At 58.8% G+C, this 53,596-nt stretch overlaps 1 protein-coding gene across 1 annotated transcript; it reads right to left on the bottom strand.

The window, feature by feature from the left end:
* Positions 1-8,863: 8,863 nt before the first annotated feature.
* GNA12 (G protein subunit alpha 12) lies at positions 8,864-52,035 on the bottom strand. Its single transcript, XM_037057913.1, has 4 exons — positions 51,623-52,035; positions 31,094-31,309; positions 11,782-11,832; positions 8,864-9,975 (listed from the first exon to the last, which is right to left on the bottom strand). Exons 1-4 carry the CDS (start codon positions 51,932-51,934, stop codon positions 9,406-9,408), a joined length of 1,149 nt encoding a protein of 382 aa, XP_036913808.1. The 5' UTR covers positions 51,935-52,035; the 3' UTR covers positions 8,864-9,405.
* Positions 52,036-53,596: the final 1,561 nt, after the last annotated feature.

Below are 53,596 nucleotides of genomic sequence, written 5' to 3'. Positions count from 1 at the left end.
TCCTGTCCTTCCAGCCTGCGTGGTCGTGCTGCCCTCTGCTGGCAGCACGTGGTGCAGCAGGGAGATCGTGCGCCCTGAGAACGTTTGATCAAAACCTTGGCAACTTGATGGGAGTTCAGAGTTCAAAGGCAGACGGTGTTTATTTTTTTCTTTAAGCCCACCTCTGGATGCAAACACACAGTTTAAAAAGTTTTCATTTGAATAAAGGCAAAAGCCTATCAACCAAATTCCTCCGGATTCATTTTAAAACCAAATGTTTTAAGCCCAAAGCATTATGTGGAGTTTGCTGCGTCTGAGGTTCTGGAAGGCCCCTCCCCTCTGGGTGGTGGGCAGCCGGGCCTCAGAGCCTCACCTGGGGGCAGCGTACCTCACGGCTGTCATTGTGCAGGTGGAATGGGACTGCCCTCGGTGTCCCCTCCAAGCCTGGCTGCTGTCACATGCNAAGCCCCCCTCTGGATGCAAACACACAGTTTAAAAAGTTTTCATTTGAATAAAGGCAAAAGCCTATCAACCAAATTCCTCTGGATTCATTTTAAAACCAAATGTTTTAAGCCCAAAGCATTATGTGGAGTTTGCTGCGTCTGAGGTTCTGGAAGGCCCCTCCCCTCTGGGTGGTGGGCAGCCGGGCCTCAGAGCCTCACCTGGGGGCAGCGTACCTCACGGCTGTCATTGTGCAGGTGGAATGGGACTGCCCTCGGTGTCCCCTCCAAGCCTGGCTGCTGTCACATGCAGGGCCATGGGGACACGGCTTGGGATCCTCGCGGTGTGCCCTCCAGAGGGAGGCCAGCCCCGGGCTGCAAAGAGGGCTGGGTTCTCAGTTATGTCCTTCCTCGGGCCTCTCTCCACCCCAGCCCAGCCTGGACGCCTGCCTCCCCTGCCCCTAACCTGGGGAAGTCCCCGGACCCTCCCTCCTTCTCATCCTGAGAACGCCCTGCAGTGTTGGGCCCTTTCTCCTGCGTGTAGCGCCACCCACTGGAAGCAGGGCTCCAGTGCAGCACGGGGAGAGGGTGGCCCCCTCAGCCACGCCCCTCTGAGGAGGGGGCGTTTAGAGGCCCTGCAGGGCAGGGGGTGGTGGCCACCGGCCTTGCTGTAGGAGGGGAGCTGCCCCCATGGTTCCCGGGGCCTTGGTCAGTCCTGGCCATCAGTCTTGACTGGTCGCCGGAACAGCTCCTGCAGACTGCGGTGGGTGACAGGACGTTGGTGAGGGCCTGGCCAGGAGAGGGCTCTGTGGCCGCTGGCACCGGGCAGCACCATGCTGGCAACGCCCTCTAAACACGAAGCCTTGATTCTCGGAGTCTGCCAGTCTCCACAGTGTGGCACTGTGGCTGTGGGCCGTTTCTGCCGTCACTGAGGGCACTAGTGAGTCCCTGCTCGGGCAGGAACGACGGGGCCACGCACGCAGCCCAGGGCCGGAGTTAACGCAGCCCACACAGGGTGTTTGTCCCTTCGCTCTCCACAGAGTTTTAGGAGCTAATTGTGAGCCCTGCGCGATTTAATTTGGACTGGCGGTCAGGAGGGACAGCGGGCTCTGGCCAGCTGCCGTGTCTGCCCGTCCTCAGGGGACGCCTGTCAGGACCTTGTGTCGCAGCCTGCCCTTGGGTGGCTGGGGACAGCGGGGTCCCCTTAGGTAAGGGGCTTCCTGGCTGGGACGTGACTATGCAGAGAAAGCCGCCTGTGTCTCCCCTCCCCCAAGAGACTGTGCGTGGGCACAAGCAGTGGCGAGGGTGTGGCCAGCTGGCCGGGAGGCAGGGGTGGGAGGACACCGTGCTCCACAGTGACAACTCAGGCCTGTGCTCCGAGAGCGCCTTGGAGCCTGGCACCAGCCCGTCGGAGCCCTTCACACCCTGACGCGTGGATCCCCGCTGTTGCGGCACAGCCAAGCCCAAGGAAGGGCCAGGCTCCCTGGTGGTCCCAGAGGGCCCCCCGCAGCTCGGAACCAGCATGGAGTCCAGGCCCGGGTCGGGGGAGAAGACGGAGGAGGAGCTGGCGTGGGTGGACGTTGCCATGGACGCCCTGGTGCAGTGTGAGACGTGTTCTCGGGGAGGCTCCCAGCCTGTTAGACCCCCCGGACCTGACTGGGCCCGACTCCCAATTTCCTGAGGTTATCAGAACATTTGAATAAGTGTGGTTCCTTTTCTCATTTAAAACTCGGTTTAGGATTTTTATATGGCCACTCTGAACAAGAGGTGTGTCCCCAGGAGCCAGAGCGGAGGGCCGCCGGGCCCTCCGGCGTGGACAGGCCAAGGGCAGAAAGCAGGCATTTCTCACGCCGGTTCCCCTCCCCCAGAGAGGTCTCCACGCTGTTGGACTGACTTGTTTAACGACAACTATATTTATAACAGAAATCCTTTTGCTCTCACATCCAAAATGTTGCCATGCTCTTAAATGACCTGATTGTGTCTGGGGACCTGAGGGAGGGAGCTCGGGGCACGGGAAGGGGTTGGGGGGCGGTGAGGGCCACGTTCTGAGCAGGTCTATCTGTGCCTGTGGCCTTTGGCTCTCAGCTGTGACGAGCGTCCCAAAAAAGCATTCTCAAGTGGGCAGGGACAAGGCCCTAACAGCAGCGCCTCCTCCTTGGCTCCCCCCCAGCCCCCCATCGTCCCCAGCTGCAGACACCAGCCGGAGAGATGTTCTGGAGAGAACAATCCCGGCCCGAGATTCTGTAAACGCGCAAAGACCGCTGCCTCCCAGCCCCTTCTCCCTCCCAAGTCCCCGAGTCACAGCACAACTCTGAGCTCGCCGGCGAAGGGGCCTGGGCGGAGCCAGGAACACTGTGGGGGGACACTCCCATGGCGGCTCTGGTGTCAGGGGGCCAGCCGCCCAGCACAGCCCGTGGGCCCTGAGAGCTCACCCCCCCCAACGACGTCTTGTCCAAGGGGGATGGGCAGCGAGGCCCGGACCTAAGGGGCGACAGACACGCATCCTCTCTGCAGCCCCGACTTCCCACTTCCCGGCCTCGCAGCTCCCCTCTGCCTCCCCGTGGCACCGTCAGACACCAGACGAGCGACAGAACCCTCCTGAACCCTCCCACTGGCCCCGGCCCCAACAGCCTCGCAGGACCAGACAGCCTTCCAGCCTTGTGCCGGCCTTGCTCGTGGGGCGGGAGCAGGGACGCGGTCCCACTAATGCCGACCTGGGGGCTGGCCCGGACCTTTCTGGGAGGAGACAAGTCTCCAAAAGGGCTGAAAGGGAGAACAAACACACACTGGCTGAGCCAGGCCACTGATGGTGCGGCCACGGTCCCAGTTTAGACCGGCCGAGGTCAAAGGAGAGGCCACAGCGCCCCAGGGACATGCGCACAGAGACGGTCCACGCGGAGCCGCTCTGTGGGCCGACGCTGTGGGAGCCCCCAGGTGACACTCCCCAAAGTGCCCTCCATGCAGAGCAGGCCTGCTCCAGGGGGGCTCCTGACCTCCGCTGGCCTCGGTGCTCAAAGCCATCCTGCCAGGCGGGCACCCTCCTTTTGTGGCCGAGTGGGCCCAGCCGGGACTGAGTGCTCTGCCTGGGGCTGCAAAGCTGTGGGTCCCAAGGCAGGCCTCACCGGTCAGGCCTCGGCACCTCCTCCTGGCCTTACGTTCTCAGTCTTTCTTGGGAAAGCACCTGGGCAGCCCCTTGGCCCGGCTGGACCCGACCCGGCCTGGTCCTGACTTGACCCACAGGCTGGGCCGCTGCTGCCCCCGCTCTCAGACTCCCTGGAGGTCCCAGTGGCCGGGTGGGTGGCAGTGCACGGGCCCAGGTGCCAACGTCAACAGCCCAAGCTGCTAGGGCTTCGCTGCTCTGTTTGTGGAGAGGGCCAGTCCCAGCAGGAATGTTTTCACCCTGGAGGACCGGGAGGAGGCTCTTGGAGCCTGCATGGGCCTGCCCGATCAGCCGGGAGCGCTTTCATCCACACACTTGGTCCTGCGGAGGCGGGGCAGGCCCCTCTGTCCTGAGGGGGCTCCACCCCCCCTCACAGGCCCCACCAGGCACTCTGGCTGTCTCTCCAGTCTCCCCCACGGGGCCCACCTCCTGCCCAGAGCACGGCTTCCATGTCCCCTCTCAGGAGCGGAGCCTGAGAACCATGAGGGACGTCCAGGGGCCCTGGACTCCCTGTCCCCTTGTCCCTCACCATCAGCCCCCAATGGACGTCTCATCAGCCCTGACTTTACCCAAGTCACGCGAGCTTCAGTCATACGTCAATGGCCGGCCTGGGTGGCATCACTCATGTGTCTAAGTCCAGGAGCCACGCGGAAATGCACCTGCATCTTGTCACCTCAGCACTAGGGTGACCGTGACCCTGACACATGGAGTATGGCTCATGCCGCTCCAAGTGTCTGTCCCCCTCACGCTGCACTTCCACCCCAAATCCACAGGTGCCTGGAGTCTGGATGAAGGGCTTTGATTCAGGGAGAAGAAACAGAAACTGGGAGAACATGTCCCACCGACGGTGCACATGGGGACCCGCTTACACGGCTGCCCGTCCCTTCCAGGGACAGGTGGCACCTTCCTGTCCTGGAAGGGTCTCTCGGAGGTGGGCCCTTGCTGTCACGGGTGGCCGGAGTCCTGTTTCATCTGCCCGGGACACACTGGCATGCACCTCACTTCTGCTCCGGTCCTCTGGCAGTGGGGGCGTTTAGAAACCTGGTTTCTCAGACCGAGTCACCTCGTGAGTGCTTATTCCGGGTTTCCACGCTTTCTGGGGTCAAGGTCAACGCCTTGGAGGAACGGTCACAGGGGGACGACGTCACGACTTCTGTTTATACCCATACCCTGACAGTGCTTTTTCGGCCGTGACGCCACCACGAGTTCTGTCCACGCTGGGGTCGTCGGCACTCGGAAAGGTCGTGGAGTTGACAAATGACCAAGGCTGCTGTTGGGTAAACACTGGGCAGCCCTTGAGCTCCCAGCCCCTGGCCGCAGGAGGGAAGCCAGCAGATGGAGCCCAGCCCCGAGGCTGTGACACCCCACCCACCTCACTGCCCTGCTGGGTGGCCGGGCGCCTGACGCCTGTGCTGCACACGCACCGAACCTGAGTGGGGCCCTGTGGTTCCGAAGAGGCACCGGCCCGCGGCCCCATGCTTGCCAGGGCCCCGAGACCCTCTGCTGCTCAGCAGGAAGTCCCGGCGGCTGCCACCACGGTCCAGGTCCCACACACGCACGGACCAGAGCCACCGGAAGGAAAGGCGCCCTGCCTGCAATGGCTTGAAGCAGAGAACCAGATTTCTGGGCGGGGCCGAGTGGTCCAGCCTCCGTACCGGGCTGAGTTCACAGTCTCAGCCCCTCGAGAGACCCTCCGTCCCACTGACGTTCTAAGTAAGGCTGATGGGGGAGGGGAGGATGACTGCATAACCACAGGTCAAGGCCCCACGTGACAGTGATTCTCACTGGTTCTTCAGGCCATTGTGCGCCCCGTCACCTGGGAGGCCTCGGCCTGCCGCCGCCAGAGGACTGTCTGCTTCTGGGCAGGATCCCCTTCCTTGCCTCACCGCCCCCGCCCACCCCGCCATTGTCTGAGCACTCACCATTTCTGGAAATGTCCTGCTTCTTCCTGCCGCCGTCTGGGACGATTTCCTTTGAGAAGCTCAGCTCCCCCAGGCCTGGTTTGGGGGGGCCTGAGGTCTCTGGGTTCCGAGGCCACGCCAGGGACTCCCACTGGCATGCTTCCCGCCCTGGGAGCTGCTCTGGGCACCAGGTGTCGCCCGGGGGGAGGGGACTTCTGGAGTTTGTCGCCTGCCTGTGGTCGGAAGTTCTCACCTGAAGAGACGCCAGCAGCAGCGTGGAAGTCACAGCTACCTGTGACAACAAGGCCACCCTGAACCCTAAATAACCAGTCTCTTAAGTTCTAGAGAGTTCTGAGGGGCGGACCTGGTGGTAAGAGGCAGGACCCAGGTGGGCAGGCCCTAGTGACATGGAGACACTGGGGGGGGAACAGGAGCAGGCGGGGGGCATCTCCTCAGCCCATGGCCACAAGCTCCAGCGTCAGCCTCCCTGAGCCCTTGCAGACAGTATGTCCTGTGTCCCAAGGGCCCTGAACACACCATGGCTTCTGACCGTCTCGCCCACATAAGGACTCGCCCCTACTCTTCAGGGTCCAGCATGGCACCCCCAATCTGCAGAGCCAAGTTTCCTAAACACCCAGAGGCCACTTCAGAGTGAGCACACCGGATGCCCCTGCCGGGGAGAGGGGCGGCCCGACCCCTGCAACAGGTGGAGGGAGGACGCCCCCTCTTCCTGTAAGTCGCAGAAGCAAACCCACCACGGCTCCTGTGAGGCAGGCTTCTGGTCGGGGGGGGGGGGGCACATCGGCGGCTGCTGGTGGGCAAACAGGGCTCTCGCCACAACAACCCCGGGGGGTCAGGACGACAGAACGCGCCCGCCCTTCCTCTGGCCTCTCGACAGGTCCCCCGGAGTGGCCACTGCTGCAACGGCCTGTCCGGAAGCCGTGCTCAGAGTCCCCGTCCAGGACGGTCTCCGTGACGGCTGCCTCGTGTGCCGAGCGTGCAGCACGTGGAGGTATCAGCTGTGATCACCAAATAGCGAGCCTCCAAGTAAAAGGGGGTGTTATTGCTCTAAATTTGGGGGTCTGAAACTTGAACTTCATATTGGCTTTGAATGCTAAGTGGTATTTTCTGTTAAGCAAAGAAAACCTAAGCATCGATTTTAATGAACATCCAGAGACCGGAGGGAGTGAAACCGCAACCATTTCCCCGAAGCAGCGCCGATCCGGGCGCCACGCACCGGCCACACGCCATCACTCGGCAGGGCCTTCGCCTCACACCCCACGTCAGGGGCGTCTGGCCCGGGGCCCCTGTGTCAGTCCGTCACAACTACTGACCCCGTTTCCACATTATAGTTTCTGATGTCGGAGTGACAATAACCCAACTCACTTTTCCCTTATCCGAGGAACGAAACAGCTCACCAGGATGAGAATGCAGAGGTCTCTGTCAGTCACGAAGCTCTAACTCCACATCTTCGAAACAGTTTCTCCACAAACAGAACAGTTAAAAACATCTCAGCAAAAGGCCCCACGGGTCTTTCCTGCACAGTATGACTAAGACAACAGCATCTTGTTTTGAGGAAGTTTATTGTTACATTTTTGCAATAATAGATGAGGCACAGCTATCTCCTGCTTCTCCAATATCTCAATAAAAAAGACAATAATCAAGGGTAACAGTGGAATTAGAATAAAAAATTACAAAGCCAAAGGTTTTAGAGACAAGGATGACTACAGCCTATGTGTAGCGAAGTTGTGAACGGTTTAGTTTCACCGTAGAAATCGTTCTCTTCTTCTCCGGCCATGACGAATCCCAGAATTCAGAGCTGACGCTGTTGACACCTTCCTCCTGGGGCCTGGGGACACCCAGGCTGGGCGAACAGGCCACAGGGTCGGGGGCTGAGCTGGTCGGGGTCCTGGCCTCCAGGCTGCCCCACGTCCCGGGCAGCTCCATACAGTCACGGCCCCTCGTACACACATGAACGTGAACGAGCGACACGGCCCCTCATACACACATGAACGTGAACAAGCTACACGGCCCCTCGTACACACATGAACGTGAACGAGCTACACAGCCCCTCGTACACACATGAACGTGAACGAGCTACACAGCCCCTCGTACACACATGAACGTGAACGAGTGACACGGCCCCTCGTACACACATGAACGTGAACGAGCGACACGGCAGGCTGGTTACAGGCAGAGGCACTCAGATGGGGCTGCCGGCAGGTGTGCGGACCAGGGGGTCAGCAGCCCACACTTCCAGGTTGGTGAGGAGCAGTGGGAGCCCTCACACACCGACGAGACCCAGTACAGTGACAGGCAGGGCCGCCCCCACTGTCATCAGAAGCAAACCTGATCTCAGCGCCTCCCTGCTCCAGCCGCCCAGGACTCCCTCCCTCTGAGCCCCACGGTCGGCCCTGAGCCCGGGCACGGCCTCTCGGCTTGTGAAGAGCCACAGGAGGAGCACAAAACAAGCAACTTCTTTCTGGCCAAAAAATCAAAAGCAGCTGAAACCCCCCCAAACGCCGCCACTCAGCCTCAAGCACCAGCGAGAAAGGACCTCATGTTGTCTTCTCATCACACACACGGGGAGAACAAGGGTGCCTCAGAGGCAGGCTGCCCCTCCCCCTGCCCTGGGTCGGCCTTGCCTCCAGACTCAGGCGCGTCTGGCCTGCTGACTGGGAGCCAAGAGAGGTGCCAGGGGACACAGGAGGGGAGGGGAGTAGTGCGGCTTCAGGACAAGGGCCCCAGGAGGTGTGTCAACCACAGTGACATCCTGGGGCCAGCCACAAAGGAAGCTCTTTCCTTTTTCTTTCAATGCCGGGGAAGTCCCAGGAGCCGAGACAGGCTCTGCAGCACAGCAGCTCCCAGCGGGGACAGTGGAATGCAGTGTCCTTGCACACGGAGCGGTGCCTGGCAGGAAAGTGGGCCGGCGAACTGGGTGCCGCCGAGCAGCCTGGCCCCGCCCCCAGCTCCCGGTCTCCTGGCTGAGAGCCGTGGCCGACGGTGACCTGTGCTGTGTGGGCGCTCAAGAGGCAGGAACCCTGGGCCAGAGCCGGGAGGGCAAGGGGAGCTGAGACAGGGACTGGCTGCAAGAGGTGTTGGTGGGGGGCAGTCTGCAGAAACTCGGGGTGCTGCGGGGCCCGGAGGCTTCCTGCAGGGCAGTGTTGGCGGTGCCCCAGCAGGTGCGTGACTGCAGGCTGTGCTGGTAACCCTGCAGCTGCCGGGGCTGAAAGGGCGGGAGTGCCATCCTGAGCCAGAGCAGCCGACAGCAGGGATCGTCAGGAGGGGACTCGAGATGGGAAAGTCCCCCGCAAGGCCAGTCGGTTTGTCTTTGCCAGGAGGTGGGGGAGGGCAGGGCGGATCCAGAGTAACAAGCACCGCTGTGCGCCTGGGCGGAGAGGGACGCGTTACGTCCACAGACCCGGGCAAGGTGACAGGCAGGAGGGACAGCGCACGCTGGCGCAGTAAGGCAAGACCACACCCGTGGACCCTGACCCCACCCTCTGAGGCGGGCCCTGGGCTTCACCCAGGGGCCAGTACCGGGGGCTCTCAGGAACTGGGCACGGGAGCTTTAAAAGGCAACTCGCTCACTTTGGGAGGTGGCCCGAGACCCCTGGCACGGGACTGCGTTAGCAGCATCAGTGTGCACTCGGCCTCCTACAAGCTACGGCGGCAGAGCTCTGGGGTTAGACCTGCGAGTTAGGGGGAGAGCCGTCTGCAAGGCCGGCCGGTCAGTGTTTTGTCATTAGAGAGAGTGCGCACGCGCACACATGCACGAGCACGCACTCGGTGCCCCGGCGTCCGGCGGGAGAGCGTGCTGTGCGTGCGCGCTACCGCCGCCGCCCGAGCGGCGCGCGGAGTCTCAGTAGTGTGCATCCCCAGGATCCAGTAGCTCGTCGGGGCCCCGCGCCGCGGCCGGGCCGACTCACTGCAGCATGATGTCCTTCAGGTTCTCCTGCAGGATCGTGTCCTTCACCGCGTGGAACACGAAGCGGATGTTCTCCGTGTCGATGGCCGTGGTGAAGTGGTGGAAGAGCGGCTTGCTGCGGCTCCTCCGCCGGCGGTCGAAGCTCTGCACCAGGAAGCGCTGCACGTCCTCCAGCCGGTGCGGGTCGCCCTGGAAGTCGGGGAAGTGCTTCCTGATGCTGACGCCCTTCACCTTCTCCACCAGCAGGTCCGTCTTGTTGAGGAAGAGGATGATGGACACGTTGAAGAAGAGCTTGTTGTTGGCGATGGTCTCGAAGATGTTCATGGACTCCACCAGCCGGTTGGTGCGCCGGTCCTCCATGAGCACCTGGTCGTACTCGCTGGAGGACACCATGAACAGGATGGAGGTGATGCCGTCGAAGCACTGGAACCACTTCTGGCGCTGCGACCGCTGGCCGCCCACGTCCACCATCTTGAAGGGGATCTTCTTAATGACGAAGTCGTGCTCCACGATGCCCTTGGTGGCTTTCCTCGCCAGCAGGATGTCTTGCTTACTAGGAATGTAGTTCTGTAAGATACAGCAGGGGAGGTTCAGGAAGGAGGCGTGGGAGAGAGAAGCAGAGACTCAAACCGGTTCTTCGGGAAGTCAAGCCAAACACCCAAAGCACCTGGTTTATCACAAATGCGCCTCGGGGTAGAAAGCGGAGGGACCTCAGCTCTCCAGTCTGAGGGTGCTTCCAGCATCTCACTGGTGGGTCTCGACAGGAAACCACAGGCAACTAGCCATCCTCTGCTTCTGCCCCACAGCTACCTTCTAATCCCCTGACTTCTGGAGCAAATGCATTCTAAAACCTTACTGTGAAACAGCTCAGTTTGGGCTTTGCGTATACGTCATGTTACTCATGGAGAGCGCTGAAAGCCTTTCCTGGTGCGCAGCCAGGCAGGCGAGGGAAGTTCCAGGACCCGTCTCAGCCTCGCCTGGCCCCCATGACCACTGCACGCCGCGCCTGGGCTGCAGCCTCCCCAAACGCACAGGGTGACAGCGCCCCAGGACCGGCCCCGCCTCGCAGGGCAGATGCGGGCCGCAGAAAGCTGCAACCGCACTGCAGGATGGCCGAGGGGGCCCGACAGGGGAGACAGCCCAGTTACTGTAACAAGGGAAAGGAAAAGACAGATGGGCGAGAGGAGCCCCCAGACGGAAACCTCCAGGAAGTGGCAGGGACCAGTCGTTACCTGAGGACTTGACGACGGTGTTGGTTCAAATTGCTGGGGTGAAGCAGCATCCATGAGAAAGTGTCCCTGACTCCTGGGAAGTCCCCAAGCCGGCTGGGGAGTGCTGGCATTAAGGAACTACTGCCGCTTCTTAGGAGCGGTAGGGCATTGTGGTAGGACTTTTGGAGTCTTACTGTTCAGAAATAGGCTCTGCATGGTTGGTAGGGTAATAATATGGTTGTAATAATTTATAGATTAAAAAAATTTTTTTTTGCCCTGGCTGGAGTAGTTCAGTGGATTGAGCGTGGGCCTGAGAACCAAAGGATCATGGTTCGATTCCCAGTCAGGGCACAGGCCTGGGTTGCAGGCCAGTTCCTGATGGGGGACACACGGGAGGCAACCATACATTGATATTTCTCTCCCGCTCTCCTTCCCTTCCCCTCTAAAGATAAACAAGTGAAATCTTAAAAAAAAATTTTTTTGATTTACTTAATTTCAGAGACAGGGGAAGGAAGAGAGGGAGGGAAACATCAACATGTGGTTGCCTCTTGCACGCCCCCTAGTGGGGACCAGGCCCACAACCCAGGTGTGTGCCCTGACTGGGAACTGAACAAGCCAGCGCTCAGTCCAGTGCGCCACACCAGTCAGGGCTCATTTATAGTTTTAATTTGAACATTTCACTTAAAATGTCCTATGGTGTGCTTGAGTGTGATAGTGCTGTTACAGAATGACATGCTTACGATTTTGTAATAAGACTCTGTCGTAGAAACGGGGGTGTTTCCTGTGCCAGACCCTGTACTACTGATGGAACCGCACAACGAGGGACATGGCCCTGGGGAGCCGGGGTGGGGCTGTCGGGACAAGTCGGACCACGGTGGTGACAGTCCGACCTGGGGTTCAGTACACTCTCCGTATCTGTCCACATCTGAACTTTCCACAGCAGACGGTCAAAACGCCTGGCCCCTGGGTGGGGACTGGGTGAAGGGACTGCACAGAAACGCCACCTCACTATTGATTAGCAGCTACTGCAGGTCTGTGACCGAGGACATGGGCGCTTCCCCTACAGGCTCGAGGAGACCCTCGTGACCCTGCCACCCTTCAGGTCACCTGGTGCGCCAACACGGCGCGAGGGCGGAGCCCGGACGGGGTGGCGTGCACTCACCAGCTGGCCGATCCGGTCCAGGTTGTCCAGGAAGTACCTCACTGACTCCCCCTGCCGAGAAGAGAGAAAACACCCGTGACTCAGTCCCCGAGGTGGGGCCTGACTCGTGGACAGAAGAACTCGCGTGTCATTTCACCTCCGTGTGAACAGTAAGGCGAAGGAGAAGGTCTACGACTGCACAGAGATATTAAAAAATAAAAATAACACATTTAAGTTAAAAAGTGCAGTGTCTCTAGCTGCACCCCCAGGATTCAAGGTCAGGCCGGTTTCCAGAGCGCCCTGCTGCGCTCCGGCTGCACAGGGGCGGGCTGGTGTCCCTCCGAGGACGGGCCAGCCTGCTCCGGGTGAGGCCCACGGGCCAGGTTCCTGTGCTCTGCCGCAGACGGCCCGCTGTACCTCACATGCTGTCTGTCTTCCAGGACAGAGACCGGTAAGAGGAGAGCCGCCCACACACGGGCTCCGGTGTCCTGGGACTTGCCCGTCTCCCCTCACGTGTCTGTAGGACGGACCTGCCACCTCCGGGGGGGGGACCTCCATGGAGGAGTGATGCGTCTTTCTCTGTCCCCTACACACGCTGGGCCAGAAGTCTGTGGGCTGTCCCCTGGCTGGGAGTGCAATGCCAGTCACCCAGCCCTGTTTCAGGACGTGCGGAGCCACCAAATGCAGTGGCACCCACCGGGCGTCCCAATGCTGGCTCCTGCAGAGTCAACCAGGCAGGTGGTCAGTGAAGGTTCCCTGTGCCCCCACCCCTGACAGAGTCAGGCACCAACTCAAACAGCCCAGATACGGAATTACTAGACAAAGACTTTACAGCGGCCATTATAATGAAGCTCAATTGGTAGTGACGTGCTTATAACGAATAAAAACACAAAGCATCTTAGCAGAGAAACAAAAACAGCCACACAGCGTCGGCACTAATACAGAGTGCTGCGACGAAGCCTCTAACGGGGGGCTCAGTACGGGCTGGAGATGATGCAGAAAGGAGCCAGCGAGCTCCGAACTCAGGCGGCAGAACCGATCCAGTCCCAGGAGGGAAAGAAAGATCAAGACACGAGGACAACAACGGGGCCATCTGGGGGGCAACTTCGCAAGGTCACCCGGACACCTTGACTGGATACCAAGAGAAGAGAACAGGGAGCCCCTGAGAGAAGGAACGTTTTTTTAAAAAGCAGAGAACTTTACAAATTTGGTAAAAGACATAAATTTACAGATTTCAAGAAGCTCCACAACCCCAAACAGGCTCAGTGGATTGAGCACCGGCCTGAGAACCAAAGGGCTGCTGGTTTGATCCCTAGTCAGGGCACAAGCCTGGATGGCAGGCCAGGTCCCTGGGGGGTGTGTGTGAGGGGCAACTGCACATTGAGGTTTCTCTCTCTGTCTCTTCTTGTCTCTCTAAAAATAAATAAATCTTTAAAATAAAGGAAGAGGCATATGGGTAACTGGACAGAAATCAGAGTCCAGGAGGAGCGCCACACGGAGGTGGCAGACTGGTTTGGGCAAAAGTTGTCATAGTAACTCAGGGGGTGGGGGGGAGAGGAATGTCTTTCCTATAAATGGTGGTCTGTCTGGGAAAAACAAAGCACACAGGTCCGATCATCATGCCCAGAAACTGGCTCAAAATGGGTCTTGGACCATGTGTAAAAACTGTGGACTCAGGAGCGAACACAGGCGGAGATCTCTGTGATCCTGGGGTGGGAACGGGGTTCTGTGCCGGCTGACCTTCGCCATGACCTCATGGATGTGCCCACGCACAGTCCCCTGCCCTCGTGGGTGGGGTGGGCCAAGGCCAGAAGGGGACCGGCCTCCTCCCCCCAACCTCCAGCACCCGGGACCCTTTCAGAGCAGCGCCCCCCCGCGGGCCTGCGGAAAGTGAGCAGCCGCGCTGTTGGAGGAGGGGCCCGGGGGCCAGAAACTAAGGGTACAGGGAGTGGAGAGGGGTCCCAGCTGGCAATTAGCAAAATAAAAGGGGTCCCGGTCAAATACTGCAGGGAAGTGAGCTCTGTAAGGACAGGTGAGCCCATGACCCCTGGACCTCTTCAGCCTGGTGAGCCCCTGAGACAGGTTGGAGGCCTTGCGGGTGCCGGACTCCTGACCAGTGCCCACCACGGGCAGCATATCTGTGCAGCTGTTCACCCGTCTGCACTGTGATCACCTGTTACCTAGCAGCAGAAGTAACACATTTTCAAGGCCAGACCCCAACGAACCATGAAACCACACGTTCGCGCATGCGCCCTGAGCTCTGGCAGCCTCGTGCTCGGTGGGCACTGTGGGCCACGGGGTGCTGGGCGTGCGTTTTCTCAAAGGGGGCTGCCTGGTTAACGTATGACGGCAGCCCCGGCAGCCCCACAGTGGACTCTCTCGCTCCAGCAGTGGTCCCGAGCCAACGCAGAACGGGGCCGAGTCAGACGCTGGCTCCGCTGGCTCCTTCCCTCGGGCTCTGCAGGGCAAGGCCCCGAGTGCTCACTGACTCGTTCCAGCAAAACCACCTCCCACCGGGCACCATCTCCCCAGGGATCAGCACGTGATGTGCCAGCCATTAACACCGAGAGAACGAGGCGAGACACGCAGGCACAAGCATGCATGTAGGCGGCCACCAGTGATGTCACTGTGGCTGGGTGCGCGACCGTCCGCCCCCACGTGCACGAGTGACAGTGTCAGTATGAGAACCACACCCCAGAGAACTCTGGAAGCACGACCCTCAAAGCCGAGGCCAGAAACCACCGCTGCCCCCAAGGTCGGTGGCCGGATGTGTGGCTGGCAGCGCAGTGGGACAACAGAACACAGGCGCGGGGGGGGGGGGCGCTTGGGGGGCGCCGTGCACCCAAGGAACACGCCCCATGCAGCCCACACGGTGGCTCTCCAGGTCGGAGTGCCATCTCTGCAGCCTCCTCCTTGACACGAAGCCACCGCTGCGGACCTGGCATCCCTCCGGGCTGTCCCCGTGTGGACCCGGTTCTCAGCCTCTGAAGGGGAAGCACCGCCTCTTCCCCTTCCCACCTCCTGCCCCTGGGGTGCTCGAGCAGGAAGCAGCCTGGGGCTTTGTCATGCGACCACAGACACCAACAGTGACAGAGACACTGGACCTTAAAAGCACGAAACACAGAAAACCGCCTGGTGCCTCGAGGCTGAGGAACCAGAGCTAACGGGGAGAACCCTGAGTGCGAGGTGGGACCCTGGTGGGGCCAGGTCTGTGCTTGCTTGCCCAGGGCTGCTCCTCCCCGGGACCCGAGTCTCGGCCTGGGGAAGGACGGGAGATGTTGAGGGCTGACCAAAAGGCCATCAGCTGTGGTTTTCCGAGGCCGACTTCCGAGGAGTGCCACCCTGTTCTGTGCACACCCACCTCTGCCCAAGTGACGGCCAGCCACCAGGGATGCACTTGTCCCTGCACACCAAGCCAAGCCAACCCGCCCCACAGCCTCTCCAGACACTGCACACAGAGCTTGCCTGTCCTTTATTCCAAAGACACACCTGTGACATAATGGCAGGTCTCAAGGATGCCACACCACAGGTCCAGGCACACACCCCACAAGGACCCGCAGGACAACCTCTTAAAGCTTGTCACTGTCCCTTTAAGTCTTTCCAACCCCCAGCTCCCAATCCCTGTTCACTTCCTTGCACAGGCAGCTTGTCCGGGAGCTAAGTTTAGCTGCCACCGCTCCTGATCCCCCCTCTAGGGACATCCCCAGGCCTCTTCCCCTGGGGCTGCCCCAGCAACCCACCAGACTCTTGCTTGCAGGAGCACAGCGAGGAGCTGTCGGCCCCCTGGGGGACAGGGTCCCTGCTCACAAATGGCTTTGGGGTCACTCTTTGGTGGGACCCCTTCTTCCCTGCAGCTCCCCCGTCCTTTCCTGCTCTGACAGGCCGGCCGGTCACTGCGCTCGATCCATGACTCATCTTGGGACAGGCTGTTGTTCTGGACCCAGGACAGTAAAACTCAGAGGAAGTCACAAACACAGACCTTCTGGAACCCAGGCCTTTTCCTCCGCCCCCGAGACGCGGCCGGGGGGGCCTTCCTGAGCTGCACGCACGGAGTTCGGGGGCGGTTCGAGCCCTGCTCGGAGGGCTCCCTGCGGACAGACTGCTCTCTGTGCCCGTTCCCCCTTCCACAAAGCCCGCGGTGACCCTGCTCGGAGCAGCCTCTGGCTGAGACACGGGGACGGTGAGGGCACTCCGACAGGCGCATCTCCTGCCCACTTGCCTAGGGGTGCTGACGCCAGGGCAGAGCTTGAGGCCCTGCGGACGGAGCTGCCAGGGGGGCTGTCACCCCTGGGCCATCACCGGCTCACCTCTGAAACTGTGAAGGACAGAAGAGACGCCACGGCACAGGCCCACGCTCCCCGCCAGCTTCCCCGCCCTGCACACGCGTAACAAGCCCACTTCATGCACAATTTGGCAGCCACTGGTCCTCCTCCACGGGCCTGAACCTGAGGAAAAGCCGCCCTGCGGCACGGTGGCTGCCAGGGTGCAAACAGCCCCTGGAAAGACTGCTCTTGTCCTCCTGGGAGGGGCCGGTGTCAGCTGGCCCTCTAGATGGGCACTCAGAACCCAGCGCTCAATCGCTGCTCGGGAGCCCATCTGTCACACCGAGTGCCGGAATGCAGGACAGTGGCAGGCCCGGCCATCCAGCGGTGGGCCACGGCAGGGCCTGGCCCTCACTGAGCCATCCCACCAACACCACAGTCCATAGCACCCGCCCCACCCTCTGCCTCCCACCCCCAGTGGACCCTGCAAGCTGAGCAGAAACCTGTGCAAGGGGGACCTGCCAAGGGCGCTGTTTCTAAACCCCGGCCTGCTCCGCCTCTGAGGCTGGAGACCCGCATGGCTTTGTGTCCAGGGGCAGCTGGGCAGGCCCCAAACAGCGTCAGCTGATGAGCGGCCAGCGGGACCCTGGTGTCTGAGAGACCAAGGACAGTCCGTGGCTGGCTCAGCACGGACCACGCGCTCAGCCATGTAACAACACCACTCGCAGCTTTGTGGCAACTGCTGTGCCAGGCAGTGTGCTACCAGACGCGTGTCGTTGCATGTAGTCCGGTCTCAGTCAGCAGTCCCCGCTGTCCTAGGTGAAGACACCACAGCTTGGAAGTCGGGCTGTCTGAGGTCAAAAATGCTGGTCAAGTCCACAGGCCATGCTTTTACCCACCCACCCCATGTGCAGGGCTGAGCCCACCAGTGGAACTGACCACCGAAGACCATGTGCCCAGGAGCGGAACGAGGACGGTGATCCCAGCCTGACCCGACCCGGCGCCAAGCGGAGCACAAACCCCGTGTCTGGGCAGAGCTTTGAAGCCAACGGCCACCGCGGCAGGCAGAGGTGGCGGGCCAGAGCCACGGGTCCAAGGGCTTGTTGCTGGACACTCCCCCAGCGGGTCTTCCCCCACCTCCCCGAACAAAAGGGACAGAGGAGGGCTCAGAGCCGCCGTTGCTCTGCCAGAGTCTGAGTCACCGCAGTGTGGCTCTCTGAAGCACGGGGCGGCGAGCTGCTTTGGGAAAGTTGGCAGCGCCGCGGCTGGCCGGGGAGAGGGGCGGGGCCCAGGGCAGGGGGGCCGCTGTTCATAAAGGGCTCTTGTGCTCCCAGCCTCAGCCCCGCCCTCCACAAACACCCCGAGCTTGTCCTCTGTGGGGACAGCACGCCAGGCGGCCTCAGGAGGCCCCTTCCCATCTCCATTCAGAATCGTCTCTGAAGCGTCCTGCCAACAAGGAGACACCCACCACCAGGGTGGGCACACGCCCAGGGTGACTCGCAGGAGAGACTTAGGTCCCCAGGGCACGAGAGCCAGGACCACCTGAGGGCAGCACAGGAGCCACACTCAGCACAGTGCCAGGAGGGCAGCCACACAGGGCTTGCCCTGCGGCCTTGCCAGCTGTCGGAGCGAGCCCCTGGGCAGCCCTGCTGGGTGGGAGGAAGCTCCCGTGGGCTGGCCCCCAAGTTGTTTTTCAGCTCTCAAAGACCCTGCAAGCTACAGGTAGTGCAAAGCGAGAGGGTGACGCCACCCGACCTGCAGAGCACTGTGGAGGGGATCTGAGCGCGGCGCCCGCCACTGCCTGTGTCGCTGCTGCTTCTGCAGCGGGGTGTGCCCGGCACTGCGAACCCGGGACTTTCACTGCACGCTCTTCTCAGCCTGGGCAACGCACACAACTAGTCCTCTGCCTCCAGGAAGGCTCCCTTACCGAGAAAGTTGGCTGAGCAAAGGGATCTTTCTCTAGAGTCTGTAAGAGGCGGAAGGGGGTGTCTTGGGAAACCACTTCCATCTGCCACACAGCCTGAAGGCCAGACCTCAGTCAGTAACTGGGGTCCCCAGGGACCGTCTCTTTTCTCCCGGGTGGAAACAGGGTGTGAAATACAGGTCCCTTGAGCCCTGGTGCCAGCCTGAGGGAACCCAGACCTTGGACCCTGGGAGCAAAGTGCCGCCTTCGGACAGGCTCCCGCGGCATGCCTCGAGGGCAAGGCGGGCTGCTCTGGGGGAGCCTCCTCAGTGCAACCTGGGGCTTGTCCAGGAGCAGGGCCACGGGAAACGTAAGCCCCCCACGGCCAGGGCATCGGGAACCTCCCGGACAAAGGGGACACTTGGAAGGTGTCAATAAACTGCTTCTCAAAGCCACATGTTTTCCACCTTCTCCGATGGAGAATTTGCTTGGTATTTCCAAAAATGTGTTTCAAAGTCAGCAAACAAAAGAGTGAGTTGCAGGGTTATTTTATGACATCTTGCTTCTTAAAGCCCGGGGAAGACAAAATTTTATCACATTCTACACTAAGACTGGTACATGAAGTTCCTTTTTAAAAGAGAAAATTCAAGGAGAAGCAGAGATTTATTTTTTTTTTAAAAAAAGCCCAAACCAGTGTACCATTTCCTGGTGATCCGCTGCAGCCAAGGCCAAAATGAGTGATAATGGGAAACCGGGCCCTGGGGTTTGCTGCTGATTTGGCCATGCCCCCCCAGCTCCCCTGGGGAGACCGGCTCACACCTCACTCGCACTAACACGGCCACCCCACCTGCCACCATGCAGAGACCCTGAGTCTGCTGTGAGGCTGAATAGGAAAGAACAGGAAAAACGAAATGTGCTCACGGGCAAAGTCACCCCAGAAGCACAGGGGGTCGGCGCTCTCAGCACCGCATACACGGTGCTTTCCCATGACGGAGCGGCAGCCCAGGCCTGTTCGGGGTTATGGTGTCCCTGGTGGCCGGAGGCTGGGAGCTAAAGGCAAAGTCCAGGACCCTCTCTGTGGGTGCTGGGACGGCAAAATTTGCTGTCTAACGTACAGATGGGTTTCCTCCCTGTGGTTGGGGGACCCGCATCATACTTTCACTTGACGTAACTCTACAGAATTTCCTCACTCAGATATTCTGCTAAAATCCTAACTAAAAAAACACAAAAAACAAAAAACTGAGGACTCTAAAGTCTCATATTCTTACTTGGGGGAGGGGGAAACCAAAACGTTCAAACCCGGACCCCCGGCCAGCGTAACCGAGCCAAGGCCTGCCCTCTGGGCTGGGGTCGCTTCTGTGTGCGTCTGAGTTTCCCGGTTCTCTGGGGGTCAGAGGGGCGCCGAGCCACGGGCCCCTGCAGCTGGGCCGCGGTGGGGACCCATGCAGCAGGTCCCAGTCTTCCCTCCCTGTTTCCCACAGCAGCTGCCCCTGGGCCTGGCGGCCACACTCTGGCCCAGTCCCCTAGTGAATGAAACCCGACGTTTAAAATCACTCTGTTACAATGTAAGGGACAGATCCCACCGATCCTGCTGACGGCGGAAGCTAATCCGGGAAGGTTGTTGCGTGAACCAGTGGGCAGGGGACGGTGAGAACTCTCCAAACCGTACCACCCCCTCTGGGTTTCCTGAGCCAGACCTTTCCCGAGCGGCGAGGATGACCAGCGGCACCAAGCCAGAGGTCTGTGCCCTGTGCCCACTCACAGCGGCCGGTCTTCACGCTCTGCAGTGAACCACACTCTCTACTTAGAACCGGGCGGAGAGCACGTGGAACCGACCAGCTCAGCCACCTTGGAGTGTGCGGTTCGGCAGCTCCGCTGCTGGGAGACGCAGCTCCAGAACTCTGCCCCGTAGGGGTCTGAAACTCTATTAAAGGCCTCCCTGGCCCCTCACTGTCCCTGCTCTGCGTGCTGTGTCCAGGAGCCCACTTCACCGTCCCCATGGGAAAGGCGTCACACTGCGCGTGGCCTTCTGGGACCTGCCAAGCACCTCCCAGCCCAGGCCCGCTGTGGCGCGTGTCAGTTTCCTTGCGTCTGGAGCTGAGTCCCAGTGGATGGACCCCTGTGCTGCCCGTTCACCTGTCAAGGGGCCCCTGGGTGGCTTCCACCTCTGGCTGCTGTGGATGTGGGTGTGGGTGTCCTGTTGAGACCCTGCTCTCAGTTCTTCTGGTGTGAGCTGAAGAGGAGTCGCTGGAGCCTGTGGAGGTTCTGGGGCCAGGTTTCTGGAGCCACACCACTGTTCTCCAGGGCGGCCACGCCGATTTACGGCCACCGACAGACGACGCCAGAGGGCCCCGGCCGGTGCTCACCCTCGGCAGCAAAGCCACCCCGATGGGTGTGAGGCAGCATCTCACTGTGGCTCTGATTTACGCTTCTCCGATTGGTCCTGAAGCGGAGCGTCTCTTCACACAGTGCTGACCATTTTTACAGATCGTCTGTGGAGAGATGTCTATTCACACCCTCTGTCTCTTCTCACAGGGCGACTTGCGTGGGGCGGCGTGATTCGCTAGCGCTTGCTCCCCTCCCGCGGGCTGCCTTCTCACTTTATGGACCCTCTGCGGCACAAAACTCCTCCCAGCAGTTTCCATTCCCAAGTCTTTCCCCTCCTTGCCTAAGTTAACCCCTAAGTATCTCATTTTCATTTTGGGGGACTTTAAATGTGTTCTTCGTATGTGCCAAGGATCACGGAGAAGTCATTGGCGTCGCGGGAGCATGAAGCACAGCTCGGAACATGGTCAGCGACACTGAGCGTTTTACGCTGCTGATGCCGCTGTAAGTGGAACCGGTCCCGACTTCCTTTTCGGGGCGCTCACTGTCATGTCCAAAGACGCAGCTGACGGTCGCTGTGCAGCCTTCCCCTCTGCTGGACTCGGTAACCAGCTCCAGCAGGACTGTGTGGAATCTTCAGGGCAAACAGAGCTAATTTTATTTCTTTTCCAACTTGGATGCCTTTGTTACTGCTTTTTCCTCCTGCCTGACCACTCTGGTTAGAACCTCTGCCGCCCCGGCGAACAGAATGGTGAAAATGGGCAGGTGCGCCCTGTCCGGGTCTCGCTCGGACGGGGTCTCTGGTCTCCCACCATTAAGGAGTGCGTCAGCCGTGGGTCTTCCAAAGAGGGCTGTTATGTCATGTCGTGGTGGCTGCTGTTCATTCACAGTTTCTGTGCTGGCTTTATCGGGGAAGGGTGTTAAATTCGTCAAACGCCTCTCCTGCACGGAATCGGTCACACATTTCCGGCTCGTCATGCTGCCACGTGGCACTGGCTTGCTCACGCTGCACCGCAAACTGCGTCTGATCGGGGTGGGCCGCTATCTCGGCGCTGCTGGACCTCCCTGCTAGCGCTTCGTAGAGGACGTTTGTGCTGCTGTTGGCAAAGGGGACTGGCCCACAGCGCCCCTTCCCACGGTCTGTCTGGTTTTGGTGTCCGGGTCGTGCAGGCCTCGCGGAGCGAGTCAGGAATGTCCCCTCCTGAGTTTTCTGGAAAAGTCTGAGAATGGTTGCTGCAAGTTCTTTTTAAGTTTTGGGTAGAATTCTTTCAACCCATCTGGGTCTGGGCGTTCGAAGAGTCTCTTGTGGACAGGATGCACCCGGACTGTGTGTTTCGGTCCATCGTGCCAACTCTTTTTAATACACAACGGAGTGTGAACAAGAAATTCTAGGGCTAAAATGCAGACAAGTCACTGAACCTGAGTCACGCCAATGGCCGGCAGGCTGCTTTAATGCCGTTTGTTACCTTGGCAACAGCTCTGTGCCTTTCCTTGGCCCCAGGACACAGATCCACCAGACAGCACACCTGGGAGACAGGTCGGAGGACCCTGTCTCTCCCCCTGCTGCTCCTGTTGCCCACCAGGACCACCCGCCCCCTCCCAGCTGCCCCCCCCCCACCCAGATGCTGCCTGGGTGGGGCTGGTTAGTGCGGGTCTTTCCTGGCCTGAGTGTACCCCCAAACTTCTAGCGCTGCCGTGACGCCAGCAAATGGAGGAGGGGATGGACACTCCCAGACTACACCTGGGTGGACAAAGGGGGCCTGTGAGAGAGTGAAAGGCCTAAATATTTGAAACACGAGAGTTATGAAGGAGGAACGAGAGGCAGCCAGCGACCAGCAAGTTGACAGCAGGAGCAGACACCAACAGTCAACACGCAGGTCGGAGGCAAAGCCAAGCCCGTGGGGGGCTGGGGCGCCAGGAGCATTTTGGAAACACAGCCTCGGCAGGCATCGCCGGCCTCCTCCACTTAGGCAAAACGAAGCGTGGGGCCAGGACCCCAAGGACGGTCATGCGTGGCTTGAAGCGTGTTTGTGAGGCAGCCAGGCCCATCCCACTGCACGGCTTGGGAAACACACACCCAGAAATGAGCGCTGGAGAAATTGTTATAAAGTGCCCCAGAATGATGCGAAACACACATGCAATAGACCACAGGCAAACTGAGGTCCCTTTAGGCCACACTGGCTCAGGGACGTGAGCAAAGCCGCACTCGAACCTGCTCCTGCATGTGGCATGACCCCAGGGGGACGTCACTGCCACCGTCAGCCTGGTCCTCAAGGACTTCATGACCACCGCTGTCATGGGAGGAGCAGATGCCCGACCGCGAATAAAAACCCCACAACGGAAAGTAAAAAACGATAAAAAAAATAGGTCTTACAATCATAAACACATACAACAAACGGAGACAGAGAACCACTGTGGCCGTGTGGTGGGCAGGCTTACTCCAGGGTTCACTGTTCTGTGCACTTGTGTGCACACTTCTTTCTTTCCACACAGAACCGGGCCCTCCGCCACACGCTGGGCCCCGGGACCTGCCCCCACTGGACGGAGCACGGCTGCTTTCACGTCAACAAGCGGCGCTCTCGGCCCCGCCAGCAGCTGCAGCGCGGCCCGTCCGAGGTCGGGAGTCTAACTAGCCGGTGCCTCCTGGGGCGGAGCGCTCAGATGACCTCCTTTCTGTTTTTGCTTTTATAGGCAATATGGTCCACATTCTTTACAGATAGTGTTCGCCTACTCGTCTAGTTACAGTGTCCCTCCAAACTCTTCCTACTGTGGACCATGGCGCACCCTAAGAGCGCACAAGAGATAAAAGCGAGCTGAACCGAAGAGGCAACGGCCTCCCCGGCCGAGAAGTGGGCCCTGAGCAGCGCTGCTCCGACTCCCGGAGCGGACCGCTGCCCCGATGCTGGAGATGCCGTTTCTCACTGCTCCCTTGTGGACTGCTCGCGTGGGCCTGTGTCCCTCAGCAACGTGGCCGGATTTTCAGGGAGCTGCGCAGCACACATGGGCCGTGGGGACGGAAGCGCAAGGCGTGCACCTCACTGTGTGCACCTCCCCTGTCGTGTCTGCCTGTGGGGCCACGGCCGAGTCTTTGCCACGCGGGGCGCTGTCCCTCGCCACGTCACCGCAGTGCTCAGAGTGAGCGCAGCTTCTTTCCCGGCTCCATGGTTGGACCGTCACATGTGGGCCCCTTCCATAGGTGAGTGTGCTGCTGAGACGTCTACACGCGTGCCTTTGTGCAGAGTGAGGGGTGGGCGACTGAGCCCCGGGGCACACGCCGTGCAAACTTCCTCGGGCACCACCGATCTGGTTTTCCGAGTTGCCACGCCAGGTCACGTCCCCGCCACGCCAGGGGGGACAGGACTTTCTGCTACTCTGCATCCTTTCCAATTCTCAGAACTGCTGAGTGTTTTAATCTCAGCGAATCTGGTGAGCACGGGATAAAATCATTTCCTCCTCTTGGGGATGGCTGTTCAAGCCCATAGTCCATTTTCTGCTGAACTGCGGACTTCTCGTGCATTTGTGGGGGTTCTCTGCTCTGGACACGTTTCTTTTGTAGTTAGAGGTGGTGAACGTGTCCTCTGCTTGCCCAGCTGCTGGCGCTTCTATATGAAAGTTCTGAATTTGATGGTGGTCAGTGATCAGTCTTCTCCTTTAGCGTCTACACAGGTAATGACTCAAGATGTTCCTCTCTACACAAAGATGATGAAGGTTTTCTATGTGCTCTTGATTCTGAAGTCTGATCCATTTGAAATCGGACGTGCCCGTGTGGGAGTCCAATTTCAATGCGCTCTGTGCGGTTCCACCAACTTACTTTTACCTAACTGCACCAGTACCTCCACTGTATGAAAGTTTTAGAAAAAAATAAATCCTAGTATCTGATTTATTAGATGAGGGGTTGGCAAACTTTCTGTAAAGGTCCAGATGGTAAATATTTTAGGCTCAGTGGCCCAGATACAGTAGACTTTGTTGCATGTTCTTTTTTCTAAGTCTTTAAAAAAGAGAAAACCGTTCTCAGCGAGGGGTCCAAACTGGCCACATGGACATTAGCCTGCAGGCCAGTTTGCTGGCCTTGGTGGAGAGGAGTCCCTCCTACTTTATCCTTCTTCAAAAGTGGCCTGACATTGTCAGTCCTCTGGGGAATGCAAATCAAAGCCATGCTGCAGAAAATGAAAATAAAGTGTGAGGAGCAGGACTCACGCTTCCTCTGCTTTCAAAACTGACTACAAAGCTACGGTAATCAGAATAGTGTGTTCCGGGCGGAAGAGTAGATACATTATAGACCAATTAAGTAGAACGGAGAGTCCAGGAACAGACCCGAACATGCACAACCAGTCGGTTTTCATCAGGAGGGCCAGGGCCACCCAGTGGGGAAGAACAGACGGCCCATGGAGGGTGCTGGGACCGCCGTGCGTCCACACGCAGGAGGAAGCTGGACCCCAGCCTCGCTCCACACCCCAACATTAACTCAGGATGGACCAACCTGACTGTAGGAGAACCATCCGAGTATAAGGAGAAAGCACAGGGTGAATGCTCCTAACCGTGAATGTGGCAAGGAATCCCCGTAGATTTGGCACCAAAAGCAAAAAGTGATAGATTCGCCCTCCTTGTCCTTGTTTTGAACCCTCCACCTGGGAGCACTTTCCTCTTGCTGAATGAGGAGCTGCGCACGCCCAGCTCGCTCTCTGTCCGAGAATGTCTCTGTGTGGCCCTCAGTTTTACAGAATTTTAGACCTCCTCGCACGGACGCCACCCCCAAGTGTCCGCTCCTTCTGGCGTCTGCTGCAGCTTCGCGAAGAAAGCTGCCAAAATGTTACTCCTTCAAAGTCTGTCTCTACCTTTTTCTATAGCTGCTTGTAAGACTTTCCTGTCTTTGGTTTTCTGTGGTTTCAATACACGTCTAGTTAGAGGTTCTTTCTTATTAATGCAGCTGGTTACATCTTATCAGCCATTATATCTCTTCAAAAACAGCCTCTGCCCGGTCGTCTGTCTGTAACTGCTGCTTAACCCTACGTTACGTTTCTTACTCTGTCCACTGCACCTCCCTGCCTCTCGTCTCTCCCGTTTTTGTCTCTGTGGTCTACAGTCTTCATACTTCCTTCCGGTGGGTCTTTCCAGTCCATTCACACTCTCTTTTATTATGTTCCAACTACTGCCTAAGTATCCACTGAGCTTTAGATTTTGGTTTGGGTATTTTTTAATTCTAGAAGTTCTAGTTTGTTCTTTTAAAATCTATCATGTTGTCCCAAATAGTTTCCGGTTTCTCCTGAGGACATTTTCTAACATTTACTTCTTCTTCTTCTTTTTTAAGATTTTATTTACTTATCTTTATAGGAGAAGGGAAGGAGAAGGGAAGGAGAGGGAGAGAGAAACATCAATGTATGGTTGCCTCTTGTGCGTCCCCCACTGGGAACTGGCCTGCAACCCAGGCATGTGCCCTGACTGGGAATCGAACCGCAGTTGTTTGGTTCACAGGCCCGCACTCAATCCACTGAGCTACACCAGCCAGGGCAACATTTATTTCTTTAAACCGATGAAGATAAACCTGTGTCTGGTAAGTCCGGCATCTGGAGACTGTGGCCCTGTCTCTGCCGTCTGTTGATCCTTCTGACCCCGGGCATAGGCCTGGTTTCCTTGTGACTATGGCCACCTCTGCGACGCCCGTCCTTAGAGACGCCGTTTGTGGGGAGTCTCCGAGGGCTGGGAAGCGCGTGCCTTTTCCAGGGGTCTCCGTACGCCTCAGCCCGGCACCGAGGCACAGCATGGCCCGTCGGGGTCACCCGGAGCTAGGTTCTCAGCACTGGGTCCTTGGCCACACGTCCCCGGGGAGCCAGCCCCCAGGTGGCACTGCTTCTGCCCCCCTGCTGGGGGTTTGCTTTTGCCATCTGAAATTTCTACCTCCCTTTCAGACCCTGAAGAGCCAGCCAAAAACTGTAGTTGGGGTTCGTGGTTCAGCTCCTGGGCCTCTGCTTGTCTGCCTCCAGGTCAGGCCCGGGGACTCTTCATAACCCTGTTAGGCCTCAGACGCTTTCATTAAGGAGTTGTTGGCATTTTATCTGGCATTTAACATGACTTCCTGCACAAGTCTCTGGGCAACTGGCCGACTGTAACCAGAAGCTGGAACTCTTACAATTACGACACACGCGCACACCGAGAAACTCCGTCCTAACTTTACCTTCCCACCACCATGCACGAGGGTTCCTGTTCCCAGGACTGTAGCCAGTGCAGGACATTGCTCTCCACGATCGCTGCCGACCTAAGTGGCACAGAACTGCCTCGTCACTGCTCTGTTCTGCTTCTCTGTGACCGGCAGGCAGGCGGTGGTTTGGCTCCTCCCCGCTCGGCTCCCCGCCGGGCCAGCCCTTCCCTGGCTGACCTGGGAGCACGGTGGCAGCTGCGACTCGTCCCCTCTCCACACGCTAAGAACGACTTTGTTAAAGGTTACAGATTTTCTCCCAGATTTGTCATTTGCCTGTTTCATGCTGACTTTTGCCAGACAAAAGCTAAAAATGTTTACTCAGTAAAACCCGTTATTCTTCTCCTTTAGCTTTTCTGGCCTTGTTATCACGTAAAATATTCCATTATTAATTCTACCATAAGATACACCCCGTCTCCACTCTGGGCCATTATGTCGCCGGCTTACAGAGCCCCAGACAGAAAGCTTCACGGCAAGGGTTTCCTCGAGGACCTTTGTTACGAGTGCCACACTCACTCCCCTGCAGGAGCGAGCAGGTCTCTGAGGTCCGTAAGGGTGTAATTTTGCTCGTGATTAATGAAGCCTGGGGCAGGAGCCAGGACCACGAGCCAGAGCACGTAAGCTGCTCTGCAGTGCGTGTCCAAGAACAGCAGACACCTCCACTTCCTGCTCCCGCGTCCTCGGGCGAGAGCTGCCCCGAGGGGAACCCACCCGCTGGCTGCCTGGGACCCAACCGGCCCAGTGAGTTTTTCTGTTCTTATCTTGGCTAGGCCGCCCTATGGCTTTGTCACTTCTGGCAAACGGTCTCCTTATCAAATGGGGGGCTGGTCTGAGGGTTTCTCAGGTCCCCCCCACTTTCACAGTGGGCTCGAGGAAGGCTGGCTTTCCACTGGGTGTCACAGGGTGGGGTCAATTTAGTTTGAAAGTAAAAATTGGTGCATACACAGTCCAAACCCAAATTAAGAGAGTAATCTCTGATCTTCTAGTATCTGAAATAGAACCTCATTTTGCCCAGAAATTACTCATTGATTTCTGACATTTCTGAACTGTCCTGTAAGTAAAAGTGACGCATTCTTCATGTATGTGTGCACACGTGCACAGGTGTGTGTATTTAACCACAGACGAAGTTAGTAAGAAACTGTGGTGCCTCCACACTGTGGAACGTTACCGGGAGTACACGTGCACCCGTGGTGTCCGCAAGGATGTGGACTGGTCTCACATCACATCCTCCACAATTCCACTAGACAATATTCCCCAAGTGATAAAATTCTAGAGATGGAGGAAAAAGTCAGTGGCTGGAGGGGTGGGGGTGGCTCTAACAGGTGGCGGGGACCCCCTGCATCTGGACGCACACATGCCCAGGTGGCAGTGAGGCAGACACGCAGACGGCACCGACGCCAGTGCCGTGGCCTGCTGTGTCCCCGCAGTCACGGGAGACGTCACCGCTGGGGGGAGACCGGACAGAGGGCGCGAGGGACCTCTGTTGCAATTCCCTGTCAATCTGCAGTTGTTTCAGAATGGAAGGTTTTTTGTTTTCAAAAGGTGTTAAGAATTAAGAGAAACGTGTTCCCAGCAGGAAAACAGAAGCAAAGGGCATCAAGAGCAACCGGCAGAAGCAGGAACCCAAACGGCTTCGTGTTGCCGAAGCTGTCTGGCTCCGGGGCCGGACTCTCGCCTCGACCGCCAGGCGAGAAGGGTGAGGAAACGGGGGGGAACCGTGACTCTGCCCCAGGACCCTCTGCCACACCCCACCCCACGCAGACGCCCCCGCTCTATCTCCCCCTCACGCACAGGCAGCCATGTGTGTACATGCGTGCACACAGGCACACCCCTCCCCTGCTCACTTATGCACGGTCCGTCTCCCGCTCCACATGGACACAAATCTTTCTTCTGTTTGTTTGCTGTCTCTCCCAGGCTTTGGAAGTGCCCGACACGTGGTGTCTGCCCCACAAGAATTTGCTGAAAGAATGGATTCTGTAAATGAGAGACACACAGGACCGAGAGCACAGGCGCCGTGTCTTCGGGAGCCACACGTCACTGAACATCCACCGCATGCCACTGGGTCTCCCTACTCAACAGGGGGAGTTGCAAGCCCCACAGAACCCACCCAGTCTCCCAGGAGCTCCACCCTAAGGCCCCCGCCCAGCCGCCCCGCCCCCAACACAGGCAGAAGGTTCCAGAGGGACTGGGGCAGCAGCTGCTGGCGGCTTCTCTGTGACGGGGCGCCAGCCGAGCCTCCCTGTGGGGAGCCCTGGGACCCTGTTCCCGCCGATGAGCTTCCCCAGGACTGCTGGGCGGCGCTCGCAGGAAGTCGCCCCAACCGGAAGAGGGGGGCTCTTCTCCACCCCTCCCCACCCCCAGCTGGGCTGCACTCTGGGTGCCGGGCCTGAGGGAGCGGCCGGCAGCGGGGCCCTGGGTCGGGCTGGCGCAGCGACCCGTCCCGTCACCCCCAGGCCGGTGTGCCCTGAGCTTCCCGCACGAGGGGAGAGTGGTCCTTGCTGCTCTGCGTGGGCCACCCACTGCTGCCGCCTGTGGCAGGCTGGTCCGAGGAGCGTCCCGCACTGCACCGGCCTCACCGCCCCTTCTGGGTTCTCCTGTCCTCGCCAGGCCCAAACCTTAGACCGCAGCAGTTGAAAAAGGCATCTGCAGGGTGCAGTGACGGGAGGAAAGAGGAAGAAGACTACGACTAGCCCGGGAAAAACGCAGGTGGGCAAAGAGGCGGCCGGCCTGGCAACAGCCTTCGGGGACAGTGGGACACTCTCCCCTGAGCCCAGACAGCCTGTGGACGGAAGCCAGCGTCGGCCAGCAGGCTGCTCCTTCCGCTCTTACCCCCAGTCCACCACAACCGAGAGACCATTCCCCCGCAGGTGAAAGTCGCCTTCACAAAGTCAGGGTCTGTCCTAGAAGAACATGGGACGAGGCACCGAAAGAGCACAGGACATCCCTGTTTCCTGTGGCCTCCCAGGGAATCACAAACACTTCCTGTCCCTTCTACGAATCACCCCGTCTTCTGTGCAGCCCAGGCCTCTAGGGTCTTGGAAGCTTGGGGAAAGTCCTTGGAAACGTGGTCAAAATAAGGGCAGTGAGAACACAGGCTAGTTCCCAAAGGAACGCCTACCTGTGGTGTCAAGCCCGTTTGGAAGTGGCTGGTCTGTTCTTTCCTAAGGGGACGAGACCGCCACCCATCTAGAGACCATGTCTGTCCCAGGCACACAAAGCAGCCAGAACCTCACCGAGGACACAATGCAGCCCGAGGACGGGGGAGGCTGGTTCTGCAGCCCTCAGAAGCCTGCCCCCATGGGGTGAGGGCGGGAAGAGGTGCCCAGGCACCGCTGACCTTGAGGACGGAGCCCGTGAAGATCCATGTGAGGAGTGGGCCACTGACCCCCGAGGGCCTCCTGACAGTCGAGTGTTACCTGCTGAGCCCTAGGCTGCTTCTCACCTCCCCATCCCTTTCGGGGCCCTCAGGCAGTGACGCCCATCTGCTGCCACCATGGGCGGCTTCCCCCGGGTCTGAAACTCGGCCTGCAGGGCCAGCCTTCCCCAACCATCTCTGGGAACGTCCCCAAGACTCCATTCCTTCTAACAGGACAGGAAGAAACCCACTGGCGGCAGAGCCCCTTGACCTCCAGACAAGGTCAGGAGGGAAGTCCGACCTCGAGGACCACGATGAGTCAGACCATAGGCAGAGAGCTGAGTGAAAACCAACAGCGGTAAACCACAGGGCGGGATGAGGCTGGGTTGCAAACACACCTCTGCCCTGGTTTGGATTCCCAGGGTCTGAACTGGACTTCCAGCAAGCCCACCCTCCTGCACACGGTGACAGAGACTTTGGGGAAACCGCGGCTGGGATCTGTTATTTCGCTGCTCTGAACGCCTCCGTGGCAGCTGCGCACAAGCAATCCCTGTCTGCCCAGCACGGTGCGTGTAAGCACAGTGAGCACCGCCTGCCCCCCCAGCAGGCCGCACACCTGCTCCAGGGTGGCTCAGGGACGGGGGGGTTCCCCGACTGCCCTGCCGGCCCCCTCCTCGCCCCTGAGCTGGGCGCTACTGAGGTCTCCTTCCGCTGCCGCCACTCCCAACCACAGGGGACTGAGCCCCGAGACGCAGTTCAAAGTGCACACAACGCTCCAGCCTCACCCTCCGTCCAGCGCCTGGTTGGTGCCGAGCCCCGGGCCCTCCGTCAGGCCAGCAGGCTGGGGCTGTTCCTGCGTGGGCGGCACACCGTGGCCTCTGTGCACTTGCCCGCCTTGCCAGAGGCAGCGCCCACGTTGTCTGTCTTCAGAGTCACACACTAAATGAGCCGCAGTGACGAAGACGACCAGGCTTTCCGAGACTTTCAGACCTCTGAGCCTGCTGGCCGGAACGCTGCTCGAGGGGCACTGGGGTCCTGCTACGATGAGACCGAAACCATCCGGGTTCCTCGCCTCACACGGAGCGTTGGCACTGAGTCCTGCAGAGCCGCGAGCAACGACTGACCGAGCCTGAGCGAGTCGGCTCTGTCCCTGCCCCCAACCATCCAGACAGCTCAGTCTGCTCCGCCATGTGCTTCTGCTGTTGAGTTTTAGGGCTCAGAGCAACTTCCGGCCGGCCTGAACTTCCCCAGAATCTCTGAGGACATCCCGCCCGCGGCCCGCAGGGCCCACTCACCAGCTGGAACTCGCTCCGGCGGCTGAAGGCCTCCCTGATGCCGGAGTCGCCCCAGAGAGCGCTCAGCGCCGGCACGTACAGCTGGAAGGCGGCCGGCTCCACGGGCAGTCCGGCCTTGTTCTCGAAGGCCATGAGGAACATGCCGTGCTTCTCGTTCTCGGGGTGCTGCCACGGGATCCCCAGCTTGTCCCGTGCGTCCACCAGGACCTTCGAGCCCTAGGAAACGACAGGAGCAAAAGGGACTTACTCGTGTTCAGAAGACTAGACATGGACAGAGAGCCTCGAGACGGGCGCCTGGGGACAGACGGCAGGGCTCTCTGGCCGTCCACCCAGCATGCAACCAGGGCCCGTCTTGGTGCTTGCCCTCTGCCCCTACGCGTCTGGAGAGCTCCTGGGAGGGACCCACCGAATGGGGAGGAGGCGGCAACAAAGCTGGCAAAGCCGGCACCGGAGAATGGACCGTGGCCACGAGTGACAGTGACTTGGACAACCGCTGCTGGCCCCACGGCTGCCACCACCCCTGAAATCTGCCAGTGCCCCCCCCCCCCCAGGATGCCACTGCGTGCTCTAGCCCAAAGCAAGTGTGAGGACACCAGCAGGTGTGTGCCCGTCAGGGTCCGGACGGGGCCTGAGTGCGACACGAGGCGAGCACCGCCCACTGAGACGGGCTGGGGGCCCTGGTCTGGATTCCACACCGCTGCTGTGACGAAGGGAAACGAACGGCTCCTCGTCGTTCTGCTTATTCCCTCGCTGTTAGTGACACAGCACGCATTTTCTGACCCCGCAGACAGGGCCAGGGATGGAGACGCCGGCAGTGAGGAAGCAGAGGGGACAGCGCCCGGACTGCCCTGGGGATGACAGCTGCACCAGGCAGGGAGTGGGGCTACTCGCCGTTCGCTGTCAGCACCGTGGCATCGGCACACAGCATCTAAGGGGGTCCCCGAGCCCCTCTCAGGGGATGCACCGTCAATCCTGGGGCGTGAAGGACAGCGGGGCTCTATCTGGGAAAGCCATGTGGCCCCCAGCACAGAGTGCGGCAGAGGCCACCACCCAGGCAGCGCCAGAAGTCACACTGCACGGGAGCCCCCATTCCTGTGTGCTGCTCGCTGGCGCCTCGGAGCCGGCAGGAGCCCTGAGAAGCGGCCCTTCCAACAGGGTGGGGAGGAACGACCCCACCTCCTCCGTGTCTCCACCACAGCACGAGGTGCTGCCCATCCCGTCCACTTCTGCTGGAACCACCGGGTTGCTGGTGACGGTGACCAAAGCGAGCACTGCCACCTCTCCCCTCGAGCTGGTGGGCCAGACCAGCTGCTGGGAGATGCTCCCCTCACAGGCCCCCTCAGGGCCCCTCGTCAGCCATGGTGACTCGCCCAGGCTCTCGGATCAGCAGGAAAAGGCTGGGAAAGCCCTAGTGCAGGGCTCTGCCTGCACTTCCAAGCTCGGGTGACTTCTGACAAGCAGCCACGACGAATGAGGACCTGCCCGAGTGGGAGCAGGACAAGTCAAACCTCAGCTCTTCTTCCTCTCCGCCCCACCCCACTCCCGCTACCGGGTCCTTCCCATCTCCCCACTTTTTCTGACGACATCGTGACAACCCCCCACCTGCCCAGAGGGAGGGTGTCCAACAGGTGTAGGAGCCCCAGAACGATGCTCCATAGGACGCGCACCACGCACAACAAAAGGGGTGCAGAGAAGGGAGAAGGCACATCTCCGGGGGGGTTCCGGCCAAAGCGTCCCCACCCCTTGGGCACATCAGAGGAAGGCCCTGCCACCCTGGCGACAGAAGCCAGGTCAGTACGTTAGCCCCCATGCCGCCGAGAGGCCAGGCGACCACCTGCCTGCCGAGCTGACGGCCCTGCCTGCACGACGGTCCACACGCACAGCATCTCGTCACTAGTTACACGGTCCAGCTTCACGAGGGCACAGCCTCGAGCGCACGTTACATTGAGCCTCTGCTCCGCCAAGGTGTTCACTTGTGTATGTTGGAAATGAAGGCCGGAGACCAACACCGACCCAGAAGGCCCGAGCAACCGGTGGCCAAGGCTGCTTTTGGCCCCGCACAGACCAGGCCTCCCCTAATTACGGGGTGAGTGCTGGTCTGGATGAAAAAAACGGTCCATTCTAGGAAGGCTGTCTGTCTCCCTACCGCACGCTGCCACCCAGGCCGGCTGGAACTGGCCCAGATGAACTTCACCCAGAAACGAAGTAATCCTCTTTTTAGAAGTCAGGGAAACTGGGAAAGCTGTTGACGAACACTGGATTATACCAGTAGTCACCTCATTTGGAGGAAAAAGGCGACAAGAAAAAAGATGGCTCTCTTCTGTCCTTTTAAATTATCCTTGTCAAAAACCACCAGCAGCAACTTTGCTCCAAGTCCCCAAACCAATCTAGGGCGTTTTCTGCTCTGGGACATCTGCTGAAAATCTGAGCCCACGCCTTCCCTCTCAGGGACGGCGGGAGGTCTGTGGAGCGCTCCGCTTCCGTACTGGTGCGGGCTGATGGTCACACTGTCTCCACCTCCATCCAGAGCCGCTCACGCAGGCGGCAGGACAAAGCAAAAAACACCTCGCCCCTATTGTTTTCCTACAAAAGACCAATTTCGTAAAAACACACAAGCCAAAAAAAAATTTCCTAAAAATCCATTATACACTCAAAAGGAAAAAAATAAGGCAGAAAACAATTGGCTTTTAGGTCTTGTGAGCGGCTATCGGGCAAGCTGTCCTTCCGAGCCAAGTGTTACTGTGTTCTCTGCGACGATACATTTTATCCAGTCGTCCAAATACACACAGTTAAAGGCGTGGGCAGTCTGATGACTTCATCTTAATACTATGTAACACATTCAACTGTTCAAAGAAGACATTTTTAAGACAATTTATAAATCCAGCAATTTAAACTTCTGGTCAAAGAACGGATTCCCCGTCGGCTGGGAACGGGGTTGGGGTTCCGGCTTTGCGGGACGAGGACTGGAAGTCCAGGTCCCGCCATCTCATTTAGAAAATCACTTTGTTAGTTCAGCCCCAATCGAGCCGACCGCCTCAGCTCAGCTGCTCCTCCCTGCACTCCTCCCGCACCAAAGTCTGACAGACACAACACAAAGTGCGGGCCCTCGGGCCTCTCCCTGCACAGGCCGAGGGAGCCCCGCTGAGCGACCTTTACGTGCGCACGCTCGCACCACGCAACAGCCTGTGTACTCAGAAAGATCCGTTTCGGTTTCGAACCCACTGGGCAAGTTGTGTTTGCCTTTGGCCACCATCCAAATCAAAGAAACGAGCAGGAATGTAAACAGGACACATCTCTGTAAGTCAGTGAGTCCAGCGGCAACGGCGGACGGCCCCTCTCAGCGTCTGACCCTGAAGGGAGGCGCCTGCTCATTCAGAGGACCAATGGGAAGCGAGCACGGAGGGCGGCCTGCGGACGGACAGGCATCTGAGCTGGCTGATGGCCTCCGGGTGCAGCCCCCTGCCCCCACCCCGTCCCCTCACGCAGCTTTCAGGGACACATGCCTGCTCCGCTGGAGCGCGCTCCTCGCCCGGCCCTCCCCAAGGACAGTGGCCTACCTGCAGACCCAGGGAGCGCTGCCTCGAGCAAGAGAAGGGCCGGCTGGTGGGAAAACCAGAACGGCGGTAATGAGCACAGAGCGGCTCTACAGGCCGCCCACGTGGTCCCAGGAGCAGGACGCGGCACTGGCTGCCGGCCCAGGGGTCCCGACCAAGTCAGAGGCTGGAGAAGCATCCCCGCCAGTGAGAGGTGCAGGCCTCGCCAGGCAGCGGCCAGCTCAGCCTGGATGTCACCCCGTAGGGAGCGGGGAGCCGTCGAAGGGCCCAGAAAGCCTTGCAGCAAGGCCAGTGCCCTGGCTCCAGGTCCGCGTGGCTGCCTGGGACAGGGTGAGTGCAGGTGGGCAGGCAGTCACAGGGACCATGCTGGACGTGGGGGGGGGGGGCGGTGAGAGGAGACTGCCAGCCCACTCTCCAGGACACACCGACCCTGGAAACAGACCTGAGCTGACCTCTGAGGACCCGACGTTTCTGGTATTCTCTAGAATGCTTTTTCAGAGAGCAGTAATTAAATCTAGAAGCAGGGACGTGCCTGCTGTGTGCCTGCTAAATTAGAGGGAGGTGAATGCGCTTGGAGCCTACTTCACACACAGGCCCCGTCTGGGCGGCACTGCCCCGTCCCAGCCACCTGGAGCCGCCTGCCGTGAGCCATGGGGACGTGGCCAATGCGACTGAGACACGTCACAAACAGGCAGGATTCCAAAGGCTCAGCATGAACAAGTGGAAATATCTTTTAATTCTTAACCTTGATTCCATGTTGAGATGGTAACATTTTGGATGTTCTGCATGATTAAAGTACATAATTTTACCCATTTCTTTTACCTTTCCGGATGTGGTAAAGCACATGTGGTCTGCACTGCATTTCTGTGGGACACACTGCTGTACGGGGACATTTGTAAAAATTTATCTTATGTATTGAGGTTAGAGAAAGTGAGGAGGCCGGGGGAGAAGCATGGATTGGCTGCCCCACCCAGGGGTGCGTTTGCGCCCTGGCTGACTCAGTCTGCACCCCGACCAGGGAGGGAACCCGCGACCTTGGCGTGTCAGGAGGGCGCTCTCACTGAGCTACCAGGCCTGGTGGGGACATTTCCTAAAATGAAGCTTGTTTCTTTCCGATCACAAAAATATTATTTTCCATGTAGAAAATAGAGGAAACATTGAAATATACAAAGAAGCAAATTAAACCCTCAAAAACATCACTATCTAGAAGTAACTTTTCTTAACATCTTAGAATGTTGTCTCATTCTCGATGGAAATTGTTTCTGTGTGTTTATTAATATTTTTGTAAGTCTGTAAAGACATTTCTGCCCATACGGTGCTGTCCTGTGTCACTAACCACTTCAGGATTTCACGATCGGTAACTGCTGTGTGGTGCCCCCGCCTGTGACCTTCCCGGAAGCCGAATGACGGGACTGCTGGGCCAAACACAGGCACACGTTTTTGAGGCTTTGGATAAATAACACTAAACTGCTCTCGGAAAGGCTGTACAAATGTACACATTTACTTTCGGTAACTCTTCATTTTACCAAAATTGTTTCTTTTTAAACTGGCCTGTCTGCTCCCTAAGGAGCTCCTCAAACAGCCCGGGGCTTCCTGGCCCCCACAGGAGCTGCAGGGGGGCAGGCAGAAGCCCGTCTCTGCGGATGGACCTGTGGCTCGGACGGACGGCTGCCGGCACTCAGGTGGCACCTCCCGAGGAGCAAGGGGAGGCCTCTGCGATTTCCAGCGTGAGCTTCAGGGGCCTGCTTGGACATCTCCTCGCTCGCTGCACCCCCTTCTCTGCACCTCCAGCGACAGCCCTGCAGGTCACCAAGGCAGGCGCCAGGGAACCGACCTGTCCTGGGAGCCACAGGCTGGCACTGGGCTCAGGCCTCATGCTGCTCCCACACCAGCGGGAGCTGAGGGGCTCGCGGGCAGGTAAAATCCCAATGCCTGGCAGTCAGCAAATGCTCTGTGTGGCCTTCAGAATCGATCTAGAACTTGACTATCTCCTGCCACTCCCCTAGCTGCCGCTTGAGGCCAGCCCCCACCGTCTCGCACGGGGGACTCCGGCAGGCCTTCCGAAGGGCCTCCTCAGCTGCACTTGTCCCGCAGTCTAGTCTCGAAGGAAGTCGTCACAGCACCCTCGGTTCAAGCCTCGATCGCCCTCTCGTCAGAGCGAAAGCACGTGTCCCCGCCGAGGCCCAGAGGCCTGCGTGGCCTGGCCCTGCGGCCTCGGGTCCTCCTCCTCTCCCTGCCTGGGGCCCACAGCCCTCTAGCCCCGAAATCCACATGACTCACTCCCTCAGCCCCTGGAGGGTTTACTCAAAGGTCAGCTTCTCAGCAAGGTCTTCCCTGGGCCGCCTTATCCAAAATCGCACATTCTCCCCCTGCGGTCCCACCCCCGCCCCCGCCGAGCGCCCTGCACTTTACCCAGTTATCTGTTTCCTGTCGCTCCCCCCACGGCAATGGGAGGCTGCAAGGACAGGATCTGGGCCTGCTTTGTCACCTCCCATGTTCCCAGAACCCGCACAGTGCGTGACCGACTGGGCGATGAGGGTGCCCGGGCTTCAGGTCCCCCCTCAGCCGCACAGGGGACAACCCTCCCCACTCTGGGGCTGAATGGAGCCAGCGTTTCTGAGGGCACAGAGTGCTGCTGGAACCACCGGGTTCGCCTGCTGCCGAAACCGGCCTGCCGCACACAGCCCCACTGCGGCAGTCCTTCCGGTGATTTCTCACTGGAGATCTGACCTCACGAGACATTAGTGAGGTTAAAAAATTAATACTGGGGCCCTGGCCGGGTAGCTCAGGTGGTCAGAGTGCCACCCCATAGACCAAGGTTGCAGGTTTGATCCCCAGTCAGGGCACAAAGAATCAACTGATGAATAAATAAATGGAACAACAGATCGATGATTCTCTTTCTCTCCGTAAGATCAATAAATAAAAAATTAATATCTGCCCATGCTTCACTTGAAAACAATTTAGCTGTGTAATAGGTGTGGGAACTCCTTTTAAAATGATCTCCTTTTCACGTATCAAAGGTAAGAGAAAAGCCTGCTTACAGGAAGCTCAATCAAGGAGACAGTCAACTCACTGTAGTGAGAGTTGAAGGGGCAAAGTGGCCAACGAAGCTCAAAGGGAAGCAAGTGTCACACGAGTGTCGCTCTTCTACGATGAACGAGACACCGAGAGTTCCTTCGAGCACACCGCGCCGGGAGCAGCCCCGCGTGCCCGCCTTCACCGGTCACACACAGGGGCCGGGCGGGCTGCCACTTGCTCGCAGGGAGCAGTTCCGACATCAGGAAGGCTCCACCCGACAGGGGAGATCGCTGCGAAACAGCAGCATAGCTGTCCGGGGCGGTGGGGACAGCACTGACAGAGGCCACTGAATTAGCAACTACCACCACTAAGCCATTTCCTTCAGAGGAGCTTAGCTCAGGATATTATTAATAATGAAACAACGATAATAATAAAACGTTGGGCCCCAAACTACCGACAGCAGCAGGCGATGATGGCAAGCTGGTGAGGCCCCTGGGGAGCGGGGAGCAGGGAAGGCCCCATGGGCCGGGAGGGGCCTTGGTCTCCCAACAGGAAAAGGAGATCGGAATTTGAAAAGGAACAGACTTACGGGAAGCCCAAGCCCCGAGCCGCGGGACTGGGCGGGGCATCGGCAGGGATAGGGGTGGCAAATTCAGACTCAGAAAGGAAGGGTCAGGTCCTGCACGGGCAGGGCTGACCTGGCTCTCTCACCCTTAGCACGGGGTCACGGCAACACGCCCGGCAGAGAGGAGGGGCACGGAGCTGCCACAGGATGAGCGCAGGTGTGGCCATGTTTTCTGACAGCAAAGGAGCATGTGACTACTCAGACAGATGTGACGGGAGACCACAGAAGGGACTTCCACCCAACATCTGTTTGCGGGGAGCTGTCTCTGAAAACCCATGTGAGCCTGTGAGAACTCTGCCCAGTCTCGCAGGCTCCAGGGAGGTGACAAGGTACAGTGAAGCAACAGTGTGTCCCACTGGGGTGCCTTTGGCCCCACAGCTCACCATGGGTCAGCGCTCCCCTCGAAGTTGGGGCCCGGCAGGCCACTTGCAGCACTGCAGAGCACCTGGTGTGTGTCGCAACAAGCATTAGTGACTCTGAGTTGGGGGGCCCTCCTGGAGGCTTCTGAGGCGCCGCCAGCCACCCGCCCACGCGGGACAGCCGGACAGCCGTGAAGGTGAGTGGGTGAGCAAGTGGGCATCGGAGTGCGTCTCAGACCGCCCTCCTGGGGAGCCGCGCTCAGACTTCCTGCCTTCGCTGCTGGTTCTAGGAACGCTACTGTCCATGTTCAAGTCCATCAGCACACCTCCTCAGGGACCCATGTCTTTGGTTTCTCAAAGTGATGGTGTACCACACCTGATTTCCACGACTGCATTCTGCCCAGGGAACGTGTGAATGCAGGACTGTTGATCATGAACTTCAAAGTCCATCAGCTAATGTGGGGGTGGGGAGTACAGACACTAACAAGCAAACCTGCCCTGAACCTTCCGCCTGTTAATTGACGGGCATGCTGGCCACCAGGTCACTCGACCTGTTCACACAGGCTGCGGACGAACACATAAACGAGTCAAGAGAACTCTGTGACCTTTACGGTGCAACTGCTTATCCCTGACAATAACCTCGTTTAGTTTTTGTTCTGTGTTCTCTAGCTCCGAGAGGAAACAAAGTTCAATGATAAATGCCAGCTTTGAAAACACGGAATGCTGTAGGATGATTTAAAAATCTTTTCTTAGTTATTTGAAAAGTAGGTGCGGACATACCCACGGGCACCACAGGACGTCCGTGATGGTCTCTGCCTCCCCTGGGCCACCACTATGGCCCCGCAAAGACAAGGGTCCCTGGCCAGAGAGGCTGGGACAAAGGGGTCACTGACACTAAGGCGATACCTGTCGATGGCAGGGAAGTGTACCTGTGCTAAGAGGCCTACTGTGTGCTTCCTGGAGAGGAAGACGCAGGGAGGAAAGGACAGCCAGTCAAGGTGAGTAAGGCGAGGGCCGACCACTGGGTGGAGGAGATGCGGGCAGGGGGAGGCGGGGGCTGGCGGGAAGAGTGCGCACCTGGGATTGCGCAGAAGGTCTGGGGGTCGGGGTTGAGCTCATGTAGGACAGAGGTCAGGGCACCGCCAGCTGAGAGTGCTCAGAACTGAACTCCTCTGAGGCTCCCTGGCCTCCAGTCCAGGCAAGCGGACAGCTGCAGTTAAAACCCCCAATGGCCTCCACGGAGACAACAACAGGCGCCAGAGGGGAGGCCCATCTCGACTCTGTCCCAGCACACGGATAGCCAGTCACACACCAAGGCTTCCAGGGGACTTCTCCCACAAAGTCTGAGGTCCCATGCCCCCTTCTCCGCCAGCCCTCACCGACCGTCCCGCTGCAAACCCCGGAAATTCCCAACCTCGGCGGGTTGTGAATGTGGCACACGGACTCTGTGTCTACAAAACACAAAGCAAAGGCCGTGATGAAACAAAGGACAAGCAGTAAAACTGCTTAGAGAAGGAAGCAAAGTCTCAAAGAGGCATTTTCTGTAACAGTAATGCATGTGCGTTCTAGACAGTGGAAGTAAGCAAACACAGAAATAAACCCCCATTCGTTCCAGATAACCACTCACTCCATCTTGCTGGGAGTCACCATCACGCTCCCAACACTGACTTATGTTTTATGCTCAAAGCTGCGCCCGTCCTGGAAGGGTCTCCGTGTGGCGGCTCTTGTGAACAGGCCAGATCCCCCACAGGAACACATGTGCGAATGCACATGTGAATGCACGTTCACACACAGACGCCTCCTTCCTACCAGCCACTTCTGGAACTGCCTGGAATCCCAGTGAGGTTCCCGGGACATTTTGGGTTTGCCCTTCTGCTCAGTCTCAGAGACGCCTGACTTCTCCTGTCTTCGACCTAAGTGTCCACGTCGCCGAGCCACTCGGTTTGCAGGCGGGCCCCAGCTCACTGCCGTCTGACCCTGGTGTCTGCGCCGGAGTGACCTCGCCCCGCCGGCACCCGAGGCGCTCCACTTGCCGGGTGTCTAGTCCTGAGCATTCCATGAAGTAGGTCAAATGACAGGATCGAGGTTAAAACAGGGCGCGGGTGGAGGTCGAGATTAAAGGAACAATCACCTGAGCACAAACTATAAAAAGAACACAACAGAAAGTGACTGTTTCTTACAATATATTGCTTATTAACTATGAAAATCGGACAAAGCTTTTTTAAAAGACTTAATTCAAGACTTGAGTCTTTAAAATTACTTCAAAAACGCCTATACTTAAAGCATTCTCCGTTTCCCCAGTACTTTCTATTTTTAAGACTGTTACTTTAAAAAAATCAATGGGACACTGGTGAAGGGCATCCCCTCGGGTGGACGGGTCATGTGCAGCACAGGAAGGGGAGCCGGGCGCTGTTTTCTCCAAGTTACCAGGAGTCGGGAAACAGGACCCGTTTCCAATGAAAAAACACGCCGAAGGTGCTGTGGTCTCCTCCGCAAACATTTACACTCTGAAAATATCCACGATCACAAAAACTCTGGGCAGATGTGATCCACAAGTTCAGCCAAAGCGCCGGCAACCCCGAAGGAAAACACCCTGGCGGCCGCCCTGCCCGAGGAGCCACCAGGAGGAGGGCCCTCGCCATCGATTGCTGCTGAAGGGTTACATGCACATGCGCTCCTAAGGCCGCAGACTGCGCCGTCACCAGCAGCGAGGTGGCCTCCACAGGAGTGTTCGCTGCAGGAAACGGATTTCAGAAGTCATGAGCCCGCAACTGTGTTACGGACAGACACCCGTATGTGGCCACTGTCCTGAGCTTTCTAATAGGACCACGGTACACGGACTATTGTGCACGGCGTGAGAGGGAGCGCACTCCTGCCCGGGTCCCCACTGTGCTCCTTGGGGTCTGGGTCTGGCTCACCGGTAACAATTGACTCTCTGGTAACAATTGACTCTCTGGGTTGAAGTTCCCAAACCCACCGCCAATGTCACAGCACAGGAGACACTGTCAACGACTGTGGGACACAGATGGCCACACAAACAATGCTCCCAGTTTTCAGGGAGGAGCTAATGGAAATCCGCTAGTCCACTGTCACCTGTGCCTGTTAGACAGTCACAGGAGGCAACCCTGTGAGAGGGTGTGGCCCCGGGAGTCCACCTGTGTGGATGCCACCCCTGCCATGTGGTACCCAGGCGGCGGCAGAGGAAACCCCAGCGTCCTTCCAGAATTCTGCAGGCGGCGCCCCGGAGCTCTCCCACCACCTGCAGCACAAGGCTGAACCCCTGGGGGGCGCACCAGAGAGAGCTACTCCTGGGGGGCGGGGAGCCGGGGTGGGGGTGGGGTGTCAGCTCAGCAGGAGGCCCAAGAAATGAACTTCCTTCTGCCCCGACAGACCCTCCTTCGGTGAGCAGACCACAGCCAGACGGCCGATCCTGCCGTGAACACAGAGGGCCCCCGAGGCCCAGAGCACAGGGGCCCACGTGCAGCCCCTGTCCTGACGGTTCACAACCGCCGTGTGGCCCTGCAACCAGGAGGCACAGCTCCTTTCCTGCTGCGGGCACAGAGAGGGACGCCGAAGTTCAGGGGCACATTTACAACAAGCGCTGGAAGCAGTCCAGTTGTCCCCCAACTCCTAACCCCACCACTATGGGGGTCAACGCAGAGTCAGATAGGACACGCCCCCCCAACTGGGCTTTCACTCGGCTCCTCCCCGTTTCCGAGACCTGTAATCAGTTCACTGCCGCTTTCGTGGGTCCGAAGGGCCAATCAGAACTTCACACAGCTCAACCTCTGTGTAAAGTGCTCCTTCTGCTCCCCTGACTGCTTCTGGTGGACTTTTCATGTTCCTACGTGGAAATACACACACACGTACATGTGTGTGTCCATCCCATTAGGGGGTGGGAGGGGGTTCTGGGATTCTGGTCCCGTAAACACATTTCCCCAGGCTTATCCTTCAAGGCTGTTGACGGAGGCAGCGACTCCTCCGCTTGGCACGGCAGTCTGGCTGCGGGGGAGGAGGGGGACCCGCTGGGTCGGCCCAGACACCCTGCCCTCTGTTTCTGCAGAGCCCCCTCTCAGGTCTCCGCAGCCACATGGCCTGGGGGGTCCTCACCTGGAGTTCTCCTCCAGCTCACCCCAGAGCCGGGCCTCCTCACGCTTCAGGACTCTGGGCTTCCAGCGGAGGGGACAGCACACCTGCCAAAGTGGCCGAGAGGACAGGGACTGGGCCCATGGGCAGGCGCGCCCTTCCGCGTTCGGGCCGCGTTGGCAGCACCTGGGGCTCAGTCACATCAATGCAGGGACCGGAAAAGCTGCCACCAGGAGGTGGCTGTGGGGCTTCGGGTTGTCCCTACGGAGCACAAACTTGGATGGGCCCGAGTGTCTGCGTTTTCTCCTTGACTGACATCCAGGAAGCATTTTCAGTGAGGGGAGGGTGGCCACACGGGGCCCCAACCTAAGAGAGCAAAGGCTGAGTGCGTCCCCCATGTTGGGGAGGGTCAGGGCCTGGGCCCGACACCCCTGCACTCTCGGGACCCGTCAGCACCCGTCAGCACATAGCCTTCTGATCGGTCCCACCCACATGAGGAGGCAGAGGGCACGCTTCCTCCAGGTGCAGCCACGTTTTGTTGTTACCGTTTTTAATCTCCTGTGAGGATGTTTATCGATTTTAGAGAGAGGGGAAGGGGCGGGGGGGGGGGGGGGGAGCAACACCAATGTGATGGAACATCTTTCGGTTGCCGCTCTTATGTACCCCAACCGGGGAGCGAACCTGCAGCCTCTAAAATTTTTAAAAAATATTTTATTGTTTACGCTATTATAGTGGTCCCGATGTTCCCCCCGCAGCCTTCTGTGTACGGGACGATGCGCCAACCAACGGAGCCACCCAGCCAGGGTAGGTGGGACCACGTTTGTTCCCGAAAGAATGACCAGTTTGCTCTGTGTGCTCATCACAGAAGGAGGCCTGAATGGGGCTCAGGTGTCAGCAAGGGGTTCCTGGCCGTGAAGGTGACAAATCTGTACTCCTGAGTCCCAGTTTCTCCTTGTCTGCTCCCCGGTCTAGAGCTGGTTTGGGAATCACAACAGGAGCCAGAAAGATGCAGGGAAAACCCTGGCTGCCCGGAGGAGTGGGGGTGGGGCGGGGAAGGTCAGTGTCTGAGGGCGCCGTCCACACACAGCTGGACCGACACAGGCGCCTGCTCTGGGCAGGGCACCCCAGGGACACCAGGGGGGATGTCGAGAGAAGGTAAGGGCACGCCTGTGGCTGAAGTGGAAAGGTGAGGCCAGAAGAACGGAAATCCCACCGACTACAGCTCCACCCAAGCCCAAGGGCTCCAGATATGAGGGGAAGGGTCCCTTCCTCCCTGCAGAGGGGCGCACGGAACACGCTTAGCGCTTGCTGACCCAGCTCCTGGGCTGACAGCTCTTACTGAGACCTCTGCGCTGGCTGGCAGGTTCCGTAGCTCTGGTGTGTTTGTCTGAAAACAGCTTCGTGGCTTTGCAGTCGGCCCAGCGTGTGCGGACGAGGTCAATGACCAGTCCTCTGGTTCTCCACTCTGCCAGCTGGCCTGCCGGGGGGCCTCCCTTCCCTCCACGGCACTTGGCACTTCAGCGGAGTTTCAGCCTCTGTCGACCTATCATGTCGTCGGAGTCCCAGGGGAAGACAGCCCCCTTCCTGCACCCTACAACTAAACTCACGGGACTTCGTTTCCTTGGAAGAACACCTAAATGCTCACAAAAGTGGAGGCGGTCTCCTAGCTGCTCCGCCTGAGCGGGCCGGGGTGCGCCACCCACAGAGGCGAGCACTCACAAAGGCCATCTCGGCCGCAGAGTCGGAGGGGACGGGGACCAGGCTGGTGCTGAGGACTTGAGGCCAGACAGCCAGCGAACCCCCAGGGGACCGCCTCCTCAGGTCCCCTGCCCCGGCGTCGGAAGAGGGCAGTGCTGCTCCCCACCCACCTGCGAGCACCCGAGTCCTGGCAGCCCCTTTGTGTCCCGTGGACGCTGCGCCCCCAGAGCACGCGGTCCAAGCAGACGTGGTCTGCTGAACCGACGCAGCGTCGGCGTCTCTCCCGACGCCCTGACCAGGCGGCTGGGCTGCCTGGACGTCTGTCCTAATGCGGGACAGACCCACGTCGTGGTGCACAGAAGGGCCACGCGGAGACCAGGGCGGCGGCCGGCAGCGCTCTCCGTGCCGGCTCACTCCAAGCGGTGGTCGGCTGAGATCCAGCAGGGCTCCGCCGGGCCGGCCTGACAGAGGCGCGTGGGCTCCCTGCTTCTGTTCACGCGCCACCCACCTGCACCGCGAGGGTGGCCGCCCCGAGGGCCGCCACTGCCCTCCAGCAGGCGCAGTGTCCCCCGCGCAACACTGGCTTCTTCAGTGGGAAGGTCGCCCCGTAAGGGTGCCTCCAGATAGGCCGTGTGCTTCAGTTTTCCACTCCGTGAAGACCGGCATCACGCACATCTCCACACTCCGCCATGCGATCACACAGGAAGGACACGCTGCCGCCAGAGCACTGCCCAGTGTCCAGCGCAGCAGATTCCAAACCTCAGACAGACGGCCGGGGGTCGAACATTGCTCCCCCCACGCAGGGTTGGTGAGACAGTCACCACGTCTGCCTGGGAGCCGGGTGGGGGACGGGGACCCACTCCGTGTGCTCTGAACCCCCGAACAGCCGGGGCAAGGGGTCTCTGGACTTTTCTCCCACTGAAAAACGATGGTGTTGGTCTTCTGGCCTTCCTGAAGGGCCGCCCGTGTGTCCGAGTGTGCCGCCAACTCCCTGACTGAAAGTGACTTGCCCACAGGCAGCTACCCTCCTGCTCTCCCGGAGCCCAGAGGTACACCGCTGCCTCTGCCCTCGAAGAGCCGTGGCGGCACCCCCACCAGGGGGTCTCGCAGTCTGCGGGCCGGGGACACAGAGCTTAACACAGAGGGCCAGTGGAGGCCTCTTCCCAGTCCCAGTTACCCTAGCAACAGGTAGACATGTCGAGCAAACCTTTGTCAGAAAAAAGAAAAGATTTCAAGTCACCAAGCTCAGCACCATCCTGGCCAGTCTAGAGTGGAAGCCTCACGCTGCCATGCACGGAGCACGCAGGCCGCCCAGGGCGCCCCGCACACACGGAGCATGTGCACGCAGACTTCCCGGGGAGGCCATGGCTGTCCACAAACCAGTGCCAGGCACACGGGTCTCTGGCAAGCCCGCACTGAGACCCCTCCTGGGTTGCAGAAAGTTCCGCCAGGCTCCCACACTCCCTCTCATCTGCTGCCTCCGCTGCCCAGAGTGCTCTGCTGCACCCACACACATGTGCACCTCACAAGCACGGCCCACACGTGTGTCCTCTCCACCTGCTGACGCCCCAGGGCTTCAAGGGCCAGCCCACAGCACGCCCCCCACCACCCCCCGCAGGCTCTGCCAGGTGCCCTGGCCAGGACGCCTCACCCCTGGTCTCCAATAAGCCACCTTCTTTCACTTTAGTGTTGACCAGTGACCTCTAACATCAGCCAATGTGGTTCTTCACGCTGTTTCTGACTCATCGGTACGCAGGCACCTGGGGCAGGTCCACACTGCGGTGGTGAAATGACGCCCGTGGAGGTCCGGGGGTGACTCGGGGGTTTCCAGGCCATGTAACCGAGGGCCCTGAGAGCACGGGCGTTTCGTGTCCTTCTAGCAGGGCGTGCAGCTCGGTTACTGAACGTGGCTCCCTCCTGAGAGCGTGGCCGGGGGAGGGGCACGGAGCCCTCTGCCCGGAGCCAGGGGAGCGCCCTGTTGGGTCATCACACAGTTTCTGAAACACCGGGCACCCCACCTCAAGGACAGGCCACTTGGGAAGGCAGAGGCCTTTGGCGTTCAGATGATAAAAACAGAAGGGAGGAATAGGAAGTGTTTACAGGAAGCCCAAGCAACTCGCAGATTCAAATAACGCGTTGCAGGGGCGGCGAGAGGTGACGAAGGCACAGCAGTGACGAGGTCACACTCGGGCACAACCGCAGTCAGAAAGCAGGAGCCCTGGCCTGGAACCACAGGCCCAGGACCACAGAGACTGCCGGTTCCGCCGGGACGGCCGCTGCCCTCCGGTCACAGCCCTGAGCACAAGGGGAAGGTGGGCAGAGACAAGGGGTGTCGGTGGGAGTTCTGCAGCTGGCGAGGGCGGCCTGCAGGGAGACGGGGACAAACTGACATTCCCGGGTGGAGCGGAGCCACGGGGGCTGGCGGCAAGCAAGCCCACACTCAGAGAACGGCCCACGGGAGCTTTCCAAACAGAGGGAGAGGGGCAGGGGGCCCGGCGCTTCAGGAGGGAAAGAACACCGTCAGGACGGCGAGACGAGGGTGCGCAGAACCCGACGCCCTACTTTCCGTGGGGTTTTAAACCACATTTGGTGACTGAAGTGAACCGGCCGGCGCGGCGCTCCTCGTGGAAGAAACGCTTCGGTCCTTCAGACTCGGGCTGTGTGGGAGTGGAGGGAGCTGAGTGGGAGCGCCGCTTCCAGACGTCGCTCACGGTCGTGAAATGGACCTGGCGCACTGGCGCGAGTCACACACACACACTGCGAAACTACAGCCACCACCAAGGAAGCGATACAGAGCTTTGACGGACACACTAAAAAACCGATCATCAATGAATCAGACAGAATCTTGCCCTGGCTGGGTGGCCCGTGGGTCGGAGCGCTGTCCTGTGCACCAAAGGGTGCACCCTGGGTGGGGTGTGTTTAAGAGGCAGCCAATGGACGTTTGTCTCTCCCTTTCCTCCCTTTCTAAAACAGATCCTTGGTCAAGGATCAATGACTGTATATAATCCTAAAACACATTTAAATAACCCTCAGGAACGTAAGAAAAAAGCAAAACAAAACCCCAAGAGTAGTAAGAATTATGCCCTAACATGTTAATAATTATGTTAAATGTAACTGGTCTAAATACACAAACTAATTGACAGAGATGAGCAGAGTAGATAAAGAACATCCAATGTAACAATATACCATCTGTAAGAAACGCAGTTCAGCCCTGGCAGGTGTGGCTCAGTGGGTTGATTGAGCAGAGGCCTACGAACCCAAGGGTCTCCTGTTTGGTTCCCAGTCAGGACACACGCCTGGGTTGTGGGCCAGGTCCCCAGTGGGGGGCATGTGAGAGGCAACCACGCGTGATATTAAAAAAGAAAAGAAACTCAGTTCACACAACTACATGGGCAGTGGGTTGAAAGTAAAAGTGTGGAAAACATGTACTGTGAAAGCATGCGGAAGGAGCCAAAGTGCCAAGGTTGGAAGAGACAGACTTCAGAGCAAAGAAAATCACCAGAGACAAAGAGGGACAGAGTGACAAAAGGACCACGCCCCCAGGACGACAGTCCCAAGTGTTTCCACACCACACAACAGAGTCTCAAACTGCCCGAGGCAAAAACTGACTGAGCCACCGGCGGTCACACAGCTGACCCCTGTGCACACAGGGTGGGCTGTGCGGATCCGCTCCCAGGCGGAGTTCTTCATTGCACACTGTGAGTGCACTTTCTCTCCCCTGTGAGTTTCTTATTAAGGTTTACTTTTCCCTGGCTTACTTCATGGTAAGAAAACACTATGTAACACACGTAACACTCAGAATGGGTGCTACTTGCCTTTGTTACCAGTAAGGTTTCCAGTCAGCAGGAGGCTGTCAGGAGCTAAAGCTCTGGGGGGGCTTGCAAGTTTCACGCACGTTTCTGACCATGTGGAGGGTCAGCACCCGGTGGTACCCTTGTTATTCAAGGCTCAGCGGAGACGGCAACAGCTCCCTCTCCGCCGCCGACGGAGCTACTGAACCAGCAAGGGAGCGAAGAGTGCACCACCGCCGTCCGCCGGCAGGGTCTGGGCATACGGAGCACCTCCCCAAACGACGAACTTTCTTCCGAGTTTCCACGGATCACTCACCGACACAGGCCCCCGAAATGCACACGAAGACATACCACATCCCGCTCCCAGATCTGTTCAAACCAGGCAGGTAGGGGAGAGAGCCCACTGTCCCCCGCTGGGTGACTGTCACATGTGCCCCGTGGGGGATTCACACCGTGGATGCTCCTCAGCAATCAAAACACATGAACTATTGATTACCGACACCTGACACAACTTGGGTGACTCCCCAGGGGGTCCCGCCGAGGGACTGAGGAGCCAATTCCCAAAGGCCACATTTCGCATGATTTCATTTGTATACTATTCTTGAAGCCACAAGATTATCTGGTTGGATAATCAGTCACTGTCAGGGTAGGGAGCGGCTATCGAAGGCGATACGAGGATCCTTTGGGGATGGAATGTTCTGTATCTTTCCAGATGACAATATCCGGGCTGTCACACTGCACTACAGTTTTATACGACACTACCATGGAGGGTGACCGAGTAGAAGGGACACGGGGTCTCTACACTGTTGCTTACAACTGCATGGGACAATGATTATGTCAAAAATAAAAGTTTAATAAAAAAAAAAAGACTATCAGGCCCTGGCTGGTGTAGCTCAGTGGATTGAGCGCGGGCCTGCGAACCAGACGATCGCGGTTCGATTCCCAGTCAGGGCACATGCTTGGGTTGCAGGCCAGTTCCTGGCAGGGGTCAGTTCCCTGCAGGGGACGCACCAGAAGCAACCACACATTGATATTTCCTTCCTCTCTCCTTCCCTTCCCCTCTAAAGATAAATAAATAAAATATTAAAAAAAAAGAAAAAAAAAAAGACTATCTTTGGTGCCCAGCTCTGCCACCTACTAATTTGGTAGCTGGTATTGAGCAGATTTTAAACTCTCTACCTTCAGCTTCCTTATCGGCTAAATGGGACAAAACCACTCTGAGTGCTATGAAAATTACATGTCACGTGTGCAAAGGGCCTGGCAGTGCGTGTGGCTCAGAGCCGGTGCTTCACAAACAGCCTGTTAACACTAAACGTGTTTCAGACACAAATACTGTCCCGAAGAGCAACAAACGAATGTGCACATTGGAGCCGCGACAAAGCACATTCACTAACAAGTCTCTTCCCGAAGTGACCGTCTGAACAGGAACGGGGCGGGGTGATTTTTGCTTAGAGTGAAAGCCGGATTTCTAACGAGCGGTTGAAATAGCCGCAGCAGATGAAGTGAGTTTACCATGGAACCACAACTCATGAGAAAGCTGGGAAATGGCATTGGTTTAAATATCTTGCTCCGTTGATAAGGGAAGTCGGTAAAATGGAACGTTTAGATGCATCAGGAAAAGCTTAAAACTGAGTTCTCTAAAATGCACTTAAACACTGATTTTGATTTAAGATTCTGTTTCAAAATATTCTCTCTGCCCCTTGAGTTTAAAGTAATGAGGAGATGGTCAGCCAGATCTTTATGGTCTTCTACCTGCCTGGTCTGGAGGCCGCAAAAGCAGCAAAAAAAAAAAAAAAAAAAAAAAAAAAAAAAAAAAAAAAAATCTGGCCCGGCGGCTCAGAAAGACAATTGCACGCACTTTACCCCAGAAGACGAGGGGAATTTTAAACACAGCCGATCCCCTGAATCACCCTGGGCACCTCGCCTTTAAAGTTGAAGTACTGGGCCGGAGCTCTGACTCACAGGCTTTTGAAAGAGGTGAAAAGGATGGGGGGTGGTGGTGGTGGTTATCATTCAAATCATCTGCTTCCCGTCCTGATCCTAAAAAGGGCCATTTCTACTACTACGCCATCATTTCACAGTAGACACTGGGCAGCGCTGAGGCGGGCGGCAAGTTCGGAGCCCAGGGGCCGCAGCCATGGGCCCAGCATCCAGGGCCCGGCCGGGAGCCGCTTCCTCTCCAGGGCGGGAAGCTTCCTCATGGGTGAAGGAGGGAAAATGTTCCAGATGGCTTCTCCGCCCTTTGCTAAATTTAAAGTCCCTCGGGCACTGCAAAATCTAGTCTCCAGGCAGCTTTCTGGCCGGGCCAGCCTCCCTCTACCTCTGCCTGCAGACAAACTCTCCTCCCACCTGTAGCGTGACTCCCACAGCGCGGGCCTGGGAGAGGGTCCGTGCGGTGCGCGGGCCAGAGGCGGGGCAGACAAGGGGTTTCTACCCGGGAAAGGAACATATCTGGGCGCAGGAGCCCACCTCCGGTCCTCACCGGTCTCTAGATTCCGCTTCTCTGGGGCGCAGGCTCACAGGGAGAAACTAGAACCCAGACTGTGTGAACTGCACAGGTTTTCCCCGCCGCCCCCCTCAAATAAATTGTAAAGAACGAGAATGGAGCAGGAGACGGAATAGGAGCCTGGAGGTTGCACAGCACTTGAGACACGTAATTGTGCAACAGGAGGAATCGGAATCCTGGCTGGATGTTTGATGATACTGAGGAATCACGTGTTTTTAGGTTTGACAAGGGCACTGCGGTCGTGTCTGACACGAGAGGCCCTATGTGTCCGGGCCACACGCGAACACACTTTCCAATGGGTTACCCAGGGGGCCTGGCTGCCGCACCACGGGCGCGGGCACAGGTGAAGGGGCGGGCCCCGACGGCCGCGGAAGGAGCGTGGACGCCGGAGGGGGCCGCGGGCACGTCCAGTTCGCCCTGCTGTTCTCCACTTGGAACGTGTTCGAAATGTTCCGGATAAACAGTCCAGGAGGAGGGACGGCGGCCAGCTTCCTCCCCAGTTCCCGGCGCGTCCCTGAACTCGCTGGGAGGGCCGGGCCGGGCCCGGCCCGGGCACGGGAGCGCGCAGCGGCCCGCGCGCAAGGGGCGCGCCCCCGCCCGCCCCCGAGGCCGCCCGCCCCTCCCCGCCCCTCCCCGCCCCCCAAGCCGGCCCGCTCCCCCGCGCCCACCGTCCCGCGCCCCCTAGCAGGGCCGCGGCGAAGGCCGTCAGGCCGGCGGCGCGCGGGGTGCGCCCCCTCGGCCGGCTGCCCCGACGCCGGGGGTACGTACGTGGCCGCGGCCGGCGGCTGCCTCCAGCCCGGGGCTCGGACCCGGGGCGGGCCGCGGCCGGCGCCACGCACCGAGGTCCGCGGGGCCGCCCCCGGCGCAGGTGTGCGGGCGGGGGCGCACGCACCTTGAGGATGTTGTCGAAGATGGTGTCGCGGAACTCCAGCAGCGCCTTCTGGTCGAACTCGCGGCCGTGGATGATGCGCATCTGCTTGAGGAAGGTGGACTTGCCGCTCTCGCCCGCGCCCAGCAGCAGGATCTTGACGAGGCGCCGCACGGCGCGCCGCTCGCGGGCCAGCCCCGCGTCGATGTCCCGGCTGCGCCGCCGCGCCTCGCGCTCCGCGTCGCGGGCCCCGCTGCCGCCCGCTCTGCGCTCGCGGGCCCCGCCGGCCTCGGCCGGCAGCAGGCAGCGGCTGAGGGTCCGCACCACGCCGGACATGGCCGCTCAGGCCATGGACCCCGCCGCGGGCGAGGCGAGCCCCGCGCGGCAGCCGGCCGCTCCCTCAGGCCGCGTCCGCCGCCGCCGCCGCCGCCGCCGCCCGGAGGCCCGCTCTCGCCCGCCGCCAGGCCCCGGCGGAGGGGCGGTGCGACGCGGCTCGGGGCCCCGGGATTGGTCCGTCTGCCTCCTATACGGCCGAACGCGCCCTCTCATTGGTCCATGCCACGCCGAAAGGCGGGCATCCCTCCGGCTTTTGGGGCGGGATCGAAGCCGAAAGAGGATGGATCTTTAGGGTGGAGGCGCTTCTCATTGGACGGCTGGGCCGAGGTTCTTTCTTTCAGAATGAAAGGGAGGCGGGGCCATTGGGAGGCGGAACAGCCATTAGCTATGGACAATCGTAACTGGTCTATCCTCACGTCAATCTCAACGAACGGGCCCCGGATTGGAGCTTTTGTGAAACGGGGCGGGACCCAAAGTGCCAGGTGTACAGAACGTCGCCCAGAGTTCTCAGATTGGATCAACCTGTGAGACCTGGGACTTTGCTGAATGCGCTCCGCGTTTCCCGAAAGCTGGAAAATGCCGATGAGAAGTCTGCTTGTTGTGTGTTTAGAAAGACGGCTGATCCTAAACCGTTTTCTTTCCAGAAGCAACGAAGGGGGATGGGCCACTCATCTCAGACAAATGCACCCTTTGAGAGTGTCAGGCGCCTCTGGGCTGCTTTCCTCAAAGCTGGCTGATCACCAGAATCACCAGAAGTCCCCCCAAAAGCCCTCTGTAGCGCGGTTATCTAGAGCGTGGTCTGTAGCTGCTGGTTCTGAGAGCTGGGACCTGCACTTGACCCCTCCTTCTTAATTGACTAAATAGACTCCTAAGCAGCTCCCCCGTCCCCCACTTGGCTTTCCCTTTATTTTGTTCATCTGTAAAATGGAGACGATGATAGCAACTACCCCCCATGGCTGTGAAGCCATAAACTGAGACAAACTTGTAAAACCCTTAGATCGGTGCCTGGACCCAAGGAAGTTCCTGCTAAGTGTTGGTTGATTTTTATGACAGTTTTCGTGTGAGTCAGAAGCTCCTGGAAGAAGCTCCGGTATCTCTTCATCTCCAGGTGGGAATCACGGTCTGTTACAAATAAACAGGCACATTAAGAATTTTAAGAGTTTGAGCAAAAATCGATGTCCACGGCAGTCATGCGGTAGGAGCGCCCCTCTCCCCGTCCGCTGTCCCCGCCCCCTGCCCCCAGCCAGGGCACAGACTTCAGAGAGGAAGCACAGAGGCAAAGAAAGGAAATTATTTGATTGGCTATAGCTGGACAACTATTTGATTGTTTGCGGCTGGTTGTCCTTAGTGTTTTGATTTAGTGACCTTGAGTCTTTACGGCAGGGGTGTCAAACCCATTTTCACCAGGGCCCACATCAGCCTCCTTGTTACCTTCAAGGGGCCAGCTCACCGAACCTTCACAAGAGCCCCACAGACTCAGAGCTGGTGTCCCGGTGACGAACGTGGAAGCCGAATGGGAAGTCACATCTTGGGAGCACTGAGAGAAAATCACCATTAACGAAGAATTATGAACCCTGCAAAAACACCTTTCAAAAAGAGGGAGAAAATGAGGACATTTCAGACAGATAAAAACACATTGTTTTATATACTGTGTGTTAGGGG

This window comes from Sturnira hondurensis, unplaced genomic scaffold (assembly GCF_014824575.4).
Source record: "Sturnira hondurensis isolate 20B ecotype Veracruz unplaced genomic scaffold, ASM1482457v3 Scaffold0009733, whole genome shotgun sequence".
NCBI lineage: Eukaryota > Metazoa > Chordata > Mammalia > Chiroptera > Phyllostomidae > Sturnira > Sturnira hondurensis.
This window is presented reverse-complemented; position numbering and strand designations above follow the sequence as displayed.

Bases quoted from the DNA above. Each gene is read 5' to 3' on its own strand.
- GNA12 (XM_037057913.1), bottom strand. From the start codon at position 51,934: ATGTCCGGCGTGGTGCGGACCCTCAGCCGCTGCCTGCTGCCGGCCGAG. The intron at 31,310-51,622 runs GTGCGTGCGCCC...GTCGTTTCCTAG, and splicing joins TCTTCGACAACATCCTCAAG to GGCTCGAAGGTCCTGGTGGA. The intron at 9,976-11,781 runs GTGAGTGCACGC...TGTATCTTACAG, and splicing joins TGGACCGGATCGGCCAGCTG to AACTACATTCCTAGTAAGCA.